The sequence below is a fragment of the Coptis chinensis genome, chromosome 2, assembly GCF_015680905.1.
Source record: "Coptis chinensis isolate HL-2020 chromosome 2, ASM1568090v1, whole genome shotgun sequence".
Lineage (NCBI taxonomy): Eukaryota > Viridiplantae > Streptophyta > Magnoliopsida > Ranunculales > Ranunculaceae > Coptis > Coptis chinensis.
This window is the reverse complement of record NC_141457.1, coordinates 2,219,390-2,291,478: the sequence shown is the minus strand read 5'-3', so window position 1 is coordinate 2,291,478 and position 72,089 is coordinate 2,219,390. Positions and strand designations below refer to the sequence as shown.

The 72,089-nt window shown below is 38.6% G+C and overlaps 2 protein-coding genes, 3 long non-coding RNA genes, 1 other non-coding gene and 1 pseudogene across 9 annotated transcripts; 3 read left to right on the top strand and 4 right to left on the bottom strand.

The window, feature by feature from the left end:
- Positions 1-105: 105 nt before the first annotated feature.
- LOC147514342 (uncharacterized) lies at positions 106-1,183 on the bottom strand. Its single transcript, XM_086592555.1, has 4 exons — positions 1,102-1,183; positions 720-871; positions 463-607; positions 106-368 (listed from the first exon to the last, which is right to left on the bottom strand). Exons 1-4 carry the CDS (start codon positions 1,181-1,183, stop codon positions 106-108), a joined length of 642 nt encoding a protein of 213 aa, XP_086448681.1.
- Positions 1,184-4,883: 3,700 nt separating this feature from the next.
- On the bottom strand, positions 4,884-6,825 carry LOC147514341 (uncharacterized). The gene is made up of 4 exons (XR_015213189.1): positions 6,797-6,825; positions 6,600-6,693; positions 6,265-6,301; positions 4,884-4,973 (listed from the first exon to the last, which is right to left on the bottom strand). It is a non-coding gene; the product is annotated as an uncharacterized LOC147514341 (long non-coding RNA).
- A 7,274-nt stretch (positions 6,826-14,099) lies between these two features.
- Positions 14,100-40,721, bottom strand: LOC147514339 (methyltetrahydroprotoberberine 14-monooxygenase-like; annotated as a pseudogene). The gene is made up of 2 exons (XR_015207633.1): positions 39,675-40,721; positions 14,100-14,760 (listed from the first exon to the last, which is right to left on the bottom strand). The product of XR_015207633.1 is annotated as a methyltetrahydroprotoberberine 14-monooxygenase-like (transcript).
- Positions 25,844-27,351, bottom strand: LOC147514340 (uncharacterized). The gene is made up of 2 exons (XM_086594368.1): positions 26,713-27,351; positions 25,844-26,628 (listed from the first exon to the last, which is right to left on the bottom strand). Exons 1-2 carry the CDS (start codon positions 27,046-27,048, stop codon positions 26,605-26,607), a joined length of 360 nt encoding a protein of 119 aa, XP_086450494.1. The 5' UTR covers positions 27,049-27,351; the 3' UTR covers positions 25,844-26,604.
- Positions 40,722-40,807: 86 nt separating the features above from the next.
- LOC147514338 (uncharacterized) lies at positions 40,808-42,234 on the top strand. The gene is made up of 3 exons (XR_015207637.1): positions 40,808-41,105; positions 41,210-41,975; positions 42,098-42,234. It is a non-coding gene; the product is annotated as an uncharacterized LOC147514338 (long non-coding RNA).
- A 7,697-nt stretch (positions 42,235-49,931) lies between these two features.
- LOC147514337 (uncharacterized) lies at positions 49,932-52,732 on the top strand. Of its 3 annotated transcripts, XR_015213187.1 has the most exons (6): positions 49,933-50,035; positions 50,210-50,228; positions 50,644-50,759; positions 51,505-51,615; positions 51,691-51,744; positions 52,661-52,732. It is a non-coding gene; the product is annotated as an uncharacterized LOC147514337 (long non-coding RNA). The 3 variants fall into 3 exon arrangements; XR_015213188.1 differs by lacking the exon at positions 50,644-50,759 and having other exon boundaries at positions 49,932-50,035; XR_015213186.1 differs by lacking the exons at positions 49,933-50,035; positions 50,210-50,228 and having other exon boundaries at positions 50,537-50,759.
- Positions 52,733-68,674: 15,942 nt separating this feature from the next.
- Positions 68,675-68,756, top strand: LOC147514336 (small nucleolar RNA Z159/U59). The gene has a single exon (XR_015214661.1). It is a non-coding gene; the product is annotated as a small nucleolar RNA Z159/U59 (small nucleolar RNA).
- Positions 68,757-72,089: the final 3,333 nt, after the last annotated feature.

Sequence of the window (72,089 nt, the reverse complement as noted above, 5' to 3'; positions counted from 1 at the left end):
AACTATATTGCATTGATAAGAGAGTAGAAAACTTTGATAATATAGCATCGTCTAGCTTTAGTTTTACTTACGTTGAGTTTCATCACTTATGCGTAGGTAAAACTATCATTTTCCCATTTTATCATCTATGCCCCATTTGTTGCAAGTACAGTCTCTCCTCAGCAAGTCAACCCGATGCTTATGCTTCTCCATATCAACTTCAAATACATGATCATCTGACTTTGACACAGTCACAGAACGAGCCTTCTCGGTCCTCTCAAGCAACTTTGCTTCAATTTTAGGACAAAGAAAACTTTTCCAATTCTTGCATTCCATCCTCCGGGCAAACACCATCTTTATCATCTTCATCCGAATTCCATCTAACATGGCTGTGATGGGAAGCATGTTAAAGCATGATGGGAAGATGCCACTCTTTATCTATCCAGCTGTTGAAGCACTCCGCCAAGGAAGAGCACATCTCACCATATCGGGCCCCACAGAAGTATGCATTAGCCCAGTACTCATAAGGTGCCCTATTAAGAAAGTTAGAAATTGCATCTCCACCAATTTCCTTGAATTTAGCCATGTGCTCCTCAAATTTCTCATATGTGGCAGCATAAGCACATTTCTTAAATAATGCAACCAACACTTTTGTCATACCACATGGCTTTGACAAATATGTTCTAAGGTTGTTCTCCATATGCCACAAGAAAAAAAGAGTGATAGGAATCAGGAAATACAATAGAAATGTTGACAAGCAAACTATGATGCCTATCACTCAAAAACGTATAGCTCTGCTCATACCCAAAAGCCTTCTTAAACATATCAAGAAACCAATACCAATTGGAATCGTTTTCAATGTCAACAACACCAACAACAAGAGGGAACAATCCTTAAAAAAACAAAAAAAAAAAACAAAATATGAGATAACTTGAAGCATCAGTGTTATGTGATACAGAGTTTATGAACATTGATTGTTCATACACAGAAACGTGCATGCACAATGATTGTTCATATGAACACGTATTGTTCATACTCCAAAACAGTTATGAATAATGATTGTTCATGACCAAACACAAAATTAAAACTAATAAAATGCAAGTAGTAAAATTAGGAGAATACCTTGATCTCCATTTTTTGTAGTAGCAGCCAACAAGCACCCTTTGGAATCAGATTTCAAGAATGTTCCATCCAAATACACCATCGGGCGGCAAAACTTAAAACCATGAATACTTTATTCAAAAGCAACAAACACCCTCTCAAACTTCCCACTCTCCTTGTAAACTTCAAGTTCAACAATATTCTCAGGATCTCTTCTTTTTAACACCTCCGTATACCACAATAGGTCATTGTAAGACAGGGCAACATCACCATACAACTCTTTCAGTGCCAACTTCTTACCCGCATAACCTATGTGCTTTGAAATACTAAGCCCGTACTCACGAGTATATAAAGCGGTAATATCTCCAAATGTCAAATCTAGTTTATCTCTTGCAATATCAAGAATATGCATCTTCACAAGAAAATAAGTGAGAGGTGGATGGTCGTAGTCTTTAACTGCAAAACCATAAGTGTGTGTGAGATTAATCTTCTTATTCTCAAAATAACCACAACTCTCCAAAGAGTGGATACACCATTGACAATTTAGCTCATTCTTCTTCTAACAAACCGCAGTCACTCTAAAATCATCATTCTTGATCAACTCATACTTGTAACCACTCACAATAGAGTACTCTATCAATTTACATCTAAACTCAGGAGCACCTAAAGCAAATCTCTGCCCAACACCACCATCAAAGTTACGCCACCAAAAATAAGACTTGTAAGGTTTATGATCAACAACCTCACCACCAATTAAACAACTCGATGAACCTGATGAACTTGACGTACTTGCACCACTACAGCTACTCATTAAACTCATACACACATTTACTTTAATCTCCACAATTGCAATCTTCATGCCATAACAATAGCAAGCCAAGGATCGCAAAATCACACTAAACGAAAAATCGAAAGGAACAACATCAATCGAAAAATCTTCACACCTTGCGCGTAACAACATCAATCGAAAAATCCAACCCAAAACGAAAGGAAAAAGTACCGCAATTATAGCAAAAAACTCCAATCACACTAAATTCCATGTATAACTGCAAAATTCAACCCACAAAAACACAATAAAAATGTAATTCAAGAGATGTACACAATAAAAACAAAATACTATGATAATTTGAAATGCTTCAGAGAGGTATGAACATACATTGGGTATGAACATTCAATGTTCATAGTCCTTGGGTATGAACATTCAATGTTCAGAGAGGTATGAACATACATTGTTCATACTCAACTAGACTATGAACAATAAGTATTCATAGTATTTGTTCAATGAGTATTCATACCCATTCTAGACTATGAACAATACATCTTCATACTAAATTAAACTTTGACCAAAGAAAACATAAACATACCTAAAATAGATCTGATCTAAAAAAGAAAAATCTAAATCATAAAACAACCTCAATCAAAACAAAGTCGATAGCATAAAAACCATCAATCATAAACAATCTCAATGGCATACAAATCATAACATTTTATGATTTCAAAATACGATTTCAAGTTTAAGTATACCCTCAACATATAAATCAAGTTTATAGATTATTGGACCTCATATTGAAATCATATAGAACAAACCTTTTTAGATGAAATCGATTGAAACCTGGTGTCGCTATAAATTTGAAGAAATAACTTGATCTTCGCTCTCCACTAAAAACGCAGCGCGCAGTGTAAAGTAGTTTCTGAGTTTGAAAATTTATCTGATTTAAATATAACACGGAGGGGTTAAATTGGTATTTAAAAAAAAATGGAACATTTCACAAAAGGGTATAACTAGCATTGAAAAAAAGTAAAAGGGCTGGGCCAACTTATTTTGTCCTTGAGGGTTACTAAGTTTGAAATCGTGGGTTCGTGGGTTACTAATTGCAAGAATTTGGTGTTGTGAGTTACTTTACAAAATTTGTATCCTCTAGACTTCATTTTCCCCGAAATTTGGCCGAAATCTTGTCACTTTTACTTATCAAGGCCGGTCAAACAATAGTACATTAAACAAAGCATCTAGGCTAGTGCTGTCAAATGGGCCGGGCCGGGCCAGCCCGGCCCTCAAAACTTACAACCCTCACAAATTGAGGGCCGGGCCAAAACGGGCTAATAGAAAATATATGAAGCCCTTGCCCGCCCTTCAGCCCATTATAGAGGGCTGAGGGCCGGGTTAGAGAGTCGGGCTGAGGGCCAGGTTAGGAGTTTTTTTTACTCACTAATACCTCCTACAGTCAGGACTGGAAATTATTTAATTGCTGAACTCTTGAAATTAGTTTCTTCTTATGATCACCTTAGTGATCAAACAGACATTCATAGATGAATTGTTAACTTCGATCTTCTTGTGGGATTCATTGGTAGACATTAATTTTCTAAGCTTTCAGTTTTTGGGTGCACCAATATTTTTCACAAAAAATGGCACTTTGTACTTTGGTTTATTATCTATACCTTCCTGTGAATGGGTTACCTCTATGAACATCAGTAAGAGTTAAGTAGGCTCAATGGTGGAGTTATTGGAAGGGAGGACATTAGTATAAAACTATATACCTATATACTGGAAATTAGAGGTTGGTGGGATTCAAATGGCCCAACTTTCTGACAGTGTCACTATCGCCTAACCCCTATTTGTCATTCATCACTTCTGTGTATATTTTCTGTCACAAAAGTTATATAATAAGAATTTTAGCACCTGTGCAGTATATTCCAACAGACAGCACAAAATAAAATTCTCTTTGTTCTCTTTCCATGTTTTTTTATCCACTTTAGTTTCAGTGGTTGGGAGTGAGTTCCAGAACTCGAGGAACTACCATGCACCACAAGAAAATACCGACATGGTTCTCTAAATCTTTGGGTGTGGTCAGCAAAACACAGACGAAGACTTCAGACTCCAGCAAATTCAGGAAATAAAAGACAGTGTACAAGTGTACAACACATTTGAAAAGAACACTAGTGCCTATATACTCAAACTTAGCCACCAGCCCACCACATCCTAAACTTTCTTTATTTGTGGACTACAGTTCTGAAAGACTGTATGTCACATTGCACAGAACAATACTCTACTTCCTGCTTCAACGAACGTATGTCATGATTCAGCAATCAGGTCATGACTTCAAGGCATACCTGAACATGTAGCACAACGAGTCAACGACAATATACATGCCTTTTAAGAAAAATGTGGTCTGTAACTGGAGGACCAAAGCCTAATAAGCCGATTAGTGCATACCAAACCCTAAATACCAATTATTTAAGAGAACCAAAACCTAAAAAACCCAAAAAAAAATTATTCTTCATTCTCAACTTTCATCGCCCTCCTCTTCACCTCAAAACTGGTGTGCACATTTAATTATGAAAAAGACCCGTTGCTTGCGATTTGATATGAGTAAGAATTGGGCTCATGTTGTAGCATGTTTCAAATTAACAGCAACGAACCACCACATGCTAATTCTGATATAGAAGGCTGTAGTCACAGTACTTGCGTTCTCTTGACCAATTTGGCGCAGGATCAAGTGCAGTACCTTATGTCCTTATCAAAGGAGCAAGAAGCTGCAACAGGTGCACTCAGAACCAAAAATCTCGTAACAGTTTCCTTAGTAATCAGTAAGTTCAGGACTTCAGGTGATAAGATCTTAATGACTTGATGGGGTTTTCATCATCTAACTGTGATGACTTTGAAAAATAACATATTACATACGTGAGAATAGGAGTAAATCTGACTCTGTACCATATTTGGGAAAATTTAAGAGTGTGATATCGTTTTAAGGCCAAACACAAGCAAAGCTCCAACATCAGCAAGTAGTCCAAAAATTACACCAATTGAGGCAACCAATCACCATTCCAGTGTTCACATCGTACCCTGCAAATTGCTTCTTTGGTGCATTACATTGCGGGCATATGTATGTATCCGGCTGCAGGCAAGGAAATAACAAAGATTAGAGCAGCGATACCAACTAAGTGCATGCAAAATGCAAAATTGGGTACTCTGACAAAGGGAAATGAACTCTGACAAAGGGGGGAAAAAATACTCTATGAGATAAGGCTTGCCTGTTCTTCAAATTTAAGATGCATGCAACTATACAAGCTAGCTTTATTTCTTCTTATTATTAAGTTACTCGTGAGTGTGCTTCCAAACACCTTTTCACAGCACACACCATACAAAAGATAAGGATATCCAATCTTATAGTCAATTGCCAATGACCTAGCCAAATAGAGTGAACTCAAAAATAAAGCTATTATTCTCATACCTCAAAAAAATAGCAGAAGTGCAGTTGCAGGCCTAAGCATATCTAAATTATAGTTGCAGAGTGTTCTATTCTCAAGAATCAGGGACCCGGACAAAAAATGGTCTATTCTCGGTTTATATCTCAAGAACTTACAAAAATTGCAGAGTGTTGAAACTGAAAGGGGCCTTCAATTAGGGAAGCAAGAGGCTTGTACAAGGAGCAATTCACTCCGAATCCAGCAATATAGTGTGATGTCCAATTTGTTTTGTATTAGTCGCAGAACCACTGTAGAAGTATGCCGCTACTTTGAAGTCAGTTTTCTATCACAATCCCATGGCATGAGCCGACTGAAGTGGGGCATTTGAGCACCCCTCCACTCTCGTGTGGTTAAATCCTATTGTATTATTCTTTTTTTAAAGCAAATAATTTAGTGGAGTTTTAGCACCGATCTGTACCCTATTGAGTTTCGACTTTTATAAGCTGCAAAGGAGCAATTGATTTTGAGCGGCAGATTTCATGTAACACAAGTACACAATTCTCCAGTCCCAAGCAGCTTTATGCAAGCAAACTCTTTTTATCTTATTAGGCAGATTTCACTCTGGGCAGGTTTGGCATTGCTCAGAGTTGATATTGCAGATATTAAAGGACTTCCTCGGGTAGAGTACAACGACAGATCTGATCAAATTAGACTCATCTAACATAGCAGTGTCTTCACAGCAAAATCCTTCTCTATACTCGCTCTAAACAATATTGAACAGTTAAACAACTACAATTTGTAAGGGAAAAACAAATTACAGTAATTCTGTGTAATAATTTGAATGCAAAATAAATGTACAACATTTGACCCATCTACACCATCCTTGTCAGCGAGTAAGTCTCCAAAAAACGTTCACTAAGATGATAGTCACGGGCTGTAACCAACTTAATTATTACAATAAACTTCATACACATTAACAAATAAGAGAACTTGGCGTACCTTTCTGAGTTCAGTGTTCTTCAAGTGACCAGTGCTACTGGAAATGAAAGATAATTGCATAAGAAGAAAACTAATATATAGTTAGACAAGCTTGTAGACTGAAAAACTAATTGATCCGCCAAATTAAGTCAAAAGCCATAATGCACTCAAAGAATCTTATGTGTAAAATACACTGATTTGAGCAGCCAACTCAGATGGCATAAACCAATTGTATCACTACCAAATATGCAAAATTTACATTGCAAGTCTAAAAAATGTGAAGGCAATCTCAAGTATCAGGACAAGGAAATTAAGCTACATAAGTACATAACTAAGCAAAATAACATAGAAATCACCTGTACACCATCAACTATTCTTGAAAGGTAACACCGAGTCACCGACCCACCATAGCACTACACAAATATATGACCTGAATATGCAATGTGATACCTATACCACCACAATCAGCAAACATAAAATTAAACTTAGTAAGACATAGTAATACTTAAAGAATAATAATTATTATAAAAAGATATTGAAAAACTAATCGCACCCTTCCAATAAATGGCCTAGTCACTAGTCGGACCATTCATCTCCCCACCAAAAATTTATCCAAAATTACCAACAAGTCCGAATTAGGAAAATGAAGCATGTACTTAATACTTGTTCGATAATGGAACATAAAATGTAACCAAAATTTTATCCCCTTGTCCAAAACTCCAAAATAGACATCGAAGTTACAACTCGAGATCTTGCATCGACTCTTCCATCACCTTCACACCATGATCTTGGAGCCCTTCTTCAGCCTTGAAACCAATCCTTCAAGCACATCAAAGCCTCAATAGTCTCCCGCAACAAAAGAGTCTGCGGTACTTTGTCGACCACCCTTGTAATCGGGCGCTTAAAAGTCGATTCGATGGAACTGTAGAAACAGTGAAGTTAGTAAATCTCGAGCCATTGCCGGCGTGAATTGGATAAGTACCTTCCGAAGTTTTCCACCAATCCAAAACGTTAAATGGTGGCTCTTTGTCGACTTTAATGACCGGTCGCTCCAAATAATGTTGCAAATCAGACTTGTTAGTATTACTAGAAGATGCTCTCCTCCAGTAACAACAAGTCAAATACAATGTCATCATCATCACGAGAATTAGGGTACCGATTCAAACCAAATTCAGTATTACCCATTTTCTTTTCATATTCTTCAAAGAGCTCAGCCAATTTGGTTTTATAAGTCTTCATTTTCAACTGATTAAATGTAAGTTCTGAGTTTGGTACAACTTGAGGCTCAGATTCATAATTCAGGTCCACACACAACTCAAGAATTGTAAACTTGTATCGGGGATCCATGCATGAAGCCAGCCCAAGAACCAAAGGAACATCTTTCCAATATCTATCATATTTTTTTCTCATGCTAGTATACATAGGTTTGAAAGCAGGTTCACTATCACATTTTTTCAAGACCAACAAGATTTTACTCAACTGATAACAAAAGGCACTAGATGTAACATACTGACTCCCTGAAAACAACTTAGTCGCATCCTGGTAAACCTTGAAAAGATCTCTAATAGCAACAGCATTTTTCCAATCAGCAAGAGTAGGAGTATTTGCATACTCCTCACCATAAAAGAAGAGATCAATAACTTTTTGGTACGGTATTGCATCTCTCAACATTATAAAGGTGGAATTCCACCGAGTCGGAATGTCAACGGGCAATCTTTTTGTCTTCATGTTCAAAGATTTACAGTTCTCAAAAAACTTTTCCAGTTTACCTTGAGAAGACTTGAGATGTTTCACACTCTCTCTAATGTTATTAAGGGACACCTCAACATGCTTTAATCCTGCTTTTACTATCAGATTCATGACATGTGCTATACAACGAAGATGACACAACTCTCTACTTAATGTAGCATCACCAAAAAATTTATCTTTCAACTGAGACACAGCACTATCATTGTTAGACGCATTATCCAAAGTTATAGTTCCTATCCTATCACATATCCCCAACTCAACAAGTTGGCATACATTGCATCACTAATCGCTTCTTCCACTTGCAGGAGGTGCAGGAAGCACGGGGAAGCTAAGGACTCGTTTATGAAGTTTCCAGTCTTTAGTTATAAAGTGGGCAGTTATACACATATATCCTAGCTTCTGATTTGACGTCCACAAATCTGATGTTAAACAAACTTTACCAGGAACACTTCTCAAGATATCTTTCAAAGCAGACCGTTCTTCTTGAAAACTCAACATCACATCACTTCTCATTGTTGAACGACAAGGAGGTTTAAACTGCGGACCAAATGCCATCTTAATCCATCTATGAAAGGTTGGTTTCTCAACTTTCACAAATGGTAATTCCTCAACGACAAAATACCTAACAGTTTCTCGACGGGCAATTATCTTATTAAACTTAAAGGAATAAACCACACCATTCTCAGTTCTACCAATTATTGTTTGACCCTTCTCAGTTGAAGTTCTAATAACACAAGATTCTCGTGATGCCTACTGAAGGTGACTAGTCCCTCCCTACCCCCAAGAGAAAGAGGAGTTTCACAAATTTTACAAACAAAGACTATATTTAACGGACTCCATCGTTTTTTACTTCACTACCATCGTCATTCTTATCGGCCTTTAACATTAAAATGGTCCCAAACGAGGAAGATCTTGGGCGTTTTTTACCAATGGATATTGAAGTAATCAGTACTAGTAGGGTTGAGAACCAACCGACTCTACAAAGAATCGGAAGGTTATTTGGAGATTCTACCTCAGAATCACAATCCAATATGTTATCCATCTAGTAAAGAAAATATAACAAGCTGAAGGAAGCAAACCTAAGGAAATAATAATTTGTAACGCAACGTCGCAGTGTCAACTCTGCATTTAAAAACAAATGAGTATATAATAGAATATTAGTATTTATTTTGATCGATGAGAGAAGTAACTAATTTGAGGACAGTATTGAAAATCATTTTACCTCGACAAAGACACTTTGATGTGATTCAAGGATTTCTTATAGCTTGGTTCTCCACCACTACCAAAACAACAACTGGACCATAAACAAAAAAACAAAAAAGGTAAGGAAAAGAAAGCATATGAAGCTTAAACTTAACTTGATTGATTTTGATTGGTTGTAAAATCTCTGCCCACAACTTCAATTGTTACAGATCCAAATCCAAATCCACCATTTAAGGTGCTGTTAGGTGGATTTACAACGATAACAGAAGTTGGTTTAGGACCTCCTAAACCAAGAGATAGGCAAAGAAGAGCAGAAATGACAGAAGATGAAAGACAATGGTACAGAGAAAGAAGAAGAGCTCGCGACAGACAACAGAGAGAGAGAATGACTGATGAACAAAGAGTTGAACAAAAAGGGCATGTAAGAGGAAGGGAAACGAAAAGAGAATTGACTGAACTTGAGAAGGTAGTGCTTAAAGAACGAAGGCGAGCTCGTGATAGACAAAGGAGACAGAGTATGACTTATGAAGAAAGAGCTCGACAGAGAGAACTTACTCGTATGTCTCAATACAGAAAAAGAATAAATTTGAGCAAAGAGCAACTCGAGAAACAAAAGGAACAAAGGGCTATTGCTATGCGTGGCCGGAGAATCAATGCCAGTAGACTTTAAAATGAGTTAGCTTCTCTTTCTTTAGCCCATGTTTTGTTGGGCTTAGACGTTATTTGGCCGAACACGTCTTGTTTTCCGTCGATAGCGAGGATGAGACACTGGGAAATGAAGATGGAGAAAATTGTGAAGGAAAAAGCTGATTTCAAAAGAGTTTTGGCCATGGAGAATCAGTTGCATAACTTCCTATAAAGATGGAATTTTGTTTAGAAAGATTTAGTGAAAGATGCGGAAATCTAAAGTACAAACTAAAGATATAATTGTATTTATTGCTCCCCCAAACTAAAGGAACGTGAGAGATGAATAATTGAGTCGCCAAGAAATACAAAAGTGGAAGATCTAACACAAAACAACAGGTGACAGAGAGACCCTTTCCCGATCTCCCACTAGATATTAAAATAATTGAAGTATAAAAAGAATGAAAACTAATCTTGAGAGATTCAACCTGTCGGCAACCATGGTGAAAATGAGGGGCTGGGAAAATGAGGGGTTGGGAAAATAGGGTTTGTTGTTTAGTACTTTTTATATTAAGTACAATGACAACTTTACCCAATTTCTAAAGGGTAGATATTATAACCCTAAGGGTATTTTAAGTAAAACAAAATTTTAATATGGTAATAAGATAAATAGGTAATTATAGATGAGGGCTTACTGCGGGCCTGAATGAGGGCCTAATAGGGTCGGGTTGTGGGCCGGGCTTAAGATTTGAAGTCTAGGCCCTTACCCTCCCCTCATATGTTTGAGGGCCGGGCTGGCCCTACCCTCAAATCAATGTGGGCTTTGTTTTGAGGGCTTTTTCAGCCCATGGGCCGGGTCGGGCGGGTCAGGCGGAGGGCTTGAGGGCTGTTTTGACAGCACTAATCTAGGCCGGTCCTACTAGTCCTTTACCTATTTCATTTGTTTCTTCTTATAACCACACAAGTTCCAAACCCATATTATTACTTTTACAATTCTCTTATTTTTAGCCGACCCCACACAATCTATTAAGTTAAGACATTATTTTTGCCCATAAATTTCCGCCTCCTTTCGTAAATAACTTTCGCAACTAATTTTCGCTAATACGTTCCACCAAAAAAATTCGCCAATTATTTCCGCCAAAAAATTTCGCCAATTATTTCCACCCATAATTTTTGCTCATATCTTCCGTCAATAATTTTCACCACTACCTTCTGCCAATTATTTCCGATAATAATTTTCGCTAATTATTTCCACTAATAATTTTTGCTAATTATTTCCGCTAATAATTTCTGCCAATAATTTTTGCTAATTATTCCGTCTTTTGTCGCCCATCATTTGTGTGTCCTGTCATCGCCTACTGTCGCCTTTGACAATGAGATTACGCACGCCAATACTTGGTAACATTTATTCTATTTTATTTTTTTTATTTTAAATCGATGTTCTTCTATTTTTTTTTTTTCTATATTAACTTCTTTGCCACATGGGCTTTGCCCATCCACCAAAGAGAGGGCAATGTATAGACCCCCACTTTGTGGCTCATTAAGCCCATGAATCCAGCCCAAATCAATTAAGCCCAAGGGCTTAATCCTAGTTACACTCAATAACTGGTCTATTTAAGAATATGTCGAGGTTCATTATTGTAAAACGATAAGGATAAAAGTTTAAAGAGATAACAATTCTTGTGACACAAACAAACACAATCCTCTTAGGACTCAACCTCTTCAGTCATATAAAAATCATTTTTTCTCATAATGTGAACTACGTTGAAACTTGATCCCTAGAGAGTAGATCTTGGGTACGTAGGCAGCCATTATCTTGGTTCAGTTTCATCTCTCCCAACATCAATTTCCTCTGTTTCTTAGTGCATTCTTTATCATTTGCTCTCGTTGTGTTGAAGCAGGTTATTGCCGAAACAAATACTATGTAAGCTCTTTATGTAATATTTTGTTCTTTTGGTTTAGAAGAGTTAACAACAGGGAGGCTGATGAACTCTGTAAATGGGCTCTACATTATGCTGCTATTAGTCCTCCTCCCTGTTGGACTATGGATGGTGTTAATTCTTTGGTTTCAGCTTAATATTAATATGACGGGTAATTATCGAAAAAATATTAATAATAGGGGCATAGGGTTTTAATTTTTAGCTTTTCAAATTGCTTGTACTACAATTTTGTTCTTGGTTTGGGGTTGTTTACTTGTTTGATATGGAAATAAATGTTCAAGTTTTCTGACGTAGATTTAGTCATATGCAATCTTCTTTTAGTTTGATAAAATGGATTTAATTATATTACTTTACGTGGATTTAGTCACAACTTTTATTGAAAAAGAAGAAGAGCGAACCTAAGGTTACCAATCTAAAAGAATAATTTTCCAAAGGGGCTCCATTTCGAATTCGTAGAGGCCTAAGGACAAATGATAAGGGTTTTGTTTTGAGGTGGTATTACGAGCATGTATCGTTCCTTATTTGGTTGGGAAATGTGAGTTACTTGTGCAATAAATAACTCATTTGTGTTTGTTGTAATGAGAAAATGTGAATGTTGTAGGAGCGCGGAGTTTTGAAAAATCACCAACACTACGAAGATGTTTTGAAAAGTCACCAACATAGATTAGTTAGGCCTTTCACCTTTGATGCACACCTATCGGTATGTTAATAGAGTCGTTCTTTGTGCATTCGTCGAGAGGTAACATTGTGAGACAAATTGCTTCCATCTCCCATTCAAAGAGATGACAATCACTTTGGATGGTATTAAACATCTTAATGGGCTTTCAATTATGGGAGAAGCGTTGGTTAGGTCAATCCATATTAGCGTGGCAGATGCTAAACAATTACTACAGGGTTGTTTTCAACTGTAACATAAGCCAAGATAGATGATGAGTTGGACGATTGTGGTGGTGGTGGTAAGGCTGTGTATTTGGAGTGGGTTTGATCTATTTTGGCGGGAAAGGAAAATAGTGAAGACATCAAAACCATTGATAATTGTGTGAGAGGTTATCTATTATATCCGCTTGATTGTGTACTTTTCCCAAATAAGTTTGGGGATAAAATACTTATGGCATACATACATGAAGTTTTGGTTGGATTTGGAAAAAGTGGAAGATTTTGTTTGGGGTATGTTTGGCGGAGCGTATTTGTACAAGCAACTAGATCATTATAAAACAATTTTGTGGTTGTAGCGTTGGTTAAGGTATGTGTTGAAATACTTTTTATTTTATTTTTTCGATGTTTTGTAGCTTTGGTTGAGGTATGACTTAATTATGAATACACTATAGACATGCCCCTCCCCCAAGATAATTATGAATACACTATAGACATGCCACTCATGAAAAAGTGGCTCCTTGGGGCCAATGCAGGCGATAGGCGATATGGTGGCAAAGTTGATTTCGGTAAGAGTAGCTGGATGACTTGAAAGGAGGACATGTAAGATTTAAATTCCATATATATTTTGGATTGCTCCTTTATTAAATACCAATTAATTGTAATTTTCTCTTTTAGGTATTTTAGGATCCTTATAGACACATGTGGGCATCTTCGGAGCAAAAGGCAGCTTTGGAGCTTTTTACGGAGCAACAACCTTATTTGGAGTACGTTTTCTTCATAGGAGGATGCTTCTTAACAAAACTTTTCTTTCGAGATTCCTTCAGAGCTTTTTGCACACGGAAGCTTGCACGGACGCAACTCATCCATTGCTAGCTAATACAAGAGGAAACTTTGTCTCCAATGCCCAAGAGACTCTACCAACATGTTGTCCCCTTCGTTTCACTTTTCATAGAAGAGGAATCAACCAAGAATTTTGCTGACTTATACCCTCAATCTCTGCAACAAACAAGCTCTCTTTTTTTATCCGTATAGACGAAATGAATTTTAATAACTGTTATTTCCCTCAAACTAAAAATTGTTAGTTATAGATGAAACTGCGGGCCAGGCCGGAGCTTTGAGGTCAAGACCCTTACCCTACCCTTAAATGCTTGCCCTACTCTCAAATCAGTGAAGGCCTTATTTTGAGGAATTTCTCAACTCATAGGGAGAGGTCGGGCTGCGGGCTTGAGGGCAGTTTTGGCACCTCTTCTCATGTGACATATATTTTGTAATGGCATTTGCATCAATAAATTTTCAGCTTATCAAAAAAAAAAAAAAGTGGGGTGCGCACGAACTTTACTTTAGGCAAGAACTGTTCAATTTATGCAAAATGGTGAAGCACATCAATTGAAAATTTATTACAGTATTCATATTACATCCAAAATCAACAAAAGGAAAATGACTACGGAAAAATTAATTTATGCCCAAGTACTTTCCACTGAGATTATATATCTGCGGTACTTCACATATAAAACACAGACGGGAAGCGTGGAGTCAGGAGTACTTCGAGTGGTGTTGCTTTCCAGCTTATCATTCCTAGTGTTGTAGACATATCGATATCTGCATCTGTTGGGGTCCTCAACTCAAATCCGTGAATAATTCGAGCAAGCACCAAATGCATGACTTGAAGAGAAAATGAGACACCGGGACACATACGCCTACCCGATCCAAATGGAATTAATTCAAAATGCTGACCCTTCATATCAATGTCTGCATGGCCATTGAGAAATCTTTCAGGTTGAAATTCTTGGGGGTCGTTAGGCCACACATTTGGGTCTCGTTGTAACTTCCATAAGTTGATACATAGTCGTGTACCTGCTGGGATGCGGAAGCCACCAACGTCACAGTCCTCAGTAGTCTCCCGTTCGATTATTGGTCCTGGTGGGTATAATCTCATTGATTCTTTAACAATGGCTTGGTTATAGGGAAGAGTATTAATGTCTGAATCTTCTACTTGTCTCTCCTTCCCAACTTGTGCGTCTAATTCACATTGAGCTCTTTTCAGCACCTGCTTATTGTTTAGTAACAAACACAAGGCCCATGTAAGAGTCACCGTTGTGTTGTCCCACCCATCAAGGTACATTTCCTGCACCATACACATATAGGAAAATTTTGAGATCCATGTCTAAGATTGTCTATTATTTTGTTAGATAAATCTACTAATTAGCATTCGTTTTGGAGTAACTGCCCAATTTAAAAAAATTCTATTAAAGATCATAAAGTACAAAAATTAAGCAATGAAGCAAACCATGGGCTTGTTTATTTTGGTATTCGATTGTAGATCACTGGATTCGCTAGGAGTTGCACCACTTCATTTGGATTTGCAGGACCTCCAAATTATATATGGGTTTTCATATAGACACCACTGATTTTACCAAGGGCACCACACACTACTACAAAACAAACGGGTCATAGAATTAGGACTAAAAAGAATAATATTTTAAAATAGTTTTTTAATAATCAAAACACAATTTTTCTTTTACAAAATTTTCTAATATTCAAAATCAAACAATAATAATTTATAAAATTTATCACTAATTGAAAATACTCATTGATTTATTTATTTTATTTAAAACAAAATAATTGAATTATAAAATTTATCAAAGTTTGAAGGAACTCCAACACGAAAACAAATAAGCAGTCTCATAATAATTTACGAATCAAATCCATATTCTTTTCTTTATAGTACATTATTAATTTATTACAATTGAAATCAAAGCAAAACTTTTAATGAAATTATTCAATCATGCATTTGAATATTCCATTCATTCAATTTTATGGAAGATGATTAAAATTTTGAATTTTTTTAACATTGAAAATAAAAGACACATTGATTCAATGGAACACAAAATAAAACCAAACTAATCAAAATCAATATATATCTTAAGTGGTGTTTATTCAATTTTCAAATGGTGCCCATTTGGTCTTAGGATCCATTTGGTTTTGTTTTGGGTGTAGGCAGCCCTTGTAAAATAATGGTGTCTTTATGAAAATCCTTATATATATACACACAAAAGATGATTTTGTGACCTAGTTGGTAACTCCTTACCAAAATCCAAAAACAAAAACCCTCGCCCCTTACTTAAAACTTCAATTTTTTTAGTTTCCAACATATTCTTCTTAATGTATTTAGGCTAAGTCCAATAGTGCGGCCAAACACCAAATATCACGGAATTCTGATCCAATGGTGCGTTAAAACGCTAACCTGCCAACGCTATTGGTATAAGTTTACCTATCTATAACGCTAGTTTTAACGAGATAGCATGAAGTATACATGCTGTATGAGTGGCGGGTAGAAGAAATCTAAGCCACACGCCACACTGTGTGGCGGCTAGAATTTAAAAATTAAAAAATAAAAAATAAAAAAATAAAAAAAAAAAATCCCACACGCCTTTGAGAATGGCGACTAGAGAGTGGAAAGTCCCAAAAAAAAAAATCCTTCCTATACGAAATTAGTGCACCAAACCATTGGACTTGGCCTTAGAGACATATTCTAATAATTGAATTTTTTTTATTTAGAGACATATTCTACATTTATTTTCATAACTCTATCAATACTTATTGGCAAGTTTCCAATCTAATTTATTAGAGGAGTTTTTCCCACTTTTTGTTGGCAAGTTTTCTAAATTGTCAATAACTTTCCAATCCCTCGATAGGGGTAGGTTCCGTTTAAAAAACTTTTTATATAACATTTTAGGGTCAATTAGACTAAACCCCCCAAAGTATGTATGCGTTTAGATTAAACCTCCTATTGTTTAAATCATTAGACTTAAATACCCATTCTGGTTGTTATTTCACTTAATTCCATAACTACCCCTATTATATTTGACCCTTCCATCTTGATTCCACAGTATAATCAATCACTGCCCAAATCCCGTAACCCCAACACCAATAACGTACCCAACCTAAAGTAAACCCAATGATACTCAATTTCATCCTCCAAATACTCAATTTTTCTTATTATTAGTCCAAAACAAATTGGATTGAGGTAGTTTTGATTAAAATTAAAATATTCCGTTTCAAGATAGCTCATTTCTATTTTTGTTCCTTAAAATCTTCCCACCAACTTTTTGAATAGATTCTCCATTCAAAATACTTAAACTCAATAATCACACATTTTGAATTCCTCCCCACCCCCACCAATTATTCTTTCACTCTTAACCCCATTTCCAACTTCTTTAAACCAATTTCTAGCAATGGCTTTAAAGACTAATATCACTACATATATATTCTCATATTTTTTAATTATGCAAGTTAGACTTGAGTCCTAATGATGTGAGGCTCTTTTGAATTGGAAGATAGATAGTGCAAGAAGTTTTAAACGTTGTATTTAGGAAGGACAACATGTTATAATGCATGCTGAGGATGATGGCCATTTATCACAATCAATTGAATTGTAGCAAAAAGATAATAATGAGTAGAAGGGGTTACAATATAGTTTGAACAATTTATCAAATAGGCATCGTTTCAAATTATTGGTACTTGGGTTATAATTTTGTATAGATATGGTGGTAATGTTAGCAAAAATGGAGTAGGAGGTGATCAAGGAAAATAAATAATAGGGGCAATTATGAAATTAAGTGAGACGTCAACCATAATGGGTATTTAAGTCTAATGATTTAAACAATAGGGGGTTTAATCTAAACTGGTATATATTTTGGGGGGGGTGGGGGGGGGGGGTGGGTACCTTTAAAAATTGTGTTGCTTATTAATTCAATTGATCTATTGAATCCATGATAATATTAGATTAATTGGTTTTTAATTTCTTTTTTTCTAGATTTTTGTTTTGGAATGTTTATTAATGAATTTAGCTTTTGAATTGTAGAATGGATTCAATGATAGAATGAAAAAAAAACCCACTAAAAGCTAAGTTCTGGGCATTGTAAAATTTTTATCTTCAGTTGAGTGATGACAAAAATTAATTTAATTTGCTTTTTCCAAGGGTACCCTTTTCCAATACCCCTCGACTTGTCGTCTAAAGTTTTGCATTTTTTATTATTTATTTTGAAAATTTACAGAGTTCCTAAAGCATTTAGCTTGTGTGTCTGCAAGTACCCTCCGTTCCATACTACAGGACACGTGTCAACATGCCAGGACGTCCTATCTTCAGCTCGTCCCACTACATCAGATCGTACCAACGACCCATCACTTTCGTCGCGTACAAAGATCGATTCTGACCATTTATGGTGTCAAATCCACTAGCACAACATTGGAGCTCAATCAACGCCACAATGAAGGAGACATCAACTTTGTAACAGCAAAGTAATGACAAATCATCAAGATAGCACACATAGTGGATCTACAATTCATAACGGTCCGAGCACGCATCTATAAATAGAGAGAGATGAACTACGTAAGGCTTGATTCAAGTTTACCCCGAGAAACTTGATACGTACGCAACTCTTATCACAACAAAAGTGCAGCCATTCCCTATCATCCCAATCATCAGGTCGTTGTCCAGTTAACACTACATCTACATTGGCGCCATCTGCCAGTTCGTTTCCTTAAGAAAAGCACACTTACCCTTTTCCTAAGCCCACAAAGCTGGTCCAAAACCACCATGGATACAAATCTTCCAATGTTAGCAGAGTAGATGAAGACGCTACAAGAAGCTTTCATCACATTACAGCAAGAAAACCAAACGATGCGCGATCAGGCCACCTCCAACGCCAACAACGGCACCACAGAAGCAGTGGAGAACAACGCCTTTGCAGCCCTCAGCACCACCACCAATCAACGCTTAGAAGACTTCGCCCAAAAGTTGGTGAAATCAAAAGAAAAGGACAACGAGATCTAGATCGCTCAGAAGATGCTAGAAACTTACAAAGCATCACCATTCACCATGGAAATCAGAGACAAGCAGCCTCCTTCAGAATTCATCCAGCCAAAGTTTCCACTGTACGACGATACCTCCTTCCCAGGCGAGCGCGTAGCTCGCTACACTCAAATCCTTGCACTGTACAGCCATCAAGACTACGACTACTTGAAGTGCAAACTTTTTCCAGCCAGCTTGAAGGATGGAGCAATCGACTGGTTTTACACACTCTCCCCAGATTCGATCAGCAACTTCGACAAGCTAGCTGAGACGTTCGCAGTAGAGTTCGTCCACAACAGGAAGAAGAGAGCCAACCTAGACTCTTTGTTCCAACTCAAGCAAGCTCACGGCGAAACAATCCGAGTCTTCCTAGGACATTTCAAGAAGGACCTCCTATCGCTGGAAGCAGGACTAAGTGACAGTTTTGCTAGACGACTCCGACCTAGCCGGATCCCTCATACGTAACAAGCCAAAAACCTCAGCTGACCTGTACCACAGAATCGACAAGTACATCAAGTACGAGGAATGGATGGCCAAGCGCAAAGGCAAAAAGGTCCTCACAGTTTTACCAACGACCCAGACCCCAAGGAAAGCAAGCAATATGCAACCAATAACAACAACAACAACAACAACAACAACAACAACACCAACAATAACAACAAGAGAACCAGCTCCAGCAAGCCCTCATACACAAAGAGAGAATTCCCTAGCTTCTCCAGGACGCCAAACCAGATCCTAAAAAAGATATATACAGCACCATATTTCAAGCCCAACATCAACAAGGTGATAACAATCCCATAACGTCCATACTGCCATTTCCACAAGCTCCACCACCACGACACCAATGATTGCTGGAGCCTCAAGCACTACCTCCAAGACTTAGTGGAGGAGGGAAAATTGAAAGAGTTCCTGCCAGAAAGCGACCTAAAGCATAAGCTGGATGCCCAATGTCACAGGAGCAGGAGCCGCAGCCATGAACGACCTGCCAACAACAGAGGCAGGAGTAGAACGGCCCGACGATCTAAATCTCCAGATCGGTCAAGACACAATAGGAGACAACACTCCTCCAACCACGATGAGGAGAAAGTAATCAACATGATTACTGACACCTCAAACGATGAAACCTCAGGTCGGGAGAATCGCAGAAGAGTAGGAGCATTTCAAGAAATCTACCACCTCTCACACAAAGCTGAGGTGATCAATCCAACCACCCCTCAAACAACCACATCCATTTCCTTCACAGAAGAGGATCTGGACAAGGTGTGCCTACCCCACAATGACGCCCTGGTAGTGCACGTCAAAATCAATGGGTGGACAGTCAAAAGAGTCCTCATCGATCCAGGCTGCCCGTGCGATATACTTTTCTACCAAACTTACAAGTACATGCACCTGCCAGACTCGGTGATGATAGAGTCAAATGCACCGCTCTACGGGTTCAATGGGGATCGCACAGACGCCATTGGAGACGTCATCCTGCCAGTCTCCATTAGAGAGAAAGGAAACATGGTCAAGACGTCAACACGCTTCAGTGTAATCGATGCCAAGTCGTCCTACACTGCCATCCTAGGACATAGATGGATTCACAAGATCCAAGCAATTCCATCAACCCTACATCAGGTACTGCAATTTCCCGGTCCCTGAGGCATCATGGAACTCAGAAGCAACTAACTAGAAGCTCACCGGTGCAATCAAGTCAGCACAACGACCCCACCCAAGCCTCAGGTCGTCGAAACCAAAGACGTCCCAAAAAGTCAAGATCCTCAAACATCCAGCCTTCCAACAATTGAAGCAGACAAGCTCAAAGGGAAACAAGCTCAAATAGAACCAGGAGAAAAAGTCAATTTGGGCACAACTGATGACCCAAAATTTGTCTATGTAGGGGCTGATTTAGACCCCAAACTCAATGAGCAACTTGTCAAATTTCTATCTCTCAATAAAGATGTTTTTGCTTGGTCGTACATCGATATGCTAGGAATCGACCTTCAGGTCGCTTGCCACAAGTTAAATGTAGATCCAAAGGTCAAACTTATCAAACAACGACCTAGGAAACTAGCATTCAAGTTTCAAAAAGCCATCAATGAAGAGATAGAAAAGCTCAAGAACGTTGGATTCATCAGAGAAGTCGAGTACCCGACCTGGCTAGCCAACATTGTAGCCGTCCCAAAGAAGAATGGTCAGGTACGGCTCTGCATAGACTTCACCAACGTCAACAAGCACTGCCTAATGGACAGTTTCCCCCTACCAAAGATCGACATATTGGTAGATCAAACTTGCGGCCATGAGCTTTTGTCATTTATGGACACATACAGTGGATACAACCAAATACCACTTGCAGAAGAGGACCAGGAAAAGACTTCCTTTATAACCAAGCAAGGTACGTTCTGCTACAACGTCCTACCATTCGACTTGAAGAACGCAAGAGCAACATACCAAAGACTGGTCACCAAAATATTCAAAGACTTGCTAGGAGACACCATGGAGGTCAACATAGAAGACATGGTAGTCAAAAGTGAAAAGGCAAGCGATCACATCTCCCACCTACAAGAAGCTTTTGAACGACTTCGTCATAACAAGATGAAAGTCAACCCAGCCAAGTGCATATTCGGAGTAGCTTCAGGGAAGTTCTTAGGCTACCTCGTTTCACAAAGACACATAGAAGCAAACCCAGAATAGATCCGAGCTCTCCTTGAAGTGCCAGCACCAACTACAAAGCAACAAATCCACAAGTTATCTGGCATGGTTTCAGCCCTCACCAGGTTCATCTCAAGAGCATCTGACAAGTGCAGACCATTCCTGCAAATACTCAAAAATGGCGCAACATTCACTTGGACAGACGAGTGCCACAAAGCCTTCACCGACCTGAAAGCTTACTTGTTAACTCCACCCGTCTTGTCCAAAGCAGAAGAAGGAGAAATATTTGGGCTATACCTCTCAACAACCGACTTTGCAATCAATTCAGTTCTTTTTCGCGAGCACAAAGGAACCGAAAAGCCGGTCTACTTCACTAGCAAGACGTTGGCCGACTAAAAAAAACACTATTCTCCGATGGAAAGAACGATGCTTTCTTTACTCTACTCAGCTCGGAAGTTCCGACCTTACTTCCAATGTCACAGCATTAAGGTCATCACCGACGTACCAATCAAGCAAGTATTGAGTTCTAGTAACAAAACTACTAGAATGGCCAAGTGGGCCGAAGAACTCGGAGAACACCACATATAGTTCGTTCCCAAAACGTCGCGCAAAGGACAGGTCATTGCTGACTTCCTTGCGGATTTCCCCATCGAAGACATCAACTGGGAGCCCGAGGCAATCACTTCACTTCATCAACCAGCCACCCCAGATGATAAGAGCCCAAAACTGTAGTTTTAACCCTGTAACAGTCATACTTTTAGACCAATTATGTGAGTAATAATTAAGAGTTAATACTTATTACATGTTTTTTTATCGTTTTCAGGGCTTCAAAGTCAATTATTAAAGAAATATGCCACTTTGATGAGATAAAGGAGCAATGGTTGGTTGCTAAGGAGTTATGTGATTAAAGGCTAAGATTCAAGAAGACAAAGCCTTTCTAAAGCCCGGTCAAAGCTGAAAAGTCAAAGTCAACACGGGCAGAAACAACACTCAAAATCAGCAGAACTTCCAAAGGCCGTATTTTGGACTCAGACCTCGGAATTGGGCTTACCTTATGTCAAAACGACCGGCTCGGAAAGAGCTTTCCAATGGTCTAAGCCTTGACCCAATCAGAGAAGCAGAAGTGGACGAAAAGTCTGTTGAAGCCAACTGCAGCTGAATAGGCCTTTTTGGACTGAAAGAATTTGGTTTTGGGCCTGATTCTCTAGCCCAAAACATGGATCCAAGCCCATGCACGATTTTTGGATCTGAACATATAAAAACCAAAGTTTAGCTCTTTGTTAATGGTAGCTAGTTAGACCTAAAACTATAGATAATTCTAGATCTAGTTTTCATGTAATAAAATTAAGTTTAGTTTAAATTCAATTATTGTTTTAGATTAATCTTTAGAATCATTGTTCTTCATTAGTTTGATAAATAAAATAGCTAGTTTGTCAATTTCGATTCTTGTCATTTACAATTGTTTAGATCTAAATTCCCTTATTACGTAGATAGCTAGACCTAGATTAGTTAGATTATTAATTTAGTATTTGAATCATTGTTTTATTATTCATTAGATTAATAAAATAGTGTTCTCCATAATCTAGTTTCATTTCCATTAATTGTTTAATTTCAATTCGTAGATTTAATTATTTGTCATTATTAGTTTAATTCAATTATTGCATTAGTAGCTTTGAATTGAGTTTAAACAAGGAAAGTTTCAATCTTTATATCATGTTTTGTTTGAATTCCATTGGGAATGATAGCGTGATGATTCTCAGCTAAACCTCCATTTAAGGGGGTTGAGAAGCCTTGATGAAAGCTTGATCCCGATTATCGTAGAGCCGTCGTAATTTCCTTTCCACTCTAGAAATGATTAGTTCACCATGAGAATGGATGTAATCGTTCACATGCTAATTATGAATTGGTAGAAATGCCATGTGTAATTAGGGATTAGGAGTAACCAGATTGTTCTGCGAAGCAGTTCAATTCGGATTACGACGATTCGTCGTTAGTAGGATTAAGTCGAGTTAAGGTGGAATCAATCCCCTCAACTCCTTATCATAGAATCGACGTAGCATTCCCATAGTTGTTCTAATAGTCGACTAGTTGCATCTTGTGGGTAGTTGCATCGTAGTCTAGTTGCCATTTCGTAAATCTCTCATTAGACTTTAGTTAAGTTTACTTATACGTAGAGAACATAGCATGCGGAAGGACTAGGAGTGGAACGAATCACTCTACTCCACTATATCTCATAGGATTGAGAGTAGAAATCTTTGATAAAATTTAGGCACGTAAAATAGTTTTTGTTTACTTACGTTTTGAGTTTTATCGTTCATTTCGTAGGTAAACTATTCATTTTTATGTTTTATGTTTTATCACCAAACACATGCCACCTATACGTAGATGGAGCGTGCAACAACAGCGGTAGTAGACTGGAGGCTGTGCTAACTTCACCAGAAGGCACCCAACTACAAAAATCGATCAAGATCGATTTTGCAACGTCCAACAACGAAGCGGAATACAAAGCATTGATCACAGGACTCCGCATGGCACAACAGCTACAAGTCCCAAAGCTCAAAGCTTATAGTGACTCCCAATTAATCGTCAAACAGATCACTAAGGAGTATGTCACAAATGGAGCAAACCTGGCAAAATACTCTCAGGTCGTCAACGACCTCATCAGATAGTTCAAAACGTTCTCATTGGAGCACATTCCCAGGGAAGATAACAGACATGCAGACAGTCTGGCTTTCCTAGCCTCCAAGACATAAGAAACATGTCCAACCACATTCTACATTGACATCTTGGAATGACCTACATACCAGAAAGAAAGTGTCAACAGCCTCACTGACTTTCGGCCTTCATCCGAGGAAGAAATCACTCAATCTTGGATAAGCCCATTCCTAAAATACATTCTACAGGGTGAACTCCCAACAAAGGCAAAGCAGTCTCGTGCAATACAATTCTGAGCCCCAAGATACACAATGATCAACGGACAATTGTTCCGCAAATCAGCAGGAGGACCCCACCTAAGGTGCATAACTCCAAGGGAAGGACAACTCATTTTCGACAAAATACACAAAGGTGAATGCGGCAACCATGTAGGAGCAAGATCTCTGGCACACAAAGCAATAGCCCAAGGGTATTATTGGCCAGGAATGCATATTGAGGCAAAAAGGTATGCCCTTAAATGTCTCCAATGTCAAACATTTAGCCACAACCACCTAAGTCCAGCAAGGGAGCTGATCAACATAGCCAGCCCCTGGCCCTTCTACATGTGGGGGCTAGACATCATGGGACCATTTATCCCACAAAAGAAAACAGTGCTCAAATACGTCCTAGTAGCCACAGATTACTTCATCAAGTGGTTTGAAGCAATCCCACTAGTCCAAGTCAAGGAAGTCAACGTCATCAACTTCATCTGGACCAACATCATCACAAGATTTGGTCTACCCCACACCCTTGTCATGGACAACAGAACCCAATTTGCTGGCACGCAAGTCAAGGCGTTTCTACAAAAATGGCACATCACTCAAGCATTTTCTACACCTAGATATGCACAAAGCAATGGCCAAGCATAGGCCACAAACAAGACAATCAAAGAAAACCTCCAAAAGAAGTTGGAGAGCAAGAAAAGTCAATGGCCAGAGCAGCTCGAGAACATTCTATGGGCATACAGAACAACAGCCAGGGCAAGTACCAATGAGTCTCCATTTACACTTTGCTTCGGAACAGAAGCAGTAATCCCATCAGAATTCACACTCACCACCACACGTTCTGACATTATCGAGTCAGGAGACAATGACAGCATCTTGGCAAAAGAAGTTGATCTCCTAGAAGAACGACGAGAAATAGCTGCAATATCCCTAGCTCGGTACCACCAAACAATCCAACGATCTTATAATAAGAAGGTCATCCCATGATCTTTTCAAGCTAGAGACCTAGTCCTCAAAAAGACACTAGCTCCAGCCAAACTCGACCCAACATGGGAAGCCCCTACATTGTGGACAAAGTCGTTGGAAATGGCGCATATTGGCTCAAAACCCAGCTCAATGACATGCTTCCCCGACCTTGGAATACAACTCTTCTAAAGCGTTTTTATCAATAAGATTTTTATCTCTCCTGTACGTAAGTCATTTTGAATATAAATTCATTCACTTTTCAAGTACTAATATCAATTTTTGCATTACATAAGTACAATGCATATCAAACTGCGCAACCAGACCTAGGACATCACAATGTCAGGTCGTACATCCAAGGCGGACTGTACAACGACTCAACTACAACCACGCGGTGGTTCAACATCAATCAATCCAACCTAGGTCCCCAAAAAGGACCCTAAATCAACTTAACACCAACACCAGGGTTAAGTATGACTCAACTGTAATTTCCACTCAAAGGCCCATTATCAGACAAATACAACCCAAGGAGACCCCTAAAAGGACCCCAAGTCAATTTACGACCTCACAAAGGGTTTAAGTTAGACTCAAATATAATGGCCACTCAAAGGCTAATTATATCTATAGTTCCCCAAAAAGGAACGACTCAAGGCATACACCTACGGACAAGACGAAGTATAATGTCAAACTACGCAAATAAAGAAGGACGCACGCAAACGCTCTACGACCTGTGGCAATCAGACGACCTATACAACACAGGTCGTCAAACATCAAAGACAGCAACAATCACATGCATACTTCAAGAAAAAATCCAACAAGTAAGTAATTTAAATATTGCTACTTACATACAAAATTCGGTTAGATACATGAGGCCCCCAGGCTATCCCAGGAAAATGACCTCAGTATCCCCATCATAAGAATATGAAATATATCAGTATCAGTATCAACTCGGTCAAAAAGAGAACATTGTTCAAACATCTCACCCACATCACAAACAACAAATCAAAACCATAAAAAGTTCAAACAACATGAGATACCACTTCAACATTCAAAGGCTTCAATGGACCACCCCCTTCACCTACAGGACCACTAGCCAGAGGATCAACAACAAATCCAGGAACATCAGAGATGGAAACAACAGAGGGCACAACGGGAGGAACGACTGGAGTAGAACCTAGGTCGGTTGGCAGCTCAGAACGTCTACTAGCATCTACACCAGTATCTTCAACAAACACTGTTGTAGCACCACTTTCCACTGACGACTTGAGGAGCTCATACTTATCCAATACCTCTAGATAATCATCTACCAGGCAGTAAGTATCGCCACCCTCCACCAAGTCCACCAACTCGTTGTACGCAGACTCAGCTCGTTCAGCAAGGGATCGCAGCCTCTTGCACTCGACGCCCATCTGCTGAACCTCCAGCTTTGCAGAGTCAAGAGCGGGTTTCAACAGAGCCACCTGCCCACCCAGCTCTTGCACCTGAGTCCTCAACCCAACGGTCTCAGGCCTCTCCACCCGTTGTTCAGCCGCCAGCTGGTCATAAGCCTCCTTAGTGGCATCCAACTCCTTCTTGTACTAATAAGAGATACATGCCATATCCCTCAACTTCCGGTACATAGCAAGAACTTGCAAAACAACAAAACAAGATTAGATTGGATCAATATTGACAAAGTCCAAAGAGAAGAAGCTCAGAACGGAAAAACACTTACAAAGCACAGCGACCGATCCATCTCCCTCAGACTCACGTCCATATCTTTCCCATCCAGCTTGCGCCTATCCCTATCAAGAGTAATACTCTCCAGCAAAGCCCTAGCCACCAACAGAGACTTGAAGCTACAATCCCCTCTCTTCACAAACTTATTCAGCCCAGAAATAACGTCCTCATACATAACCATCCTATCCAGAACGGTACTTGCACTCTTGACACCTGGGTCCACACTCCCTAACCCCTTGCACGGCTGAGCAGCAGGCTCATCATCAGCCACTTTCTCCTTACCACGGGTCTCCGCTACCCCAGCGTCAACATCCAGGTCAGTCAAGCCCATCTTCTTCAAAGAGACCCGACCTTCACCAGCCACAGGTCGTTCCCCAGCATCAGATCGGGACTTCTTCACCCCTTCAGTCTCAACCACCTCGGAGCGCCTTTTCAGATTAGGCCTCCAGAACGAAGTGGGAGCATCCACTTCCCCACCAACACTTCCACCATCAGCAACTCCACCCGCACTTCCAGCACCCGCATCTCCAGAGGAAAAATAGTTGGATGTAGAGCGGTCTGCATCATCAAAGGACAAACGGTGGGACACAAAACGTACTCCCCCCACCAACTCGAACGTTGGGACGCCAAACGATTTGCGTCACCCAACTCAAAACGTTGTTGGGACGCCAAACGATTTGCGTCACCCAACTCAAAACGTTGTTGGGACGCCAAACGATTTGCGTCACCCCTCCAGACATCCTCACCGCCCCAGAACGGCTATCAGCACCTCCTCCAGCCGTCCTCACTACACCAGAACGGCTATTGGCAGCTCCTCCAGCCATCCTACCAGGCCCTAACGGCGGCTATCTCCAAAGACCTCCAAAGATGTTTCGGCTCGAAGCGAGGTGCTTTTTCCGCTCTCCTTCTCCATGGCAGAATTCGAGCTAGAATCAGATATAACAACCACCACCTTGCGAGCCCTAGTTTTTTGCTCTAGCTTCTTACGGTTGATCTTCACTCCTCTGCGCCTCTTAAAATAATGCGCAACCTCCCCCAGCAATGCTTGCTTCTCCTCCAAAGTCAAACAGGCAAACCTTTCAATCACACCGGCTTTCGTGCGAAAAGGAATACAAATCTCTGCAAAAACAAACAAACATATCAGAACGTCCAAATCACAATATCCACACATACTATACAACCTAAAGCCAACGACCTACCAGCAGACTGTACAACACGTTTGTCAATCTCCAAACCAAGATTATGCCTCTTGTTTAGCCATCTTAGTGGACTAATAGTGTTTATAAGTTGTGTTTTAAGATTCTACAGGTGAAAAGAGAGTTTTGTAGAATATTAGAGAAAATGGGGTAAAACGTGAAACAATTCGGAGCATTAATGATCACATGGGAGGTCCGTGGACAATCATGGAGAAGGCCAAGGAATTGGAGCTATTAAATATGCGACTTGGACCTATTTTAAAGTCTATTTGGAAGCCCAAGGCCAAAGGATTCGTTGCTTGGACCAAAGCCCGCAAAAGAGGATAGAATAATAGAGCAGAAGAGAGAAAATCGGCTTATGCGTCTGGGACACATGGATCGAGCGTCCAGACGCATTGATTGCGTCTGGGACGCATAGATCGAGCGTCTAGACGCATTGATTAAGTCTGGGATGCATGGATAATGCGTCCAGACACATGAATCGACACTGTAGCCAATTCCTTCTCAGTTTTGAAGACGAAGTCGGACTCTGAAAGAAACCTATTTGTATTAGGAAACAAATGACAGTTTAGAATGCTTCTAGAACTCATTGTAACCCCTATAAATAGAGGACCTAAGTGCCTCATGTAATTTGCCAATTCACTTATATTCTTGTCTCCAGAACTTGAGGCAGAGAGTCTTAATAAATTATTCTTTCTAGTCTTATGTTCTTCAACTCTTCTACTTCTTGTTCTTCCTTCTTTATGGAAGGCTAATCTTCTCCTTCAAGGGAGGAGATGAAGCCAATGCTTAAGGTTTAATGATTCTTCTGGTTCATGGTGTTCTTCAATTAGGTTAGTTCTTTATGTTTGTAGTTATTAGTTCCATTGCCCACACCAGGGGATGGAAGTATAGAATAGGATTTATATTTTGCAATATTAATATCATGCTAGTGTTCTTCACTTTTCTTCTAGCAGTGTAATTCTTTAGAGTTAGGGAAGTATTCTTTGTGTTGCCTTAGAAGGGGTAGCTCAAGGAGTGGCTGCCTAGGGGAAGTATTCTTTGTGTTTGCCTTAAGTGGTGATTCATTGAATGGCTGCCCTATTAGGAAGTACTCTTTGATGTTGCTCTTGGTAATACATTGAATGGCTGCCCGAGCTTACATAAAAGGGAAGAAGATATTAATAGCATAAACATAGGAACAACCTTAAGTAGAGTTAATTGTTAAACGATGTTTCCTCCAAGAGGGCATCGGCACTTGCTCGATTGCCTAATTGTAGTCTACTTGTAAGAACAACCATGAAGCAGAAGGTCATAAGTCAAAAGTATTGGTGGATTCTAATCTCTTGAATTCTCTCTCTTATAAATTCTCAATAGTTTAGTTAGTTTAGCTTAGTTTAGCATTAGAATCTACAATCTCTACAACATTAGTTTTTAATCCCTCAAACCCCTTTCGGTCTGTTCTTCACATAACATACACTTAAAAGTGGAACGATACCCTACTCATCCTTTACTTATTGAGGGATAATTAGGTTTTGATACGATTCTCTTTTGTTCAACGACCATACCACATCTCACACACAAAAAGAGGTAGTGTCAATGGCGCCGCTGCCGTTTTAAGTTGTTTATGTTTAACGTTTTCTTTCAAGATTAGAATTTTGGATCTTGAGGTAATTTTAGCCGCATCATCCATCCTTTTAAGAAAGAAAGAAGCTTGAAGGACATCTCGAAGACAAGATCTACCATCCAGGTTAGTCAAATCTTCATTCTTTTTATTGCTTTTTAGTATAGTTGCATCATAGTTTAGTTTTATTGCTTTCTAGTATAATTGCATTTAGGATCTTTTCAACAATTGAAGTTGTAAGCCAACACAGCGAAAAATCAAACTCTAGTGTTTCTTGTCTGAATATTGACAAACGGACTATCGTCTGTGGGCAGTGGTACTTAAGCAATCCAAGTGATTCACCATAACCTTAGAAGAGCGACTTTAGACAACGGCTAGAGATACTAGCTACAAAGCCCAACCAGGTTGAAGAAAAGTAGTTTTACATTCTAGTATAATTTAGAATAGTTGCATAGTAGGATAGTTTTTGTTATTTTTGCATAGAATTTTCTAGTGTATGCCCCGTCCGTCCATATCATCGTCCGGTAAGAACACAACATGGACAAGGTTTAACAACCGACTCACAAGAATACTAGGCGAGATTGATACAATGGCCGCAAGCAATGATGGAGGTGTTTTGGACACCCAATAATCTTGAAGCTATTCCTCCAATGCAAGCACAATGAGAGGAAAAAGTCGAGTGATTTCTATTTACCAATCATTGGAGACCCACCAAGCAAAGATTGTTTTTCCGGAGATAGAAGCTAACCGGTTTGAACTTAGAGCATCGGTAATCTCTATGCTTCCAAAGTTCAATGGTTCGCATAATGTTGACCTTTATGTTCACATGAACAAATTTCTATCGATCCTCGGAACTTTCAAGAACTAGAATATCGGGGATGAGAGTATCAAGTTAATCCTTTTCCACTCTCTTTCGAAGGTAAAGCATCCGAATGGTTAACCGCAACCGATCAATTCAATCAACAGCTGAGAGAAGTTAAGAACAAAGTTTATGAACAAGTTCTACCCACCCCAAGAAGAGATGCAAACGCAAGCCAGCCCGTGCAATTTCAAAGGGAAGGTGGTGAAGAATATCATCAAAGATGGGAGAAATTCAATAATCTGCTAGTCTCATGTCCACATCATGGTTATGATAAGAGCACAATGGCTCATTTTTTTTTTCGAGGACTTTCTACTATGAACAAGCGGATGATACTGATCAATGCATCAAGGTAAGTTTACATCAATGGATGGAGAGGAAGCCTACAACTTTCTCGAGAATTTAGTCAAGACACTCAACAATGGAGTACTAGCAGCGAGGGCGTAGCTAGAGTGGAGGTCTTAGAAGAAATTTGGCAACCAAATTCAAGAAGACCCAAATCAAGCAATGCTATCAATTATGGCAAGCCTATCAACGGGACTTGAAAATCTGAATAGGAAGTTTGATGGAGTTCTCCATGAATCCTCCAAAACCAAACAATTTCCAAGCTAAACCTCAACCATCCAAGCCTTGTTATACCATTTGTGAGCTATGTTACGATGAAGGCCACACGCGATCAAGTGTTGTACTATTATCCGGATACTAATGCAGAGGCATGTAGTATTAACTCTTTAGGAAGAAATAACCCGGTTCAATCGGGGACATAATTATTGGAAGCCACAAAATACAAATCGAGGAATTTTCCTCCGAGGATTTGAGAATCGTCAAATCAGTTCGAATAACCAATATCGGTTCCAAAACCGCCAAAGAACCATACGAAATCAACGGTCATACCGGAACCCGGCAATACCAAGCCAACACAAAGCGAGAGTTAGTACGGATCTTATGAGTGGATATATTGCCCTACGCCTCGGTCGAGCAAAAGCGGTTATCCCACATTTGGAAGAAGCTATCACCACCATTGTCAATGAGTGAAACGGACAAATCAAAGAACCCGAAGTTGGAGAATAACTTTAGTGTCATTCAAAGGCGGATAGGACAAATCGCTGCCGCCTTGAGAAAAGATCAAAGGAGCATTACCAAGCCGGTAGGAGCCAACCGAAAGGAAGAGGTGTCTTGCGGTGGATAACCGGAGATTACTCGGTCGAATGCCCAAGTTAATTCTGTCACCACTCGAGGTCGGGCAAGAAAGTTGATAACAAGATTGGCTATGAACCCGGGAAAAGATTCGTGGAGCCTAAGGTAACTTATGTCCCCACCATCCCACCTAGTTCTAACATTCCGGATATATCTAGTGTTGTGCAACCTCTAAGAAACTGTTGCAAAAAGAAGTTGAAGGAACTACTATGGAAGTAAGTAAAGAAGAAGCCATCACGAGTGACTCCTGTCACTCCACTCCACTAATTGTTACCAAGCCAACCGAAGCGAAAAGAGAACCGATTTTGAAGAATCCGCCAAAGACCGTTTCCTTCAAAACTAGTGAATACCGAGAAAAGATGACCGGTCTACAAGGAGATTTGCGATGTATTTGAATTTCTGATTAATATCCCATTTCGACCGCCATCAAGCAAGTTCCCTCATATGCCAAGTTCCCTGAAAGATCTAGTAAATAAGAAGACCAACATTCGAAAAGAAGCTTTTATCGCTCAAAATGTTCATCATTACCTACTGAGAATCTATCGGGAAAACCGAAAAAAGATCCGGAAGTCCAACTGTTACATGCGAGTGGAGATTCTTTGGAGGAACAAGCTTTACTAGATTTGGGTGCGGTGTGAATCTTCTACCATATTTCGATCTCACGAGAAGTTGGGCTTGAAGGATCTAAAACCGGTGATGTTACTTTACGGTTGGCGGATAGATCGATGAAGATACCTAGAGGAATAATTGAAGACGCGTCATAGTCAAGATCGAAGATTTCTATTATCCGGTTGATTTCATAATACTAAACACGTAACCTACATCGGTAGGCGGATACCGCGATCATTCTAGGCGAGACCATTCTTGGCCACCGCAAATGCACTCATCAATTTGTCAAAGCGGTAATATGGCGTTATCCTTTGGTAATATGAAAGTTGAGACCAATATCTTCCATACGTTACAAAGAACCACAAGAGGTGTGTCTTTGTGAGCGAGGTTTGTATGATTGAAGCGTTATACGGGATTATTATCGACTCATTCATATCCTGGCGACAAGTTGTCGAAAGCTCGGCGGATTTCGGTTGGAGGAACTTAGTGTTGAGGCAATGCCTGATGGACCATATAAAGAGCTTAAGAAGGAGCCGCCTAAGCTAGAATTGAAGCCTTTGCCGTCTACACTCAAGTATGTTTTCTTGGGAGATTTGGGAACCTACCCAGTAGTCATTGCATCAGATTTAACTGCGGAGCAGGAATCCAGGTTAGTAGCACTTTTAAAGGAACACAAGTCAGCTATAGGTTGGACAATTGATGATATCAAGGGGATCAGCCCTATAATAATTCAACATAGGATTCATCTGGAAGAGGATTCCAAGACTTCTAAGCAAGAGGTTGTCAAACTCCTTGACGCCGACATTATCTACCCTATTTCTGATAGTCAATGGGTTAGTCCAATTCAAGATATGCCGAAGAAGTCCGAAACCACAGTAATCGAGAATAAGAACAATGAGTTGATTCAACCGAGATTAATTTGGATGGAGAGTTTGCATCAATTATTACAGGAAGTTGAATAGCGATCGAGGAAAGATCATTTTCCATTGCCTTTCATCGATCGGATATTAGAAAGATTATTTGGACAAGCTTACTACGCTTTCTTGATGGTTACTCGGGATACTTTCGGATCCATATTCACCACGAGGACCAAGAGAAGACATTCACATGTCCTTTTGAGGATTGTGCGCATCATCTCTCCTTAGTCCTTAAACGTTGTTGCGATACCAACTTAGTTCGGCTGGGAAAAGTGTCACTTCATGGTAAAGGAAGGGATACTGCTGGAAGGAATTCTAGTAGATCGGCGAAAATGTCTAGGAAGTAAGCATCTTTGTCGAAAGATCGGTTTTGAGATGGAAACCTAAGTATTCCCCACTGTTAGTTTATGGGATCTACTCCCTATTGACCTTCAAAGGAAGATAATTTGTATGGCTCGTGTAGGGTTCGGTAAAAGTCCATTTGCACATAAGAGGATAGTGCGTAAGCTAGGTTCTTTGTAAGAATTGCCATTCGAAACTTGTCTTGGGTTCTGACCATTAAGAGAAAATTGTTGGTACAAGGTATACTTTTGTCAATCACATCTTTGAGAGAGATCGGAAGAATTCCTACAAAGTGGAACCGAGTGGGTGGGAGTACTAGTCTTGAGAATCTGACTATAAAGGACTCAAAAGTCTTGAGGATCTGACTTTAAAAGACTCACATTACGTCTTGGGGATCTGACGTAAAAAGGCCTAAAAATTTGTTTCTTGAACTAATTTTGATATTCGCATCAATGGTAATATCCTACCTTTTTTTTCTCATCCATTTCATTTACTTCTTTATACATTGAGGTCAATGCATGCATAGTAGGGGGGGAGGGTGTACTTGAGAAATGAATTTGAAAATTAGTTTTCAAAAACAAAAATATTTTTTGTTATCGTAGCATGAGAAAAATGAATTTTAATGATGAGTCCGGGATATAGATTCTATACTACTTAGTCTTTGAGTTTGATAGATAGTTGATATTATTGATTTCATTACCGCTTAGACTATTTATTATGCTTTCGGACATAGTTCTTATTGATAGAATTCTTTATCAAGGCACCACCATAATACTTGGTGGTTTTTTGTGTACTTTTGCTAGAAAGAGATTTAAACCCCTAGTAAATTTGGAAGTAGAATTTTTAGACTTAGCCGTGAGACTTGAGCTTTATACCCATTTTTGGAGAGTTCTTACGAAAAATCCAGTCTTAGTGACTCATCATCTTTCAGTTCTTTATGTCGTTTGTAATATAGTCTCATTATTCTTTAATTTGGTTAATCACGAAGTGACATCAACTTGGGGAGATAGCCATTAGGTCTTGTAGTCTATTCAAAGCAAGTATCATCTCGATAAGTCAAGTAGTGAACCCATTCATTTTTTATCCCACCTAGTAGGACCATCATGTTAAACCCTTTGAGCCTTACAATAAACCATTTTCTTTCATAAAACCCTTTACCGTCACCCAACTCAGGACAAAGGAGTATAGCCAAAATCTTTATCAGCCATACCCATATATGTTTCGAGAATACGAGGGGCACAAGGAGGAAGAAAGACCACAAAAAGGAAGATTACAAGGAAATATCGAGAGATACAATGAAGTCCATCATTCTCGTTTCAAAGTGAAAGAAGCTAGTGGAAAACAAGCATATCCGATTACTAATCAAGGATATACCATCGAGCTTAAAAAAAAAAAAAAAAAAAAAAGTTGAACAGAATGGATGGAAAAGCTAAGATAAAGAATTTTCTCTGCAATACAGAATTTGAAGAAATCTTCCAATCTTTTGAGAAAGAAGCAAAACCCTTAGTGTTTTTCAGAAACAACCTTAGAATCCTTTTTTACCTTTCCTTCATAAACCAATACCCAAGCCAAGTTACAACCCATGACTTATCACTACAGTATGGTACGAAGTTTAGAATAGGTGAGAGGATGCTAAAGTGAAGGACCCGACACTTCATATGTGATTGACATTCTTTCCATGAGACTACTTTTATTCAGAAGTCTGTTTTTCAAGGTAGTATGTGGGATGTTCATATGCATTATTCTTTTCCCCACATACATGAGGTAAAATAGTAGACCATCTTCTGAGAGATTCTTTGTTGAGAGTATGACTAGTGAAGATTGAAAGTCGAGATTTCTCAGTCTAAAGGTAAACTAGGGATTCCGTTTCTTGGATAGGAGAGTATAGGAGATTGACTAAGTACACACATAAGCCTTGATTGAGAATTTTGTCAATTTTTACTATCTCCCATCATAATCTATGAGTCTTTGCAGCAATGTAGTTAGCAATGGAGATCTATTGGAGTAAGCACTAAGTAGTAGGTAAGGAATTTCTCTCTCTGAAAAATACTATCATTCTTGAACATGCTATTAATTGATTTTGTGGGTATATCACGAAAAACCCTCACGAGACTATAACTCGTCCTTTTTGGGGAACTTAAAGGTTTAAAGCCTTGTTGCATATGGTAAATGCAATCGCGATGCCTGTGAAAGTGAGTTAGGATTTTATTTTTGTTATTAGGATATGATTTTGATCACTTATCTATTTTTTATCTTATTTGCTAAGAGACTAGCAAAAGGCTAGTTGGGAGTTGTGATAAGTGCTCAAAAAGTGCTATTTAACCCTCGATTATGCCTCTTGTTTAGCCATCTTAGTGGACTAATAGTGTTTATAAGTTGTGTTTTAAGATTCTACAGGTGAAAAAGAGAGTTTTGTAGAATATTAGAGAAAATGGGGTAAAACGAAACAATTCGGAGCATTAATGATCACATGGGAGGTCCGTGGACAATCATGGAGAAGGCCAAGGAATTGGAGCTATTAAATATGCGACTTGGACCTATTTTAAAGTCTATTTGGAAGCCCAAGGCCAAAGGATTCGTTTCTTGGACCAAAGCCAAAAAAAAGGATAAAAGGATAGAGCGAAGGGGAAAATCGGCTTATCGTGGGGACGATGGATCGGCGATCAGACGCATTGATTGCATCACGGGACGATTGATTAAGTCCGGGACGCATGGATAATGCGTCGGATGCATGAATCGACAATCAGAGCCAATTCCTTCTCAGTTTTGAAGACGAAGTCGGACTCTGAAAGAAACCTATTTGTATTAGGAAACAAATGACGGTTTGGAATGCTTCTAGAACTCATTGTAACCCCTATAAATAGAGGACCTAAGTGCCTCATGTAATTTGCCAATTCACTTATATTCTTGTCTCCAGAACTTGAGGCAGAGAGTCTTAATAAATTATTCTTTCTAGTCTTATGTTCTTCAACTCTTCATCTTCTTGTTCTTCCTTCTTTATGGAAGGCTAATCTTCTCCTTCAAGGGAGGAGATGAAGCCAATGCTTAAGGTTTAATGATTCTTCTGGTTCATGGTGTTCTTCAATCAGGTTAGTTCTTTATGTTTGTAGTTATTAGTTCCATGCTTTTTTGGGGGATGGAAGTATAGAATAGGATTTTTATTTTGCAATATTAATATCATGCTAGTGTTCTTTACTTTTCTTCTAGTAGTGTAATTCTTTAGAGTTAGGGAAGTATTCTTTGTGTTGCCTTAGAAGGGGTAGCTCAGGGAGTGGCTGCCTAGGGGAAGTATTCTTTGTGTTTGCCTTAAGTGGTGATTCATTGAATGGCTGCCCTATTAGAAAGTACTCCTTGATGTTGCTCTTGGTAATACATTGAATGTCTGCCCGAGCTTACATAAAAGGGAAGAAGATATTAATAGCATAAACATAGGAACAACCTTAAGTAGAGTTAATTGTTAAACGATGTTTCATCCAAGAGGGCATCGGCACTTGCTCGATTGCCTAATTGTAGTCTACTTGTAAGAACAACCATGAAGCAGAAGGTCATAAGTCAAAAGTATTGGTGGATTCTAATCTCTTGAATTCTCTCTCTTATAAATTCTCAATAGTTTAGTTAGTTTAGCTTAGTTTAGCATTAGAATCTACAATCTCTACAACATTAGTTTTAATCCTCAAACCCCCTTCCAAATCCTCGTTCTTCACATAACATACACTTAAAAGTGGAACGATACCCTACTCATCCTTTACTTATTGAGGGATAATTAGGTTTTGATACGCTTCTCTTTTGTTCAACGACCATACCACATCTCACACACAAAAAGAGGTAGTGTCAACCTACCAACAGACTGTACAACACGTTTGTCAATCTCCAAACCAGGAGGACAATAGCTACCCACAGCCAACAACAGTTTACGCCCCCATTCCTCCTTACTCACCCTTACAACAATAGGAGACTTCCCCTTATAAACATTAAAACCAAAATTCATAGCACCCGTCCTCCTCACAACAAAGTGCTCCAACACATCCGATAGACAGATGTTATAGCCCCTGTCATTCAACAAATCCAACACATGAAGAATCCTCCAACTGTTCCCTACGAACTGACAAGGGCCTTTTCCCAAGAAATTCAACACTTCCACTGTAAGGTGGGAAAAAGGCAACCTCATCCTAGCCTTCAACTGCCCATAACAAACAACTAGTCCTCCACCCTAAGGAACGTAGTCATTAGTATATAAATTCCTCTCCCCAGCCAAGTCGTACATAGCCAGGTCGGACTTCACCCAACCAAACTCCTCCCTCAACGCTGCATAGCAGTCCTCCGACTTAGGCTTCCTCAAATCCACCGCCTTCAACGATGAAGACGATGAAGCCTCATCACCACTACAAACCCTCTCCTCAACTTTTTCATCACTTACTGTTCTCTCTCTCCATTCATCAATTTCCACCTCACCACTCAAGCTATCACTGGTAGCAGACATTACGAGATCTATAATTAACAAAAGAGAAAAATTTGCAAGATCAAAAGACACACCTGATACGGAAGAACGCAAAAAGGTTAAGTTTTTCTCTTTTCTTTTTCTTTCGCTCTGGGTTTTTCGTTCTCTTTGTCTAGAATGAGAACTGAGCAAGCGAAATCCTCAAGTCAAAACCCCTCAACTACCCAACAACCTCGAAAACACAAAAACGTGTCGTGTTCCCAAAATCTAAATCATTACACGCCCATAAACAACCATAAAATCGGGCGCACAAATCCAGCCCAAACAGTCCCCGCACATTCCCCAAAACCTAAATTCAAAACAAAACAGCTGTCAGACACGTGTTTTCCAACTTTACTTTTTAACTGTTCCTTTTCTCCACGCAACAGCTGTCCCAAAGAACGGATAAAAAATAAAGGGGGCTGTGTAAGTACCCTCAATTCCACACTACAGGACACGTGTCCACATGCCAGGACGTCCTATCTTCAGCTCGTCGCACTACATCAAATCATACCAACGACCCATCACTCAGGTCGTCTACAACATCAGTTACAGCCATTTATGGTATCAAATCCACTAGCACAATCTTGGAGCTCAATCAACGCCACAATCAAGGAGACATTAACTTTGTAACAACAAAGTAATGACAAATCATCAAGATAGCATACAAGTGGATCTACAATTCATAACGGTCCGAGCACGCATCTATAAATAGAGAGAGATTAACTATGTAAGGCTTGATTCAAGTTTACCTCGAGAAACTTGATACGTAGGTAACTCTTATCACAACAAGAGTGCAGCCATTCCATATCATCCCAATCGTCAGGTCCTTGTCCAGTTAACACTACATCTACAATGTACGTGTGATTTCTCTTCACTTAAGTAATCTAGCTAGTATTTTGTATATGTTTTTTGTGATTTGAAGATTTACATACAATAAGATTCAAAATACTAATGAAAACAACACTCTGGGAATATTTATTATTTTATTATTTTTATTTTTGTTTTATTTTTGGTGTGGCTAACCCTCACTCAAATTCCTCACTCCGCCACTGTATGTGGTGGTTGTAATTTTCTTGTTTCGATTTTAGGTTCTAGGTTGTCGTTCATGAATTTTAATTTGTGGACCTCTATGAGGAGATGTAATCTTTTAGTAGATGAATACAAGTTCTGGTTAGCCTAAACCCGTAACTTTTATAATAAAAAAAAAGAAAAGAAAACTAAATGACCGATAATAACAAGGGTGTTCGACCACTTCGACCCAATAGACATGGTGGGTTGCTCTTAACATATATATCTAAAATACTTTAATAATCGCGCTCCTCATCTACAGTCCTGCAATAGTGTTTTAATATTTTTTTATGTATTTCTCAATCACTTCGTCACTTTTTGTCTGATTTAATACAGTTTTGCCCATATACTTTTGCATATTTACAAATTTAGTCATGTTTACTTTTTGGTTTGGTCAACTATTTCAGCTGAACTAAGAGGCACAACATATGTGCCAAATTATTGAACATGTGCATAGCACGTGGCATATATATTTTCTGAAAAAGGTTTATAGGGTTAGGCAGACCTTACCTGCCATTAGGAAATTAGAATCTTACATAGACTTCTCCTCTTAACACAGTAGTGAGACGGGACTGCGACATGATACTTTATCTGTCCATGACACTTCTTTTTGGAAGAAAGGAAATTATGTGTGTTGGTGTGTGCACGGCTTGTACATCACTAAAATCAGAGTTTGATTCACATACCTGGACAATAGCCTTTATTAAAGTACCAGGATCGTCACCTAGTAGTTTGTTCTTCGCTATAATAGTCTATAAATCTATTTCCTCCTCTTCTGTTATGTTTACAATGCCTCCGATTCCAGCTGAGATTGACACCCTCTTTTGACGATGTTCGTCCACCCAGCTCTCAAGAACAGAATCCAATTCTTTGGCCGTCCGCTTTATTTCGCTGTCCACTCCTCGCAACCTATCCAACCATCCTAAATATGGTATCACATCGGAAAAAACCATGACGTCCATAAGACGGCGCGCCTCTTCCATCACGTTCTTGTACCTTTCAGTTTTGGGCCCAAAAATATGCTTTCCCGCTACAATTCTGGTAACCACATTAAAGTAAATATCGCCAAACCATTTACTCATATCCACCAATACCCCTGCCTTCTCGTCTTTTCTTTTCGTTGACAATTCGTACAGCTTTTTTAAACAAGCATCCATCTCTGAAATCCTTTGGTGCTTGAGCATTTTGAGGCGTTCATTGGATAAAAGATTAAGAGTTATCATCTTACGAAGCTCACGCCAGTAGGGCCCGTGCGGTGCAAATGAAATAGTCTTCTGATCATAGAACATGTATTTGATGACTTTGTTAACTAGACGGCTGGAAAAGAATTTGTCATTTGTAGTGAAACAGGCCTTCACCAGCTCCCAACTACTTACCACCAGTATTGGATGCATGCCAAATTGGATACTAAATGCGGGACCATATTGATCAGCTAGTTCGCCCAACACTATATAAGCAGGTTTAGGAACACTCAATAAATTGAGACGTCCAATTACAGGCCATGCTCCCACTACCTCAGGTGCCTTCTTGGTCTTGATCATGTTACTGCTTCTCTTCTTAAAGAAATAGAAGAGAAGGATAACGATGAAACTAACAATGATAGGCGCCGGAAGTGTTGAAGTTCGTATCCATTGCTTAAGAGTGGGATTGTGCATCGGTGAAGATTGGGATTTTGCATATACATGACTTAGAGTGGGGAATGAAAAGGGATCAATGAGTGAGTCAGAGTGAAATATTATATATACTGTTTCTGCGTACGTAATCTAGAAAAACTCAATTATAGAGGTCTCTTGGTGGATTCATTTTTGCTGCAATATTTGCTATGCATAGTTTGCTTCTGGCCCAGTTAAAAAACTCCACGTGGTAATAATTACGGACCAAAAATTTCCCCGTTTCTCTCTACCCAAACCCAAACCAAAAGCTAACTTTCTCAATTCATAGTATTGCACTACCTGTACGACTAAAACAAGCAAAACTAAAACAAAACCAAAGTAAGCCAAAACCAAAAAAAATGATAACTAGAAATTGAAGATGGAAAGAGAATAGAACTCAAGTATTTATTTCTTCCCTCACTCATCTCATTGAGTTCCACTTATCTCATTGAGTTCCTACGCAAGGTATGCTCCCCAATCACCCCCCACCCCCTTTTTCTGTTCATTCTATTTTGATCCCACACAAGGTCTTTGATGAATAGACCGAATACATTTTAAATTGGTTGTAGGATGGAGAACCATGGAAATGAAGTGCACATCGATATTGGTGATGAAACAGTCCAAGAAACAGAAAATGGTGGTTTAAATGATTTTGTTGTAGGAGATGAGAATTATAGGGATGATGAGCAGTGCATTCCTATTTTGGGGATGGAGTTTGATACGCATGAAGAGGCATATGAATGGCAACAGTAGTTTGATAGTTTAATTTTGTTATTTGTGATATAATGGCAACAGTAGTTTGATAATAAGAGATGTGTGTCTATTTCTCTTGTTCATCACTTTGTCCAGTAGCATAATAAAATCTGGTTTTGCAGAGAAGTCTAGTCGGTAACCAAAAGGGTTTTCAGGTTTTTTTTTTCTTTCTTTCACTAAATTTGTGTTGGCTGGTTTTGTTTGCAGTCTCTCTCTCTCCCAACACTGTGTTGTTGAAAATGTCGTACTGTACTGGGGAAGAGTAAATGAAGGTTTGTCCTTAGATCAAAAGCAAACTCTAGAGATTTTCAAAATGGGTGGTTAACCCAAAACTGAAACACTTTTGGGGGGTTTAAAAAAAAAAGGTCCCTAAATCTATTCTGGCAAATGGGAAAGTGAGTTTTAATGAATATGTTCAAACTTTGTTTTGTTATCAGGGTATACTATGTTTTGTTGAGGCAAGGGTATACTAACAGTTTAGATTTTCTTGTAAGTGAAAAAATTGTTTAAACCATTCTGCAGGTTCCAGTAGGAAATATTAATCCAGCGATGACCCACATTCCTAGTACACAATCCTTTCAGGTACACGAATATATTCTTGTTTGTCTATTATCATACCTTCTCTTTCTTTTCTTTTTTAAGAAAATTAAATTTCAGCATACTTTCATTTGAGTTTAATAGCACCAATTGTATATCTTTTGTAGGCACCTGTCATGCAAATAGAGGAACAACATGGTATAGCTCGTAGATTAGACTTCTCAAATCCATGGTGCATATGACAAAAAATGGCAAGGAATACAACCAACCTATACACGTTTATGACAAAACGTTTTTTGTTTTTTCTTATTTGTGTATAAGTGTTGGTATTGTGAATTTCTATCGTGTTTTATAATAGGTTGAAAAATATTGACAGATTTTGTCGAATTTTTTTGTTTTTTGAGCGATAGAAGTGTTGGTCTTGTGAATTTTGTAAAAGTGACAAGGTTAAAAATGTAAAAAATTCTAAATTTCAGATCAACTTTTTTGTGTGAGTTATTTATGTATGAATGTCTATTAAATGGTAAATAGTCACCAAATTCACAAATGGATGTTTATTGTTTTATATTGCCTATTTGGTTGAATATACATTTGATGGATATCTGTAAAAGTGCAATTCCGCTACATTCAAAATAATGTACAAAATGCCAAAAATACAAGTGAAACTGTGTCATTTTTTTTAGAAAAATGAAGTAAGTTTGGTCAATATTTCGAGAATATTCGGTAACTTTTAAACTACAACACCAACCTCTCCTTCCCCCTCTGAAGTGTAGAAAAACAAATGTTGATACTCGTCGCCTCTCTCGTTCTAATTGGTCAAACTAAGTCAATAAGTAGTCAAACCAAATCCAAAGGTTCCTTAGTCAACCTATGATCAACTTCTGCTAACCTTTGTCCTAGTCCAACTCACTAACCCAAGTCGAGAATCAAAGTTTGAGGTTAGTCACATGCCTAAAATATTTTGGGACTTAGCTATTTTTATTTATTATTATTTTTTCTTGTAGTATCACTTATAATGGGTGAATTTTGACAATATTTGTTGCAAAACATAGAATGAACATAAACATGAAAAATATTATTATAGTGAGGGTATTTTTATTTTTATTTTTATTTTATTTTAAAAGGCAACTCTTCGTGGCGAAACATTATTATCAAACACACCCTTTATAATTATTTAAATTTTTTATTATTGGCAAGCATATTTTAAATGAGATTTATATCTCAATGATGTTGGTAGGGGTTTAAGCCCCACACCTCCAATATCATTACCTAGAGGTTTTACCAACTTTGTTAGTTTGCACTGGTATCTAATTTCAATTTTTGATTAGTTAACTTATGTCGAGGATACAAATCCAAATTCAATGGTCTTAAAGAACATATTTAACTATTATTATTATTTTTTTTTACGTTTGGGAGGTTTTTTAATTAAGCGGGTTTTTTAATCGGTAAATTACTAATTATATTAATTAATCGATAAATTAATAGTTAATCCAAATATTTTATGAATTTTGAAACTTTATTTTATAAATAATTATCTATGATGTTGTACCATGGAGTTAGATTCATGTAAAGAAGCATTGAAGACGACAATGACGTTAAATAATTTCCTCTTACAATATGAAAATACCATACCAGAACTTCTTAGCGTGTAGAGATGAGATCCAGCTAGACTTAAATTTCACCAAATGACACTATTTTTTATAGTGATTCAATCGGGCACTAATCAAATTAGATTGGGCAAACCCCCACCCCAAATTTTTTTTTTTTTACAAGTTTGTCATATTACAAGTTTGCCATCAAAGCCTAGGCTCAACAACCAATTCAACCGGTCTCGCCAAAACGAAACCCTCGGATCGTTTGAGTATACATTCAAATGGTCTCGCCATGTCGTTTGAGTGTACACTCATACGGTCTGCGCATGTCGTTTGAGACAAAACTCTTGAATTTTTAACTCAAAACGATCATTCCATGTACAATTCAAATAACTCAAAAATCTTATATTAACTCGTACAACTAATGTACAAAGAATATTAAAAAAAAAACAAAGACATTCAAACGATCTCATGGGGTCGTTTGGGCCATATACAAAACGACCTCATGGAGTCGTTTGGGTCATATACAAAACGACCTCGCTGCGTCGTTTGAGTGTATACATAAACGAAACCCTCGGGTCGTTTGAGTGGTTGCCCAATACCGATGGAATTTGAGGTATTAAACAAAATGCACTCACAAAAATTGATATTCGAAACTGAAGACAGTGATTGGTGGTCAATAATTAAATCACGAGTGATTGGTGGAAATTGCGAGGGAGTTTTGGGTTTTGGATGAGAAATTGCGAGAGAGATGACCAGTTAGAGTAGGTTGTAGCCGGTATGGGGGTGTATTGGTTGGGGCCGTTGTTGGGCTGAAGGCTGCCCAATCTAATTTATGTGGCGTCTAATACATGACTCTTTTTTATCAATGTATATATTAAAGAGGCTCCACTAAACTCTAAAAGGGTTTTGAAATCTATTATCTTACAAATTTAACGAAATTATTAATTTAGTCTACTGGGCCGATTCGGGACCATAAAATTTCATTAATTAAGCGTAATAATTAAATATTTGTGTATTAAATTAACGAGGTTCTAATGTATTATTAGTATTAGTATTACTATTATTTTTTTTGTTATACATAGCTTCATGTTTTAATTAAAGAAAAAAAAATCATAAATTGGGGAAAATCACAAAACACTCTAAGGAATAAAGCTCGTGATCGGGACAAATTTTGGGGTTTGGGGAAATCCTACGAGCCATTTGTTCCCTTTTAGAATAATTTCCTATTAAAACTAACATTTGCTTTTTATGGTGGGGCCCCGTGGCATGAATCCTATAACATAGCCAGACAACTGTATACTAGACAAAGTAAAACGTGCTGTTGACTTCACTATCACCAGTCCCACCAGAAACGGATTCAAATTGTTGGTTCCGTTTTGAATGAACAAGTGGCACTTTTGTATTCGTTCCTAAGCAAACTGCGCGTTGCGAAATTGTAGCAAAAATGCGCCCGTCTCTTGGTCCACATGATGTTCATGTACTAATTCTTTTTCTGCAGATATTTCACACGTATGCATGTACCTTATTATAAAGTAGCACTACAATGTAGGACGTGCATACCCACTGACTCTTTTACGAACTTGATAAGGAATCTGTAGGAAACTTATTCCAAAAAATATACTTATTGTTAAGTAAACATGAAAATCAAATTGATATGAACAAACCTTTAATATCAACAAACAAACAAACCTTTTAGTTCAACTAATGAACTTAATTTACCAATGATTAAATCCCGAAAGTGAAGATTCACTATGTCCTTAAGACAGATTTTCCCCTCGGTGCTTGAAGGTTGATGGGAAACTATCTCCCAAGATAGAACGGATTTCCTTCTATGAAATTTTCAAGACTTCAATTCTAGACTCAAATGAACACAACATAGTATTTGACTACACTACTAAAAAATGACTTGTGATGGCGGCTTTTAGCCGTCATGAAACAGTTTAATGACATTTTTCATTAAAAACACTACCGTCATCATTATGGAGCCCGTCATAAAAGTTAACCAAAAGCGTCATAATTTTGATGACGGTTCTAGAGAAGCCGACATCAAAGCTCGAATTTAATATGACAAAACTCATTTATAAACGTCATGCTGGATCCTTTTGCATGACATGTTTTACTTAACCGTCATAATTTATTAGAAAAAGTGTCAAAAATAAACCTTCATTTATATTTGTTTTTATTTAAGTGTCATCCTGAGAAACAAAAGCGTCAAGAAATTAACACTAAAAACTGTCAAGAATTGGTATGCCACACGACAGTTCTTTGGAAGCCGTCATAACTCCTCTATTTTTATTTTTTTTTTTCCTGTAAATCTGAAAATTCCTATAAACCAATACATTCCGACACCACCAATACATTCAGACACTTGACAGCTAGAGTCCATTATGGAAACAAGAATCATACTTTTATTACTAACATAAATCATTCCAAGAACTTGTTCATATTACATGATTTATTCACGGAGAAAAAAATTAAATAACTTAAGCACTTGATTCAAATTCAAGTCTCATAATCCAACAACAATGTAATTTACATAACCCATGCAACAAATTGCTAATCAACCAATCCATCTCAAACAAACTTAATTGAGCTACCGTGTTATCTCACTTATAACCTACAAAACAATATGAAGAAGAATGTGTTAGTTTATTTAATAAGTAAACTAAAAATATAATCATATAACAACTTCTACACAGTATTAAAAAAATACACAAACAATGTGTTAGCACACTAAGTCAATAACTACTAAACGAAAGAGATACAATCAACTATGACAGAGAATCATATTGGTTAAGCCCCAAATAACGTACACCACTGTAGGATATATCTGATATGTACTAACTAGCCAAAGCACTAAACGGTATAGGCGCTACCACTCGAAAAAGGGAACTTAATCGCTAAAGCAAAGAATATAGGCAAAACCCGAAGGATACTTAAACATGAACCTCATTCTCCTATCTTAGGCCTTTAGGTGGTATAAAAGCCTTGGAACGGCTGCCGCGCATGCTGTGATTAAATGGTGAATGGAAGTAATTGTTATTGAAAATAAAATAAGACGAGATCAATATGATGGATAAGGATAAGAATAAGAACAATAATAAGACTGATCTTATTGCATTTGGACCCGAAAAAAAAAGTTGCAACGGTTTAGGAATAAGCGAGAACACCAAAGCCAAATCATCCTCTAGTAAAAATGCCAAGTCCGTAAATGAGGAGGGAGGTGATGCTACTGACGACTGGCGGCATCTTACATCAAGACGACACCTGCGATCGCCAAAGGTAGGCTGAGGGTGGCAATAACTCTAAATCGGTGACCATTGATCGGTTCTCGAGCCCATTGGAAAGCGTTACCGGTATAAGAAGTTGTGATGGAGGAAGCCGTCTTAGCGGATGGGCAAAGCGGTGTTGATTTGTTTGTTTGAGAGGGGGATGTTGGGAATGTCGAAGGAGAAAGCAAAGTGTGAGTGTTGAGCATGAGGAGGTAGTGGATAGTTCATTGGGACCTTCGGATAAGTCGTCTAGTCGAGGCTTAATCGTGGATGGTTCTGAGTTGGCATCTGTTGATTCATTGACCTCGCATGTTACAATATTGCAGGAGGATCGAAATGAAGAAAAAGATTCACTTGTTTCACTTTCACAAGAATTATTGTAGGATATGTCCTCTAAGAAAGAAATGGAAGATCAGGGGCAATGCAGGAAGCTCACAGTTTGGTTTCGAATCAGTTTGATGGAATGGGCAAAGAGAGTCCTCGCTCTTTACAAGATTGTGAGATTGTCGGAGTTGAAATGATCAGTCGAGTCCGAAGGAGATCGGGGGTCCGTTTTATCTAGTCATAGAGAAGATGATAAAAGACTTTTCAGGGAATCTCATGTTCGGAGGAACATCAAAAAAGCAGTGAAGTAGATGAAGCCATTGAAAGGGAGGGTGTTCTTCGATAGATCTTTAAATTTTCGGGAGAAGGAACTTCGTGATGATCTTTGTTGTATCCGAGGCAACCGATGAAGTTGAGGGAACTCAGTATCTTTGGCCGAGGGTGCAAAGTACGAGCACAAGGAATTAATGAGATGGATGGTTTTTCTTTTTGCGTTGATGAAAACCATAAAGCGAGGCCTTTTCAGATCTTCCGATTCATTCAAAAGAGGAAGAAGGAATTCGTATATTGTTCCCGAAGAGGGTATGGAGGAAACAAACCTGAGAGCGCAAGAACAAACAAATGTCGGGATATATAATGTAGGTGATACTTCGGTGTAGCTGAGGCAACCTATGAGACTAAAAAGAACTCCGCACACTAATGGTAAAAAGAGAAATCGAGATGCAAATTTGGGAGGTTTAGGATTAGATTCTCGCCAAAAAAAAATAGAAATTATATCTTTGTGCAAGGATTTAGGGATTTGAAAGGAAAGCGGGGATATATGGAGCAAAATAGTTTGGTTGATGAATTTGATCTTGTGAAAACTATTTTAGTTGGTAAATGCATTGGGAAAAGTGGCTTGATGCAAATGTGGTATTATCCGGAAGTTCGACTAGTTCTCGTTATTAATCGATAATCGGTCCGTTAATATCAATCAAAGGGCAGAATTTATGCAGGGGCATCGGAAGAAGAAGTTAGTTCTAAGCCGAGCGAGAAAATATCGCATACCGTAAAACCATTTAATTTAACTCTATGCAAAGATAGAAAGTTGTAAAAACACCAAAATCGGCGCCGCCACTGGACACACCACGTGGACCCACTCTGTGGGGCCAATAGGCATGACAAGTCAGCATAGGTAGGATGCAAGTGTTGGTCACAATTGTGTGCCACATCTCCTATGAAAACACGGGACAATTCAATTCATGAAATGAATTGGGGAAAAAGACAAAACATAAAAAAAAGCAAAGTTTTGTTTTATTTGGAAACAAAGGACAAACCTTGTGAAACAAGGTTTGGTGTTTTGCTGAATGAGAATTAAATGGCTTAGGCCATATATGGAGACATGAGATATATATATATATTTGGGAGGACCTTAGTTAGGGAGTCTTTTTAGTTTTTCTTGCTTTCATTTTCATTTCGTGTTTTTGTACTTCCCTTCCAGTAGCTTCTCAGCCAACTTCCAATACTGTAAGTTTACTTTAATAAATTTCATTTTCTTTGCAAGTTTAATTCCTGTGATTCATTTACGTATTTACTATATACAATGAATTCAATTAATCATCCAATGACCTTGAGCTAAACCCCGGGAGGGTTATGATGCTCGCGTGAGAATTCGAATTGACGCCTTTATGTTCCAGAATCACTACTTAGGAATTAGGTGTAGATTATATATCTGGTCCCAAAATGATTGAGACTGTACAAGTTTGGGGTACTGATGCTCCAGAACAGTCTCGCGAGAGACCCAAAATGTCTCGTACGCGACTCTATGGTGTCAGACAGCTCTCTAATTTGTCCAGCTGATGTAGAATCGAACCAGGAGTTAAAATAATATTCCAGAGATGAAATATTAGTTCAACTCCTTATGCTAGTGCGATGCGCTCAGAGATGCATGCATTTCGCTAGGGATCGATACTCGACATCGTCTCGGATTTGTCTATGAACTTGAGTCGGATTAGAGCTGTAGTGATGTGGTAGTATAAACTGTTGAAAAATAATTCTTGCATTAACCCTTTCCCTATTTCTCTATCTTTGTTTATTTACGTCAAAATCACCGTTATTAATTTACTTTACTTGCGTTACCTTTAATTTACTTAAGCCAACTAAATAACCTAAAATCCTACTCACCAAAAGTTGTAACTCCAGTTGTAAACTTTGCCGAGCCCTAAGGTTTGGACGATCCCTTACTCGACCTATCCTACCAAACCCACGTGAGTAAGGTAACTTGACTAAACGGACGACTAATGGACTTTGGAATTTGGACTTTGGTCTTCGGACTTCGAACTGTAGATTGTGGACTTTGGACTAAAAGAATAAAATCAATTAATTTCACGTTTATCAAATGGCGCCGCTGCCGGGGAAGGACTCTGGACATTAACGTAATAACTGGAATACATCACGTAAAAACCCCCTCTCCTACCCCCTCATCTTTTCGATTTTCATTTGTGTTGCGATACTAACGTATTACGTAGGTGCTTGTACCTATTTTTCTTTTTATACTAACAAATTACTACACCAGAATTGCTGAAAAACGACACTAGCTTAGGACTATCCTGACCGTCCTAAATTTAGGGCTGCAAATACCGTCGTATATGGTATAAATTCGTCGTGTACTGACCTAAGCTAAAATAGAGGACGGGTTTTTGTGTAGTAAATACACGACGGTGGAGGTAGTTCTGGAACTCGTCGCTTATGTGGTGGGGTTAGTTTTTCATTGTGGCCCTCACTGCTTTTCCATTCTCGCGCTGATTATTAACACTAACAAATCCATAATAAAAAAAAATGGGCAAAAAAAAAAAACAAGCCGTTCAGAGCTTCTGCAAGGAACACAAAGCAAGTAAGAACTTTGAACACAAAGCTTGTGAGCTTCTCTGAAATTGTAAGCTCTCTCTCTCTCTCTCTCTCTCTCTCTCTCTCTCTCTCTCTCAAAACATAATATTTATTTAATGATTTTAAAGCTTCAAGTTTGTGTTTTTTCGTCTGATTTTTGTTTGTAAATTGTTGTGTTGTTCACTAAACTGATATGGGTATTTGAAACTTTGATCAAATCAAGGTCCCTTCTCCAAATTGAGGTAAAGTTCTTTCCTTTTTTCATTCTTTTGCATTCCTTATTGTTTAATTACTATGGATTCAATGGAGTTCGCCAAATCTATCATGGGTATTTGTTATTTCGATTTTTCATTGATGGGTATGAAATATTCGTCTCTTTTTTGGTATTTGGGTTATGTTAACTTGATTGATATTGAATTATTTGGTTATGGTTGTTTTAGAGTTGCTAGATCTTGGTTGTTACTGGTGACAAATGTTAATCTTGTTAAGTTGTGAGTTGTAAACTAGTTTTGCTGTAAAAATTATTTTCTTTTGTCAAAATTTGGTTTCTTTTTGTGATTCTTGTGTTGTTAATGTTTATGTATATGTTGAAACATACAAGAAGTGGTCATTACATTCCATTTCAATTCATTTGATTTTATTAATTGGGGTTTTTAGATTAAGAGGTTAAATATGTATATGATTGTCGCTATGAACAAGCTAAGGTTTGACAGCTCGCCGTGTCTACTGTCAATGGAGGGAATGGAACTAATAATCTTGAGGCTCTCAAACAGGTATTGTATCTTCTTCAAATCTTATTGTTGTGCTTTAAAACTAAATATGTAGTCTTCTAGTTAATTAGACATAGCTGGATATTTTCAGCAGTGTCCTTTGTGTTTTTTTCTTCAATTTTTAATCTTTGCTTAAATCCTATTGTTAAGGAAGTCTACTAGACTGAAAAATTAGCCTAGCTTGTGTCATATTCAGAAATCAGATGGCTGAAATTGTGCTTCTGTACATTAGTGATTAAACCGAAATTCTGTTGTCTGACACTCTGACTTCTTTGGTAGCCAAAGAGAATGGGTTGCATTAATATGAAGTGCTAAAATGGCTTGAACCATCATTTGTGCTAAAAGGACAATTGGCATGCAATGTTGCATTGACTTGCTCTAACATGTTATGTTTCTGGTTTCATTATTTTCTTGGATGTTGATAATACGCAACACTGAAGTCTATCTTGATGCTATAGAAACAGACTTGACATTAAGAACTGGGTTGACAGTTAAGAGCACGGTGACAATTGGAAGTCTCACTCTTTAAAGCGAGGATTAAAAGGAAATGGCGTCCTTTCTACTTTGTAGGACTCATGTATGTAAACTATGTATGGGCAAAGTTCTTTAGGTTACTGGTCACGCTACCCAAAAGTGGCCCTTTGAGTTTAACTTTGCCATCCTGAGTCTAACGTAAGCCATTTAGCCATGACAATTCAAGCAAACAGTTGAGTTTAACTTGTCACTTCTGCAGTTCTGAGTTTATTAGGTATCTCAGTCATAAGTGATCTTGTACAACAGTTGCAGTTTCATTCAGACGAACCAAAGCATACTCTTCTTGGAGTTAGTCCAGTTTAGTGTGTGGACTAGAGTTGCATAGGTAATGCTTCTGCCATGTTGTTTGCATATATAATGTATCTACCATATTAAGTATTCTAACTTGCATGCCTTGCAGATCTTTTGCAGGAAGGCCACATTTGTTTCTTCCTCTGGGGTCTCTACATTTCTAGTATGTCTAAATCTCCTATTTCCAATAGAAAAAAAAAAAAACAAAACAATATTAGGGGAATTCATTACCGAAAGTTTTTTTTTAACCGTATATATGCCAACACACAATACAGTCAGACATCTCCTACTTTATGTAATGCCTTGTTCAAGTATACATATTATTGCGGTAATAAGCTCGACACGGGTTTTAGTTTTACTATGTATAAGTTTTGTGTTCTTATTTCGCAGAAAGTGGATGTAACTTATATTTTCTATGATTGAGGTCATGGTGATATCATAAGATAAGCTTACTTTTGTATCTCTTCTTTAACTGGAAATAGAGAACATGCAATATAATTCTCATTGAGTAGGTGGCTTTCCACATGGGATTTGAACTAGATAGTTGTGTATATGAGGTAGATAATGCTAGGAGGTGCTCATGGTATATAAGGTACTTAATGCTAGGAAGCACTCCTCCGGTCCATACCATAATGAGTCTATGGAGTATAAATGAACATAGCGATTCCATGGGTATCTCTTGAATGAGTTTAGGACAATTTCGACATATCACTACTACATAAAGGCACATTAACCATGGTATGACAAATTGTATATACCAATGTATTTCCAATAACAGTGGGAAATTGATATAACTCGGGTAAATTCTTTTTCGGTGTTGGAATATCCCACTGCTTTGTCAAAACGGTGGTTTATATTATTTCTGAAAATGGGTAAACTGTGGGAAAAGCAGTCTCGTCACTTTAGCAAGAGTGCGAAACCAACCCCACTTGCATAGAATAATAAAAAAAGGCAAAGCAGAGACTGTCGAGTGCTAAAACTCTACCACTCCATTATATTGTACTTACAGTAGGGTTCACTGACCATTTGTCAGCAGTTATTATAATACCACTACTTAGAGTTTTTGTATATGAATGTAGGTGCTTTTAACATCCTCAACTTGGAGATTATATTCATTTTGCAGCTCAAACTCGACTCTTTTTGAAAAAGGTTAGTTTTATTTTTCAGTCTCACTTTCAGATATATTTTAGCATGATGAATTTTAATGAATGGTACCCCTTTTTGGGTAGCATGAAGATATATTATATTCAAAAATGGTTGCTCTCATTAAAGATGACGTAGACTATTTCTAAGTTTTAACCAGGGAAGAAAGGAATAAACATAAGGCGTTAGGGCCATGCACAAGTGTAGATGGTTATAGTCTGATATTTTTTTTTTCAAATAAGCTAGGGTTAGGCAGACCCTCACCTGTATTAAAATTAAGAACAACTTACATAGACATATCCACTGACATCCTCTTTAAGATAGGCTTACAAATCTATATCTAGAGGATGCCCAAACTGGACCGAACAAAAACTATTATCCTGCTCTAGAAACATGTCCATGAACTAACAATCTAGCCAAGCCCAACAACAAAAAAGGCCAAAACTTCATGTCTACCGACCCAACCAGGTCAGGCCCAAGAAGAGCGGATGGATCTGGGCGACCCGAACTCCTTCTTCTCAACCCGCCAGCAGCAACCAGCGTCTAAGTGATGTCTTCCCCATCGCAAAGCTAAGGATTAACAAAATCTTGAAGTTATTACCAACTCGTCTCCTCATAAACCCAAAAACAACAATCATTACAAAGTTCATCAACCAAGAAATCATTTTCCAACCAATCAATCTATCATATCCACCCATAGAGAACATTTGAGTGAAATGCACCCCTTAACTGCTATCGCCTCCCTAGTTTCCTGCCAAACACCTTTTGTTTCAAGTCCCAAACTTGCGCGAGTTCTCACACCAGATCCAAACTAGTTCAGCATAAAACTCCAGGAACAACCACAGTAATGGAGTCATGGTTTTGACACACCCAAACTCAGAAGGATTTCTACGGATCAAGAGGGGTCAACAATCTTCTCTACCCATGAACGATGAACAATTGTACCTGCCTTTCAGATCTGCCAGCTAGATCGAGATCCAACACGTTCAGCCAAGACCAATCTTTTGTTACCTCTTGTGAGTGCTCTTGAGAGAGACCGACCGTGTGCTAGAGAGGGGGTGGGCAACTTATCCAGCCACCGGCCATCAGTGTTGACGCCGGTGGCTGGTCTACGATGTTTATCTAGGGGGGGTGGGCAAATTTAGTTTCTAAGAATTAAACTTATATATAATATAATGACCACAAACTAGTACCATATGAGCTTGTTTCATTGGTGATCTTTTCTCGGTTCGTGTTTTAATTCACTTCATATGGTAAGGGTTTCTCATTTCCAAGTTCATATTTGTTTTTTTCTTTTTAATTCTCTATATCTCTTAATTACTCAGGTCTGTACCGCGAAAAATTGAGTGACAACTGATTTTTAATTATGATTCTAATGAAGGAATGGGGGATGATAATAATAAGGTGGGCGAGAATTGTAAGAATGGTAGTGGGAATAATTCGAATGCGATCCAAATAGTACTATCATTGATGGTGGAGATCATAAAGGGAAGAAAACGGAGTCTCCTCCTAAGAATCTGATGGCTGAAGGACACCGTAGGAAGAAACTTAATGATAGACTTTACATGTTGAGGTCTGTTGTGCCCAAGATCAGGAAGCTAAGGTGACATTTCTTTACGATTCTTTACTGTTATGGTTGTTAATTTTGGCGTTCGACATATACCAGTATAACTTACCTTCTGAATTGTATGTTATTTGTATTATGTTTTAAGTTTGATGATTAAAACAGTTTTCATTCTTTAAAACTGCTAAATTTGATCTTGGACCAAATGGTTTATTAGCATAGTTGATTATAAGCGTATACATTGAGCAAAAATTGTTTAATTAAGCCTATATAGGAAGGAGTAATAGACCAGGTATACTGAGTGTTGTTAAGAGCTCAATTACTTGAAGTGAGTGATTCAAAATTGTGTCTTCACTCAGTTACTATTCGACTTGAATATGATAAAGGCAGACATGTATTTTGTATATTGTTTTAACTCAGTTACTATTCAACAAATCAACAATTGATTTGATTGACAATCTTTTACACAAAATGGAAATTTGAGTTGTTGTTGAGCAGAAGCCACTGTTTTGGTTACTTTGCAAGACCATTTCATTTGTGTTTTGCTTAGACAATATAGTTAAGATGGCTGGTGATACTACTTTAGTTATTCCAAGTAGTATAAAGAAGACCCTTGCTGGGATTATTAGAAAGATTGATGATTATTTTTTGAGAGCTTTGGTGTTAGGGCAGAATGTTATTCTGCTTTTGGATATCAATAGGAATGGTGACTCTCTTCGCCAGAATTTCAGGGAAAGCATGAGTAAGAACTGATCTGGCCCACCTTAACTAGTTGCATTTTGTTGTGTAATATGTTTGTTATCTGATTAGTATTGCTAGCGCATTCACTGATTTTTAATGTAGCTGTGTTGTTGAAGTTAATTATGAAGGTCATGACTATGGTTTGTTTTATAGGGAAGTCGTGCAAGTCTTCCAAGGTTTTTAGTGCACCTTCTTGGAGTTGGTCTTCTAGAGCCCTCCATTCTAGCAAGGATGTTATAGACTTTACACTTTAGTGAACTTGGTGAACTTTTCAAGCCCGGTGCACATAGCGTTACACTGGATAAAATTTACTCCGAGGAAGAGAAGTTGTACAAGGAAGTTAAGGTAATTGTGCTTTTAGTTTGTTTTTAATCACTGTAATGAGGTATGTAAACTCCATGCAACTTATACTAGGACAAATAATTTAGTTCATATTAATAGGTAGGATAATGACTTTCCGTAGATTGTGTAGTGTGGTCAAAGATTGGAATATTTATTTCTATATCGGTTACTCATATGGACACCGAAGTCAACTCTTGTAACTCACTTCTCTATGTGGAGTGGCATCGGATTGATAATGCTTCTGCTGTGTTGTTTGCCTCTGCTACTCTCAAGGTTGTTTACCCTCATGAAAAACTATGTGATTCGCGTGAAAGAACGAAATGCGCAAAGCTAATAAAGATAGGAATTTCAGAAAGAACGAAATGCTCAAAGCTGATGAAGATAGGAATTTCAAATTTCAAATAGTTTTTTCATTATGTTCTTGTTCTACCTTGTATATTTTGAATGCCTAGTTGTTGGCAATCAAAAACTTGAAAACATTGTAAATTTTGGAAATTATCAATCTATTATATATCAATTTTGGAAATGTGTTATTTTAGTATGTTGCTTGTGTAATTGATTTTATGATATGAGAAATCTCAAATTAGGTAGAATAGGAAAAATTGATTCTACCAAAAAAATAAATAAATAAAAAAAATTACTTTAAACTAATATGATGGGGAACAGTATTGTTAATTGGCTCCCAAAAATGAAATGGGGACGGAAATGTATGTCCTAAGCTTAGGACACAAATTTTCCTAGTTTTGAAAATATGGAGTACGAATGTGAAGGAAATATACGACAGTTTTGATTGTCCTAAATTTAACGACGGCATAAACCGTCTCACACCCGTCGCAATTCTAATTCAGCTTACCACATTTTTTTTCCGTCGTTAATATTAACGACAATGCTATTTGCGACGGAGTCTGGGACACCATTTCCCGTCGTAAATCTCGATTTAGGACGGATTTAACCATCGTTTTTGGCCATTTTTTATGTCGTGAATATCTGTGAAACAGCTCGGAATTATCATCTTAGAACATTCTTAGAACACAGTAGGGAGTTGAATTACTGCACTGCTCTCATAGTCTCGGATGAGACTTTGTTGGTAGCGCACGAGACTGACCTGGAGTATTTACACTCCAGTTTTTAGGCCCAAGTTATTTCAATTCTCTGTACTATTGTGGACTCTGTAACCTGTTCATCCAACTTCAAGTAAGTTCCCAAGCTCCAGAGCTAATTCGATCGTATACGAGGAAAAGCAGGACACCAGGTTTCAAATTCTTAAACTCCTTAAAAATTATCGAGGATATTTATTTGGTTGATTGCTATACCCTGTTTTACTTCGCATATTAGTATGATGGCATGCGAACTCTTGCATTTATAAAAGTTTCCTAAGTATGTGTGGTTATTGATGTTAACACGGTTAATATGATTCGAATATATTTGGACGACTACATGATTTCAAACCACCTGCTTAGAGTATTTTTATACGTATATGTTACATCCATTCACGTATGCGGCATTATTTTGCATGAGTACGTTCTTGACATTCCCCTAGCTCACATATAGTTGCACGTATCGATAGCTATAGATTATTGCATGCGTAGGACGTGTTTCTATTAACGTACAAGTAATATAGAGTTGCATGTGTAGACTTTCTGAGTAAAACTAGCATGTGTTAATTGTATGTTTAGTCTTCTATTTTCGTATCTCTCATCTTTAATTGCATGTTTCGTAATCACGTCTCCATAATACATTAATTACGTACAGTAAAAATAAAAAAAAAAAATCCTAATAATAAAAAATTTATCATACTCATATTAATAATAATCACATAATCGACCATCATCAATCATCTTCCTATTCCATCATTGTTTAGCAAACGTGGAAGATTGAGGTTACCTAATTAAGGAACGTGCTTGCACGGACAACCTCTCTCAATTCTCCCATGTGACCTGGCTGCTGGAATATTTCCATGTTATCTTAGCTTACCTGCTCAAGTTAGCAACAGCTCAGGAAGACGTGCTTCATCTATCTCCTTCCATAATTCTTAATCCTCCTGTCATAATTCATTCCTTATGAACCTTGAATTGAAATTTATGTTGCATGAGACTACGGTCTAGAACTAATAAGGAATTTGAACTTACATATCGTCGTCGCAAACACAAGAAACAACTGCATAAGTTATCCCCTAGACAAGTTCTCCTCCCATAAACCAACCTCGTCAAGTATCTCAGTTGCCATTAACGCCCATAGTTATGGCCCAGGAAAATCCCACAGTAGAGAAGCCCCTTTCGGACTTCTATACCGCCTTAAAGGAAGGACATGCTTCCTGCATTAAACTCGATAAGATTAAAGGTGATTTTCACATTCCACCCAATGTTTTCGGGTTATTACCTGTTTACCATGGTTTAGACCATGAAAAACCATACAATCACCTTCGTCGAATTCAAATAGTGGCCAACACGTTCCACTATCCGATCATTACCAACGAGCAAGTCTTGCTTAGGTTGTTTCCCTTCACCTTAGCTGATAAAGCTTCAGTTTGCCTCGCGGGCGAAGCACCGCAATCCCTTGACACATGGGCCAAGCTCATACAATCCTTCATGATAAAGTTCTATACTCAGAAGAGAACTACAAAAATGCTTCAAAAGATTCAATTCTTTTGCCAGCATCCCCAGGAATCCTTTTCAGAAGCATGGAGCAGATTTACTGATCTGCTTCTCGAATGTCCCCATCATCAACTCGACACCGTTGTCTTAGTCTGTTCATTCTTTAATGGTCTCTCTGACCATCAAAAGGAAATATTAGATATTATGAACGGCAGTTGTTTTATAGACAAAGGCACTACTGAAGCATACACTTTTCTTGAGAAACAGGCTTCACGAAGCAACCATTGGGGAAACACTGATTCTTCCAGATCTTCTAAAGACACTCCTACCAAAGTTACGTCTATGTTCAAGGTCAAACCTGATCCGGAATTAAAAACTCTGATCGAGTCCCTAACAAAAAAGGTCGATGCTCTTTCGGTTCAAGTAAATGATAAAAAACCCAAAGGCTGTCAATGCTTCCCCATGTCTTCTTTGCTTAAGTCTTGAGCACGCTGATTCTTATTGTCCTTTGGCATACGAGTGCCCTCCCCAACCATCTGAAGAGGCTTGTGCTTTTAACATTCCTAATGCACCTTGGCGACAACATCCGAATTTGGCTTGGGGCCCCCCTGCTCAACAACAAGCTCCTTCGGGTGTCAACAACGCTCCTGTATGACCACCCGCGAACTACAATTCCTACCATCAAGGAAATCCTCTGCAATTTCAGCAAGGGCAAAGTCATTTTCCCAACAACGCAAATATAGGGTACCAAAACAATTGCAGCCTTGTTCCCACTAATCAAGGATATGGCTACCAAAATCAACCCGTAAACAATAACCGTGAACTTGTTCCTGCTGCTCCACTAGTAAAATCCACTATCGATAAAATAGCTGAAACTTTTCTGACTTACATTAATCAACATAATCAAATCCTAGCATCTATCCAATAGTCTCTAGCTTTAACTGTTAGCACATGATAAAAGTCAAAAGAGCGTGTTTCCTGGCCAAGCAGTTCCAAACCCTAAGCCCATAAACACTACCTTTGAACTCAACAATACACCAGGATCTAGTAATCCCAGCTAGGGTGAGGTAAATGCCATCACCACTCTTCGTTCTAGCCGAACTGTCGACAATCACATACGTATGCCAGACATCGAATCGACGGAAGCCACGGCTGACGTCCTTCCAACTCCTACCTCGCAACCTATAGCAGACAAAGTTGTTCCTTCCAAATCTACACCCACGTCCCTAGGGAAAGATGCCACTGATCCATATGAGCGATTCCTCCCAAAAGTTCCATTCCCTGCCCGTTTGGCAAAGAACAAACCTGACGAACATTTCGATGAGATCCAAGAAACCTTCAAAAATTTGACCATAAACCTACCTTTTCTCGACGCACTTAAGCATTTGCCCAAGCATGCCAAGTTTTTGAAGGACATGTGCACCAACAAACGACGAACGAATGTTCCTCAATAAGCGTTCCTCACTGAGTAGTTTCCCTCCATTACTTCTACCAATGGTGTGGTTAAATACAAAGACCCAGGTCGACCAACTGTACTATGCACGTTGGGCGACAAGTATACCGCTACCGCACTTTTAGACCTAGGCGCCAGTGTTAACCTACTTCCCTACTACTTATTTAAACAGTTTGGTCTTCATGAATTAAAACCTACCAATATGACTCTGCAACTCATGGATCGCTCCATCAAGTACCCAAAGGGCATAGTAGAAAACGTCATAGTCAAGGTCCAAGATTTTTACTACCCAGTTGATTTTGTCATTCTAGATACCGAAGTAGCCTGTGACTCCATTCCTATCATTTTGGGACGTCCATTTGTTGCAACTGCTAACGCTCTCATCAATTGTCAGGATAGATCAATGACATTGTCTTTTGAGAACCTTTCTGTCGAAGTCAACGTGTTCAAATTAATGAAACAATTTCCCGATCCTATAATAGAGGGTGAGATTAGCTTGGTTGATAGTCTGGCACACGATTATTTCACAAACTCTTTTACCCCAGACGAGGTACACCAATTTCTTTTTTTTGATAATCCTGAGTTTGACAATGACTTGTACATTAAGGATGTCCACGCATTAATAGATTTAGTACCTTTATTTGACCCTACTGCTGCAATACTAACCGATCTAGATAAACCTGACTCGTTCTTTTCCATTGAAGAGACGGTCGCTCACGAATCCTTGATCCCCAATCCTCAAACTCCAGATTTAAAACCTCTACCCTCTGATTTGAAGTACGTGCATCTCGATCCCGATGGTAGTCAACCTATAATAATTTCTTCTCACTTGACTACCGACGAAGAAGCACGTTTGATTCGTGTCATTCGTGAACACCGCTCCGCTATTGGTTGGTCTTTAGATAATATCAAAGGAATAGACCCTAATGTATGCACCCATCGCATACATCTAGATGACGGCACAAAGACATCGCGAGAACCGCAACGTCGCCTTAATCCTGCCATGAAAGGGGTGGTGAGGGAGGAAGTTTTACGTTTACTTGATGTGGGTATCATATACCCTATCTCTGATAGTGACTGGGTTAGTCCTGTCCACGTTATTCCCAAAAAGTCCGGCATTCAAGTTGTACAAAATGAAAATGGTGAATGCATCCCCACTCGCATTCCATTAAAATGGAGAATTTGCATTGACTATCGCAAACTTAATGACAGAACACGTAAATATCACTTCCCTCTTCCATTTATTGACTAGATGCTAGAACGTTTTGCCGGTCATGCTTACTACTGTTTTCTTGATGGCTATTCCGGCTACTTTCAAATTGTCATTGATCCTGCCGATCAGGAAAAGACAACTTTCACATGTCCCTTTGGAACCTTTGCATACAAACGAATGCCTTTTGGTCTTTGCAATGCCCCATGCACTTTCCAACGCTGCATGCTTCACATTTTCAGTGATATGGTGGAACGTTATATGGAAGTCTTCATGGACGACTTTTCCATTTATGGAAATTCCTTTGACGCCTGCCTATCCAACCTTTCTAAAGTTTTAACGCGTTGCGAAGAGAAAAATCTGGTACTTAATTGGGAGAAGTGTCATTTCATGGTTACGAAAAGACTTGTTCTAGGTCATATTGTTTCGAAAAATGGGATAGAGGTTGATAAAGCTAAAATTGTTAAAATTGCTTTGCTACCTTTTCCCCAAACAGTTCGTGATATCCATGCCTTTTTAGGCCACACTGGGTTTTACAAACGATTCATTCAGGATTTTTCTAAAGTTGCCCGACCCTTAACCAATCTCTTGCTTAAGGATGCGGTTTTCGACTTCAATTTCAATTGCAAACAAGCTTTTGAAACTCTAAAAACCACTATGACTACCGCTCCTATCATTCAACCCCCTGATTGGTCTCAACCATTTGAACTGATGTGTGACGCTAGCGACTTTGCTATTGGCGCCGTACTAGGCCAACGATGTGATGACAAACCCATTGTCATTTACTATGCTAGTAAAACTCTTAATGACGCTCAATGTAATTACACAACAACTGAGAAAGAGTTCCTAGCTGTTGTCTATGCTTTTAATAAGTTTCTCCCTTACCTAGTTAGATTATCCACCATCGTATATATTGACCATGCTGCACTTCGGTACTTACTCGCGAAAAAGGACGCGAAACAGTGATTGTTCCGCTGGATCCTTCTCTTGCAAGAATTCACCCTGGAAATCAAAGACAAGAAAGGAATCGAAAATGTCGTGGCCAACCATTTATCAAGGTTGGTTAGTGACATTGATAGTGATTCTGAAGCCATCTGTGATTCCTTCCTAGACGAATATTTGTACTCCATTTTCTCCTCTCCATGGTACGTGAATATCGTTAACTACCTAGTTACTAAGGAAGTTCCTTCCTCTTGGTCACATCCTAATTGTAAAAAGTTCTTATCCACAGTTAAATATTATTTCTGGGATGACCCCTACCTCTTTAAATATTATTCCGACTAACTCATTCGTCGCTGCATTCCCGACTAGGAACACACCGACGTATTATCTTTTTGCCATGAACAATCGTGCAGTAGTCATTTCAGTGGGGAGAAAACTGCGGCCAAGGTGTTACAATGTGGTTTTTACTGGCCTACCCTTTTTCGCGATGCACACGAACATTGCATAGCTTGCATTCGTTGTCAGCACCTAGGTCAAATTTCCAAATGCAATATGATGCCCTTAAATCCTATCTTAATTGTGGAAGTTTTTTTATGTTTGGGGCATTGATTTTATGGGACCCTTCCCTATTTCTCAAGAATTTCTCTACATTCTAGTCATTGTAGACTATGTGTCCAAATGGATTGAGGCACTCGCATGTCGCTCAAATGACCATAAGACTGTCGTGAAATTTGTAAAAGAAAACATCTTTTCTCATTTTGGTGTCCCCAAAGCTATCATCAGTGATGGGGGTACACATTTTTGTAATAAATTTTTTGGGTTTTTAATAAAAAAATATGGAGTGACTAACAAAGTTGCTACTCCATATCCCCCACAAACGAGTGGCCAAGTGGAAGTCTCCAATCGAGAGATAAAGTCCATTCTGGAGAAAACCGTCAATCCATCAAGAAAAGACTGGTCTCTCCGCTTATCGGATGCCTTGTGGGCATACCGAACCACATTTAAGACACATATAGGGATGTCGCCTTACCACATTGTTTTTTGAAAACCTTGTCATCTGCTAGTTGAACTTGAGCATCGTGCCCTTTAGGCCATAAAAACCCTCAATTACAATATCAATGCGGCAGGCGAGAAGCGAAAACTGTAATTAAATGAGCTTGAGGAGATTCGGAGTGATGCTTATGATCTCTCAAAATCCTACAAAGCTAATATGAAAAGAGTGCACGACAAGCACATTTTGCATAAGGAGTTCAAAGTTGGCCAAAAAGTTTTGTTGTACAACTCCAGATTACACATTTTTCTTGGTAAATTGAAAACATGATGGTTTGGTCCTTTCATTGTGTCAGCTGTGACTCAATATGGGGCAATCTCTTTGTTTAATCCACAAGATAACAACGAATTTCAAGTAAATGGACAACGCCTAAAACATTACCACGAGTTACGCTCCCCAACTGTTGAACAGACTCTTCTTCAAGATCCAGTCTACATAGACTAGATGTTTCGTTTGGCGTACTCAATCTTGTTTCTATAGAGGGTACGCCATTTTGGTAGCCAGACCATCTTCTATTTTTATGATCTCAAAAGTTCTTTGAAGTTGTGGTTGCAAGCGTCGGAACTGTAGTCTACAAAAACTCTATTTCAGAACTGAGTATAAATGTCTTCTGCAACACGAGCAAACGTTTCTACTAGTAAACGATGGGTACCAAAAAATTTCACCTCCTTCCTTCTCTTCCCTTTTCTACTCTCTGCCTCGCAGACTTCAGCTAATCATTTGGTGTAAGTCTCACTCATCACGACTAGGTAATGGTCATAGTACTTTTGCTCATAAACAACGTGCGCGAAGGATGGAGTGGTGTAAGGATTGTCAAACACCTTTCTGTCCAGGTCTTGACTTCCTATCCGATACTAGCCGGTATAAGGAATACTTTTGTCTGACACCAGCTACATAGGATGAACTTCATCGCCACGCCGTTTCTCCCACGGGTTGGGAATCGTCTTAAGGATCTGACGTTAAAAGACTCGCTAACGTCTTAAGAATCTGACGTTAAAATACTCAATTCATCTTAAAGATCTAACGTTAAAAGACTCACCGTGTAGATATGTATATTTTATAGTCTTTAAAAATTCACCTTGCATTAAGCTATGCACAAAGAGATTCGTGTCCAACTTCGGATGTTGCCTACTTTGGACGCTCACGGGCAATGGATTCCACCAGGCCAACCCCTAGAATTGGTTACTTTGAGTTTCTTTTAGGGCGGTTTGAGGATAGTCGTATGTAATAAGGGCAATATTATTTTAGATCGTAGCGCGTACGGTCCGGAATGGCACCGTCCTTCCCCTAACCCCATAATACATAGAGGTGAAGCCACAGTCTGGCTGGATTTGGGTTCGCTCTAAGAGCCTACATGATAGTTGCCTAAGAATTTAGATAGTGAGTTTTCTGGACATCTAGTGTTGTTTACATTAATCTCCCTTGTAAAAAAAAAAAAAAAAACTTTGTTTATAAATAAAACATCTCTCCTTCTTTTCACAATCTCTTTTGGCCTTTGAGAATGACTCATATAATTGGATGGCATTTTTTGTGCCGATCATTTCGATATCTCATTCATCCAATTTGGAGTCCGGACAAAAAGTGGGTGAGTGTTTAGATTTTTTAAGGCTTAAATTGGGCTTTAGGCTAGATTTGGGCTTGGGAAAATTTTTGGGCCCAACCAAATCTTGAATTCTCGGTCCATTTAAACCCGAGACACCCAACCACACGCGTCACACTTACAACCTTCGTCTCCCACAAAAATAGGATCTAGTTCCCCACGCTTAAGTCTCGCACGAGACAAGCCCAAGTTATATCCAGGTCTCACGCGCGACCACTACAGCTCCGAATAGAAATCCCTTCCGTCAGCAACTCCCATTTCTCCCCCTCATCTCAAATCAATATCCAACCTCTTCCTACGATCACCAATGGCCGGAAACAGGCGAATTTCAGTGGAGAAAAATTTTAGTTCACTAATTGAAAATGGGATGTTTGCTCCATTCTTCTACACGGAAATACACTCTAGAGGATGGGAGTATTTGTTGTACGCCAATGGCGGAGAATATTCAAAGGATTTGGTGTTGAAGTTTTACGACAATGGTAGCTTTAATGGCAACCATTTTTGGGTCACCGTCGACGGTGTGCGCCGCGAAGTCACACCCACTTTGATCTCTGAAATCACGGGCATACCTCTGGTCGACCACGTGATGATCGACTTAGCAGCAGTCCGTGTATCCACAGACTTACGACCTAATGCTCGACACGCTAATCGAGGGCGAGTATAATATGGATGGGAAATGCGCGTATCAGCACTCGGTACGATGGAACCAGCTGGCCGTTACTCAATGGCTGGGACAGAACGTCATTGGCACCTCGAAGCCGTCAGACATCAACAAGACACTCCTACACCTACTATGGATCCTCTAGGAGCGCAAGGGTAACTTCTACATAGTCACCTTTCTTTTTGATACCATTACCCATGCCACCCTCAGGTCAGCCCCTCTTGCCGTTCTTGTAACACAAGTTATGATTAATTTGGGTTTCCTGTCTGCCACCCCGTTAGTACCTATGCTACCATATAAGAATATGCTTGTTTTCAAGAAATGTATACATGGCCCCATGGGAACCCACAGCACCAATGGCAGCTGAGCACGCTAACGTAGGTCCATCTCACCCACCATTCTTTGATGAGACTGCTATGAGTAAGATGAGTCATCCTATGGATGCCTTATGTGCTATGAACAGTGGCATGAGAGACATGTACACTCGCCAGGCATCGATGAAACATACCATTGGCGAGTTAAGGACGGAGATGACCACTCGCCACTAGTCGCTAACAGACAGCATGGGCGAATTTCAACATGAAATGTGAAATTCCATGAATGCACTTCAGGAGCAAATGACTACTCGCCAGAACCAGTTCCAGCGAATGCTCATGGCGAACCAGCATCAGTTTCAAGCTCAGGTGAGGGATACTCTAGGTGTTATCCAGGAGCAGTTAGCCTCCACGGGTGCTTCAGTCTTGCTTGCGCCGTCGCGGGACTCGGGTTCTTCTTCGCGCCCACGAGGATTCTCGGTGAAGCGGTTTATTTTCCGGTCTCAGATTATATTATTTATGTCGGATATTTTATTTACGTGTTTGCATTTTAAATTTCCAACCTAGGATGTCTGTTATTTCCTACATTTTCCAAAATTTCTGCCTTGTCAAAAAGTATATTAGTTATCTCCAATATTATATTATATAGGTAGAAACATATATAATAATATTAATAATAATAATATATATACATATATAAAAATATATATACATATACATATATATTTTAGATGTCACACTTAACGGCAAATTTTACCGTCAACTAACGTTTTACAAAACCGTCAAAAAACGCTCATGAAATCGCATCCAAAAATGGTTAGAAAACGGTCATGAAATCGCATCCAAAAACGGACATAAAACAATCAGAAAACGGCTCAATTTTCTTTCTATAAATAGGTCTAACACATCCTTCACATTCACTCCTTTCATTTTCTTCCCTCTACACTTCTTATTCTAAATATCGTTTTTTAGTTCGCTCCAAAATTTCAAGTTTCATGGATGCACTAGAAAAGTTTGAGCAACGGCAAATTGAACATGCTACTCAAGTCTTCATGCTCGTTTGTTTTATTATAGTAATGTTGTTAATGTGGAATATAGTCCTATCTAATATTTAAGTTTGTATTTTATTCCACGTATCATTATGATGTGTTTCCACATCTCTGTACGTTGTTACATCATATTGTGATATTATATCTACATCTTCCTTGTCCTTCTACTAACGTTATTTACATTTAAAAAAAAAAGGGGGCACTTCTTGTAGTCACATGCCCCATTCTTCCCTTCCACACTACATCCACTTTTGCGCTATGTTTCAAAAGATATACGTGGTCTAACTACCCTGTGACACCTCGATTCGTATTTTTTGCATCTTCGGATTGGTGCCTATTTATAGTAAGGATAGACACCTCTAAAATCCAACTTCCCTTTTTCCACTAAATTTTCTTCACCACGCTATCTTTAATGGCCCTCACTCGAATTTTCGTGCCCGAGCAAAAAATTTTGAAAATTTTCCAAAACGGTATTTTTCATCCATTTTTTGACACAGAAATTTTATGTCGAGGATGGTTCCCTTTATTACATCATAAGGAGCATTTTATTTCAGAGAATTGGTCCTGCTATTTTATAAACACAGTTACTTCCAAAACGGGTAATTCTTTGTCCGTGCAAACGGATGCGAGCGCGAATTGACTATGTAAATCATCTCCGAGGTCCTCAAATTCCCATAACAAACCCTGGGGCACATCTTTAGGATTCATCATTTGACAATTTAAGGCATCTGATGTTTGCAACTATCCTTCACGGCGAATACAACCGGAAAAACAGCATTGTTTATCAGCGATCCTTGCAAAGAAACCAATTATCTGTGATCCAATGGCTAGCTCACAATGTGCTCGGCACATCTAAGACTTCTGAAATAACAAAACCCCTCCTCCATCTACTCTGGGTCTTGCAGACTAATTGCAATGATTTTTGCATTATTAAATTTCTTTGGAACGCGATCGCTCGTGCTAGGAAAAAGGCAGCTCCTTTGCCAACCATTGTGACACTTATCATGATGCGTTGGGGTTTTCCTATTACTGCTCCTAATACACCTCTCAGAACAGCTAACATTCTCACCATTCACTCAATATGTATGAACGGTTTCTAGAATCTCGGCGTTGCAAAGAACCATGTCGGTGCGGAAATCGACGAAGCTTGTTCCGCTGACAGCATCTTCACCGAAAATGCAATACGCAACATTTTTAATCCTATGGAAGGCCTTCGTTTAATTCACCAAGGACTGATGACATTATACAAACGTCAGAACATTATCATCACTAGTCTTCTTGAATTTCACGACCTGTGGACAATACAAGAAGAGGAACAAACACAATTCTTGCACAACCACAACCAGTTCTTGGAAAATCACACTCTCATAATGGAGAACCACGTCGAGATTTACCAAACACAGAGCGAAATGTTGCAATGGGCTGTTGCACGGATTGACGGCATCGATAATCTTATAAATGGATTTCTCTCACAAAAGGATCATTGCCGTTACTTGGGCCCATGACACAAATTCGATTTTGCAATTTTATGTTCTTTGTCATTTTCTTTTTTATTTTTTAGTATAATGCAATTTTCCTATCGTCATAAATGTCATTTATTTTAGTTAGTCATTTCCATCGTATTCTAATTTTTGGTTAATCTTTGTCTACATGTGGTACACTACAACAAAAGGGGTCTGTTGCAACGCACTCTTTTGCCACGCCTAAAATTTGCTGCAACAAGTCATCTTTTACAACACCGTGTGGCGTTGCTAAAGGTCATCCGTCTTAATAGAATTTTCATTTTGGGAAATACCTAGAGCGACGCCTTGAGCGTTGCAAAAGTGTTTGCTTAAATTTACGATAAATAAGAAAAATAATTAAATTGAAAATGTTTATTGTTGGCAACGAGTGTGGTGCTTTGCTATAGATTAAATATCTATTGCAACCCCTTGCAAATCTTTTGGTAATTCCATAATAGACTATGTATATGACTTGTTGCGGCGTTTTTGGTGTTGCCAATGGGGTTTGGTTTGGGCGGATGTATTCTTTTTGGCTGCAAATATTTTTCGGCGCTACAATTTTCATGTTCTGCATTTGCAAATCATAACAGAATTAGAAATACCATCAAACAAAACACATATTAAAACCCTAGATTGCCGTCTCTCTCCATCACGAAACTTCTTTCCTCCTTCTCCAAAACTTCGTTCTCTTTCTCTCCACATCTTCAAAGCTTATCTCTCCTCCACTGTTTTGAAAGATTAATCGGTAAGATTTGGTTTTATGAATTTGTATGAAGTCCGTGATGAGAGTATTTTTGTAAGTTGGAATTACCGACTGAAATTTATGTTTATGATTATAATAAACTTTTTTTCGAGGCTTTTGTTTACAAATTTATATATATATTTTTTTTTGTTAATAAATTTTACCATTTTGGATTATTATGTGAAGTCTCTAATAATGATCAAAACAATACTTTCGTTCTTCCGAGATAATATATCGCGGAAACTTTTGGAGACTGAATGAAGAGACTTTTTTTATGGGGAAAACGATTCTTGTTGAAATAGATATTTGATGTGTTCCATTATGTTTTCTTTTGAATCCTTCCTGTTTCATATCATTGGTTTTATGGCCAACAATGTAGTTTGATTGCACAATTTGCCGGTGTAGAGTTTCCTAAATTATTTTTTTGTTTTCGTTTTTGAAGCGTTTTTTAGATATATTCATCGTCTTCGGTTGTGAATGTCCATTAAATTTTAAATCCGTGTTCTTCTCATGCTTTTGAGTAAAGATGAAGGTCGATTGATATGCCTTTTAAGTGGAAGCGTGTAGGAAAAATTAAGCGAACACGAAGCCTTTCAAATTTGGTCAATTTTTGATGATGTTAAAAGTCTATGAAAGTTTTGGTGAAATTTATTGGCTTTGGGTAAGCTTGTGTAGCTTTGGACTTCTAAAGGTAAGTAATGTGCCTTAAGCTGTTATATGTGCAATGTCCAATCGTGATATGGTATTGTTAATATCCGTAAGTTTGCATAGGCAATGAACCTTTTGGCGTGGTGATCTCTTCGCCCCACCTCCAAGTTCATGGATTCATGGGAGTATTGTTGGAATAATTAGGAAGGGTATATTGTAGGATTTGAATTTAAAAATGCAATTTTAAGCCGACTAAAAGGAGCAACCATTCATCCTGCGGTTTAGCGGATTCGACTTGGTCATTGATGCATTCAAAAGTGAAACCTAGCTGAAGGCTCTTATATCGTCATATTTTTAGTAGACCCAATTGTTTCCACCAAAGCGAAACTTGGCCGAGGCTCTTATGCGACATTATTAGTAGACCCAATTTGTTTTCAATTTCTCAATAAATATTTGTTTTATTTTTGATTATTTTATTGTAGCAGTTTTACGTTTTATAATCCGAAGGCTCACCCGATCTTAAAAGCTCATCACCTAATTATACAAAAAGAATTGAAAAGCCATTGAAGCTACAACAAAATCAAAAGCTTCGTTTTTTGTTCCCCGCCCTAGTTGAAATCGTTTTTTGTTCCCCGCCCTAGTTGAAATCGTTTTTTTTTTTTTGTTTTTTCGTCTTGATTGATTGTTTTAGCTTTAAAGTGGGATTTTTGGTATTCTTTGCAGTGATTTGTGGAGCCGGCAGAACCTGCTTTCGAATTGGGGTTCTCTACGATTGGGTAAGATATATTGCTTTGCTTTTATATTTTAACATAATGCCAATGAAAACTTTATTTTTTTGCCCAACTAGCATCGACCCTTTGATTGTCAATTGTGTTTGATATGTACATGCGTTTGAAATTATCAAACACAGTTCTTTCAATTTTGCCCCTTCATTTTCTTTTTCAGTATACTAGAAAGTAGAAACCTTTTCTTTGCAATGGAGAGTGAGAGCGACTTCTTCATTACTACTTGTACTACCATTGTTGTTGTTGTTTTCAACAAGATGGTTTATTCTACCATGGAAACTCTTCTTCTTCTTGACACTGTTAGGAACTCTCTTGTTTCTCTTCTTATGATGGTATACCTTTCAATCTCTCTCTATGTTTTTCTTGTTTAATTTTATGATTCATTGATTAAATTGTCGATTGTGTTCATATGTGATTGTTATGTAAGTGTTGAATCTGTAATGTAGTTACTTTAACTCTTAAACAAAAATTTTAGATTATATAATTTTTACTATGTTGATGAGATCTTGTTTTGGTGAAAGAATGAGACTAGAATTTGGCTAACGTTGTGATGCTCATTATCAAATTTTGGTTTTGTAGATTGTTCCATTTGTATTAGGATTTTATATAATGCATGTAAGTAACGATGTAAACCTGTCTAGTTTGTGCAAAGTTGATGAAGTTTAGTGATTTGAAAGCCAACAGTTAGTAACTTTTTCTTGTCTAGTTTATACCTGCGCAGACATATATAAAAAACCAAAACCAATCACGCCACCGGATGACCTAAAGATCGCGTGGTTACGCCTTAGGAACCGGAGAGGCATATGCATCTCTTTCCTTTAGATTGTTAGGTTTCTTTCAGTGGGTTTAAAATCCACTAAGGAACGCTATTACACAGCTCTGTTTTTGCTTTAAGCACGCTCCTTCCCCTAATAAGGCGTCATTGAAAAGGGGGTAGTCAGATTTGAGAAAATCGGTTGTTGAAACCTCGGATTGGTTCTCGATCGATAAAGTTGATGATTCCAACTACTGTCGGTCCCTTTTGTCGTGGGACATACACTAAGACAGTCTTTTATCTATAAGAGCTGGTGCAATCCACTTCTTTGATAGGTGTCAAAGCCAATTTACGAGAGATGTGCTTTCGCCGAGTGTTCATTAGCGGTTCAGGTGAAGGAGCCATGTTTTCGTAGTCTTGGTAGTTTGAAGATTCATTCTTAGCGTAGTCCGAAGCGAGCCTTACAAAACGAGCATAGATCGTCGCTGTATTTGGTAAAAGCAAGGATTACGGTGGGGCGAATCAAGCAACTTTTATAGATGGATAGGATAGGAAAGAAGAACCACCGATAGCATTTGCGGTACCGCTTCTTTCCATCGAAAGGGGTTGGACGATGCGGTACTTCTTTTCGTTCTTATAGCCGTGGCAAGAGAGGTTGAATTCTTAAAGCCATGGAAAGGAGCTACAACGTGGAAGCCCCTTGCAAGCTACGACTATGCATTTAAGAAAAGAAACAAGAAATCTCCGCCAAGCTCCGTGATTCAATCCCTATTGAATTAGAGGAGATGCCAAGGCAAATGAATGAAAAAATGGGAAAGGAATGGCAAGAACTAGGGGAGGCGGTTAAAAGCCTTCTACAAGCGTGAAGTCGAGCCTCGCTGGCTCTCGTCTTCTTTTCCATTGTTGACATTTTCTACTCGACCTGTTTAGAAGGCGCTTTCCGATCTACGGTCCCCGGGGCGAAGGGTTAGGCAGGTAGTATCGGGCCCTCGACTTCGGCTATGTCTTTGTCTTTGCGGCTCCTTGAAGGTTTAATGAAGGAAGCTCGAGCTTTCTTCGCCCGGCCGGCTTATGTAGTGGTCGGCCAACTAAAGCTCGCTAAGCCTTTGAGTTGGCTTGGCCCGCGCCGATATCCTGTCATCCGTTCTTGTGATGGAAGCGTAACTAAGCGGTCGCGGAAGCTCCACCGATTAGATGTCGACGAATGCTTTCTATAATGGAGAACTTAAGGAAGAAGTTTAAATGGCTGTACCACCCGCGGAAGGTGCAAAAAGGGCAAGATGTGGATACCTATTTGCCCATAGGCCGAGATGTACCTTGTGGGTAGGCGGCGGTCCCACGGACATAGTCCTTTCAGGCGATGGCCGTTTAGTCCATGGTCCATTGGATGGTCGGTGCAAGGCCGCCAGAAAT

Coding starts and splice junctions, on each gene's coding strand:
- LOC147514342 (XM_086592555.1), bottom strand. CDS start 1,183: ATGGTGTATTTGGATGGAACATTCTTGAAATCTGATTCCAAAGGGTGC. Junction 872..1,101: donor TACAAAAAATGGAGATCAAG/GTATTCTCCTAA, acceptor TGTTTTTTTAAG/GATTGTTCCCTCTTGTTGTT. Junction 369..462: donor CTTCTGTGGGGCCCGATATG/GTGAGATGTGCT, acceptor TTCCCATCACAG/CCATGTTAGATGGAATTCGG.
- LOC147514340 (XM_086594368.1), bottom strand. CDS start 27,048: ATGGGCTTGACTGACCTGGATGTTGACGCTGGGGTAGCGGAGACCCGT. Junction 26,629..26,712: donor TGGATCGGTCGCTGTGCTTT/GTAAGTGTTTTT, acceptor TTGTTTTGCAAG/TTCTTGCTATGTACCGGAAG.